General features: G+C 38.0%; 1 protein-coding gene and 1 long non-coding RNA gene across 2 annotated transcripts; both read left to right on the forward strand.

Moving 5' to 3' along the window:
* Window positions 1-24,177: 24,177 nt before the first annotated feature.
* On the forward strand, window positions 24,178-26,800 carry LOC114304653 (uncharacterized). Its single transcript, XR_003644100.2, has 3 exons — window positions 24,178-26,152; window positions 26,230-26,322; window positions 26,428-26,800. It is a non-coding gene; the product is annotated as an uncharacterized LOC114304653 (long non-coding RNA).
* Window positions 26,801-28,851: 2,051 nt separating this feature from the next.
* On the forward strand, window positions 28,852-30,493 carry LOC145805565 (ferritin-3, chloroplastic-like). The gene is made up of 4 exons (XM_082900725.1): window positions 28,852-28,911; window positions 29,151-29,216; window positions 29,347-29,410; window positions 30,363-30,493. The coding sequence occupies exons 1-4, from the start codon at window positions 28,852-28,854 to the stop codon at window positions 30,413-30,415; spliced, it is 243 nt and encodes an 80-aa protein (XP_082756851.1). The 3' UTR covers window positions 30,416-30,493.
* The last annotated feature ends 41,596 nt before the right edge of the window (window positions 30,494-72,089 follow it).

Below are 72,089 nucleotides of genomic sequence, written 5' to 3' on the forward strand. Positions count from 1 at the left end.
CCAAATAGTTTAAATAACGAATTATTTTAATCCAGCTTGGTGCACAATTGTATAAATATTTGTTATGTAAGCATGACTTGTAGCATAATACATAGTATTCCACTATATGCAGTGAATTTCTATTTACTGATTTGTACATCTCAAACAAATTCAAAGATCATTAGTTGGTGTGGCAACATAGTATCATCAATTGGAATACCACAAATTCCTATCAGAAATTAAACTGACAAAAATAACTACTTACCAGATAATCAGGTTCCTTGATGTGAGGGAATGCGTGTTATTCCAAGTATTATTGTCAACAATGACAGTACGGTAAGCCATAGTAGTTGTTTGATAACCATAGTCCCACCAAGATGCAACCTGAAGGTGTATAATGGGTAAGAATTGGTTCACTAAAAAATGGTAAGGTTAACACAAAAAATTGTGTTTGCACAGCAATATGTTCCATTAGAGGGAAATAACAGAGAGAGAATAGTATCATGGCCACTTCCCAATTTTGCTATTGATAAAGGCAAAAAATAATATCACAATCCCAATTTTCACCCCCAAAGAGCAGTAAAATAAAACATAAATAAAAAAGAGAGTCAAAAATTTATTTATCATATTCTCAGATTAAGAAACCTTAGTCTATTAACTGATTTTGTTAAAAAAAAAAAAAAATCACCTAGTTCGAATTACCTTAGATCATATGAGATGTTATTCAAGGAGATCAACGCCGAAGAGGAGATCGACACTGAAGAGCTGAGACGCCAGAGAGTGATTCACGCCATTGTCTTCTTTATGCCGGAGGCTGATTCACGCCGAAAGTGAGAGATTGAGGATCAATCAATTAAGAGAACACAAGGTCTTGAAATCGATCGTGATTGCGTGACAGATTGAGATCGAAATCAAGAGACAAAAGATGAAAGAAGATTGACATAGAGAGAGAGAGAGAGAGATAGAGAGGGATCGAACTTCGTTTGCTGGTAATGGCTATCGATAGAGAAGCTAAGGACTCCGACTATGGTCGTCGATGTCTGGATTCCTTCATTCACAGTCGCGAGAGAGAGAAATATTTGGTAGAAATTAGGTTTTTGGTTCTAAGAGATTTTGGGGGGGGGTGTTTCGCTGGAAAGGAAGAAAAGGGGGGAACGAGCGAGATTGGGGATTTGGGGGTGGGGGGTGTTTCGCGGGAAAGGAAAAAAAAGGGGGGAACGAGCGGGCGGGATTGGGAAAAATAATACTCATAATAATAATTTTTATTTAAATAATAAATAAATAAATAATTATTTTCATCATAAATGAATATTTAATGAATGAAAAATTATTATTATTTTTTTTATTTGGTAAAAGTAAGGATAATATTTTAATGAAAAATATTTTCTATTAAGAGTGATGAGTGAGGGAGAGAGACGGAGAGGTCTCGAATGGATTGAGAGGTTGGGTGTGAAGTTGCTTCACTGCACTGGTTGATCGATTTGAGTGATCTGGCCGATCTTCTCGGACACGGTCATTCGAGAGAGTAAGTCTTTGATTCTGGATTCGATTGGGGAGTTAGGGTTTTTGTAAATGGGATTGTTGTTCATGTTCTTGGCTTTTCTACTACTACTGCTCATTTTGTTCAGCTTGAAGAACCAGGCGCGATGGATTGAGAGGTTGGGTGTGAAGTTGCTTCACTGCACTGGTTGAAGAGATTGGGAATTTTGGGTTTGGGGTGGGGGAAAACCCGGGCGGGAATGGGGGGGAAGGGATTAGGGATTTTTGATATTGGGGATTTTGGGTTTGGGGTGGGGGAACCGAGCGGGAATGGAAAAGGCAAGAGGGAGAATGAAAATTTTTTTGGATTTTTTTTTATTTTCATTATAAATAAATATTTAAATAATAAAATGACTTTTTTTTTTTTTTGTAATAGAGGATGTCATTGCTAAAAAAATAATTTTTTATTAAAATAATTTTTTTTATAGTTAATGAATTTTTATTTTTATTTTTTCATTTAGTAAGGTTGAAAATTTATTTGTTTCATATTTATTTTAATAAATAAAAAATTATTATTTTTTTTTATTTGGTAGAAGTAGGGATAATATTTTCCATTAAAATAAAGTTAATTTTTTGTGATCAATGTGGCATTTGCAGTGGTAGTAGTGGTAATAATGGAATGGCATTTGCAGTAGTGGTGAATGTGGTAGAGAAGATGGGTGGTGAGAAAGAGATGAGTGAGAGACAGATAGAGAAGAGAGATAGAGAGAGAGAATAGTGATAAGTGAGAGAGAGACAAAGAGACAAAGAGATATAGAGAGAGACAGAGACACAGAGAGAGAAACAGATAGAGAGAGATATATAGAAAAATAGAGAGAAACAAGAGATGAGCGAGAGATAGACAAAGAAAGAGAGAAAGAGAGCGAAAAGAGATGATCGAGAGAAAGACATAGAAAAAGATAGAGACGAAGAGAGAAGGAAGATGAGCGAGAGAGACGGAGAGAGAGATAGAGAGAAGATAAATGAGCAAGAGAGAAGAGAGATAGAGAGATAGAGAGAAGAGAGATGAGCGAGAGACAAAGAGAGAAAGAGACAAAGACAAAGACAAATACTGACAGACAGAGAAGAGTGATGAGTGAGAGAGAGAGAAGAGATGTAATATTTTGTGGTAGAGAAGAGGAACCGACAGTAGTGGTGAAGGTGGTGGATAAGAGATGATGGTGGTGGTGGTGGTGGTGGTGGTGGTGGTGGTGATGGCGAAGGAGATTAGTGGTGAAGTTGTGGTAGTAGTAGAGTAGATGTAGTAGCAGGGGTGAAAGAGAGGTAATTGTAGTAGTAGTAGTAGTAGTGGAAATAGTGGTAGGGGTGGTAGTGGAGTGGTGGCGATGGTAGTAGTAATGGTAGTCGTAGAGGTGAAATGGCGACCGTGGTAGTAGTGGTGGTAGTGAAATGGCGTTTGTAGTAGTAGTGAAGGTGGTAGAGGAGATGAATGGTGAGAGAGAGAGAGATGAGTGAGAGACACAGAGAGAGAGAGAAAAAAAAGAGATGAGAGAAGAGATAGATGAATGAGAGACACAAAGAGAGAGAGACAAATAGACAGACAGAGAGAGAAGAGTGATGAATTAGAGAGAGAAAGAAAAGAGAGAGAAAAAGATGAAAAAATTGGTGAAAAGATATAGACAAAGAGAGAGACAGAGAAAGAGAAAAAAAAGAGCGAAAAGAGATAAACGAGAGAGAGACAGAAAGAGATGAGCGAGAAAGCGAGAGAGAAAAAAAGAAGAGACAAAGAAGAAAGACAGAGAGAGAAGATAAATGAAAGAGATAGAAAGAATAGAGATAGACGAGAGACACAGAGAAAAAGAGAGAGAGAGAGATAGACAGACGGACAGAGAAGAGTGATGAATGAGAAAGAGAAAGAGAAGAGAGACAGAGACATAGAGAGAAAGAGAGAGACGGACAGACAGAGAAGAGTGATGAGTGAGAGAGAGACAGAGACATATAGAGAAAGGGAGAGACAGACAGACAGAGAAGAGTGATGAGTAAGAGAGGGAAAGAGAAGATAGACAGAGACAGAGAGATAGGAAGCTGAAAAAATTAGTGAAAAGAGAAATGTTCAAAAGAGTAAGACGACGTCGTTTATAGTGGATCGATAAATCGAGAAGGAGCTCGATAAATAGAGAAGATAGGAGTAAAAAATCTTTTTTTTTTAGTTACTATGATTGAAAATTTATTTATTTCATTTTTATTTTAATGAAAAAAATATTATTATTTTCTATTTGGTAGAAGTAGGGGTAATATTTTAATAAAAAATATTTTCCACTAAAATTGAAGATAATTTTCTGTGGTCAATGAAAAATATTTTTCTGCGGCCTATTTTTTTTTGTTATTAAAAATCATGAACTAATTTTTTGTGGTAGAGGAGAGGGAGTAGTAGTAGTGGTGAAGGTGGTGGATAAGAGATGGTGGTGGTGGTGGTGGTGGTGGTGGTGGTGGCGGCGGCGAAGGAGATTAATGGTGAAATTGTAGTAGTGGTAGAGTAGATGACGTGGTAAGGGTGAAGGAGAGGTAATGGTAGTAGTAGTGGCAGTAATGGTATTGGTGGCAATGGTAGTAGTAATGGTAGTCGTAGAGGTGAGGTGGTGACAGTGGTAATAATAGTGGTAGTGGAATGGCGTTTGCAATAGTGGTGAAGATGGTGAAGGAGATGGGTGGTGAGAGAAAGAGAGATGAGTGAAAAACAGATAGAGGAGAGAGAGAGAGAAACAAAGGCAGAGTGATGAGCGAGAGAGAGACAAAGTGGTCGCTAAAAGTGCATTTTCTTGTAGTGGATAGATAAATCAAGAGGGAGCTTAGTAAATAGAGAAGACGGAAGAGAGAGAGTGAGCAACACGAACACAGAGGGGGAGAGAGAGAGAGAGAGGGACAAAAAGATAAAGAGATAGAAAGTGGGAGACAGAAAAAGAGACAGAGAGAGAAAAGAGATGAACGAAAAAGACAGAGAGAGAGATAGAGATAAGAGAGATGAGCGAGAGAGACATAGAGAGAAGAGAGGTGAACGAGAGAGACAGAGAGAGAGATAGAGAAGAGAGATGAGCGAGAAAGACAGAGAGAGATGAAAGATGAGAGAGATAGAGAAAAGAGAGATGAGCGAAGAGATAGGAAGAGAAAAGAGATGAGAGAAGAGATAGATGAGTGAAAGACACAGAGAGATAGATAGACAGAAAGAAAACAGTGATGAATGAGAGAGAGAAAGAGAAGAGAGAGAGGAAGATGAAGAAATGGGTAAAAAGATATAGACAAAGAAAGAGAGAAAAAAAAAGAGCGAAAATAGATAAACGAGAGAGAGACAGAGAAAGATGAGCGAGAGAGATAAAGAGAAGAGAGACGGAGAGAGAAGAGAGATGAGAGAGATAGACAGAAGAGAGATGAACGAGAGACACAGAGAGAAAGAGAGAAAGAGAGAGAGAGAGAGAGACAAACAGACAGATAGAGAAGAGTGATGAGTGAGAGAGAGAAAAATAAGAGAGACAGAGACACAGAGAGAAAGAGAGAGACAGACAGACAGAGAAGAGTGATGAGTGAGAGAGAAAGAGAAGAGAGACAGAGACAGAGAGATAAGAAGATGAAAAAATTGGTGAAAAAGTTCCGTGTCTAACGTCTCATTTTCTAGTAGTGAGTCGTCTCTATCATTCATGGGTAGAATAGAAGCGCGGATTTGGGAATTGTATATTTTATATAAAAATTAAATTGAAATATTTTATACAATCACACCTATTTAGGGAGTGTGATTAAATATATATATATATATATATATATATATATATATATAATTACACTTATTTAAAAAGTGTGATTAAAAAGTAGTAATGTATATATAATCATACTTTAATTAAAATGTGTGATTAAAAAAAATATATATAATCACACTTATTTAAAAAGTGTGATTAAAAAGTAGTAGTGTATATATAATCACACTTTAATTAGAAGGTGTGATTAAAAAATATATAAATAATCACACTTTAATTAGAATGTGTGGTTAAAAAATATATATATAATCACACCTATTTAAAAGTGTGATTAAAAAGTAGTAGTGTATATATAATCACACTTTAATTAGAAGGTGTGATTAAAAAATATATAAATAATCACACTTTAATTAGAATGTGTGATTAAAAAAATATATATATATAATCACACTTGTTTAAAAAGTGTGATTAAAAAGTAGTAGTGTATATATAATCACACTTTAATTAGAAGGTGTGATTAAAAAATATATAAATAATCACACTTTAATTAGAATGTGTGATTAAAAAATATATATATAATCACACTTGTTTAAAAAGTGTGATTAAAAAGTAGTAGTGTATATATAATCACACTTTAATTAGAAGGTGTGATTAAAAAATATATAAATAATCACACTTTAATTAGAATGTGTGATTAAAAAATATATATATAATCACACTTGTTTAAAAAGTGTGATTAAAAAGTAGTAGTGTATATATAATCACACTTTAATTAGAAGGTGTGATTAAAAATATATATATATATATAATCACACTTAATTGAAAAGTGACATAAAAAATAAATATTATCACACTCAATCAAATTAAGTGTGATTAAAATATCAATCTAATTTTTTTTATCACACTTCCAATAAAAGTGAGATCTTTTTTTTTGTCAAAGTGTGATCTTTAACTATTTTTGTAGTAGTGAGTCTTTGAAATTATGGAGAATTTAACAAGACTTTTATTACATAAGACTCAACTTCCTTGGGAGTTATTACAGCAAATTCTTATAGAAAAAGTCTTAACTTCAAAAAGAGGAGTTATTACATAAAAGTCTTGTGAAAATAATTTGCTATTGTTAAAATCCTTGGGATTTGATAGCCTAATTTCTATAACACTCAACAAAATTTTTGTAGCTCCTCTTTAAGGAGAGGATTCTGGCATATGAACTTTTGTTTGTTAATGCACAAATTTGGGATTCCAATTAAGAAAGGGAATATAGAGCTCAATTACAATTGCCAACAATAGGCTTAAAGTTTATATTGATGGGCTTTGGTCTTTTTTGGAAAAATAATAAATAAAGAAATGTAATAAATCCCTTAAACAGAGCCTTCTGTTAAGACCTAAATTGTTTTTAAAGCGTCTTTTCAATTCTGGATGAAAACAAAAATTTTAGCCCAAGTTTTTGTTTAAATACAATTGAAGGAGTAAAGTTGTAACTTAAATCATAGATTTGTGTCAGGAGAAAAACTTTAACCACCCCTACCAAAAAAATTAAACAATTAAAAATAAATAAATGCAGTCAAGTGGTTAAGAAAATTAAGTTTACAAATTCTTCAATTTATGTTTATTTTGGTGAATCTGATTGTAGTTTATGTTCTGATGCAGATATGTAGACCAATGAAGACTAACAATGAACTCTCTCATCAATTTGAATTTAACTCATCCAAGCTTGAAATTTATGTTATAGGCGGGAATAGATTTTTAGAATACAATCTAGTAAAGTTCAATAGAGTCTCTTACTTTGGCGATATCTTGAGTTGGGGATAATTTTCTTGGTAGTAATTTGCCATCTCTTGTATAGTTGGATCAATCATTATAGTTCAACACTTTTTTTGTTAATGTCTTTGTTAAAACATGATTTGTGAATATGTTATTTTGTGGTTAATGGTGATTGGATATTAAATTGAATGGAAAAGTGAACTAATGTTGTATTTGCTATTTGAATGGGAGTTATTATTTCATATTAGTGTTATTTTTCAGTTTTTTTAGTTCAATCACAAAATTAGCACAAATTTTTTATTAAAAAAAGAGAGAGGCTATCACGGCGTTTTTAAAAATGTTGCTAAATATCATACCAATGGTTAGATTTTTTTAAAAGAGAGATACGATGACATTTTAAAAACGTCGCTAAATAACATGGCAACGTCATTGTAGAACTTTTAGCGGCGTTTATAAAACGCCGCCTATAGTAATATAGCGATGCTTCTAAAGCGTCATAAAGTTATAGCGATGGCCGCATCTTCGGCGTTTAGTGCTAAACGTCACAAAAGGTTTTGATGGCATTTTTTGGACCTATAGCGGCGTTTTTTAAATGTCGCTAAAACCCTCATTTTCAATAGTGAATTAAGATGTCGAACATAAAATTGTAGACTGAATTTTATATATAAATAAATAAATAAATAATTTGAACACCCACTCTTACCTGTAAAGTCGCCACTGAATTGTTCCAAGGTGATGGAAACATGAAATCATGTAAATTATTGAGGTGGGTAGGAAAGTCTACTTGGATATGAAGAGGTATTTCTTGTTCTAAAAATTGCTAGAGTCTTTAAATATTTTATTAAAATTTTTACAAAGTACTTACATGGGTATAAATTTTACATTTATGTGAATATTTGATATATATATATATATATATATATATATATATATATATATATATATATATATATATATATATATATATATATATTGTATCACTAACATTGCTCTTTAACTTTTGAGATTATTTTATTTTTACCCTATACTTTGTCACGATTTTCAATTAAGTTCTTATCAATTTTGTCCCTGCCGTCGGATTTGAAACGGAAAAAGTTAAAAAAATTACATTTTTCAAAATAACAATGTAGACCCACCATTTTTCTACCAGCAAACCACCACCAGCAGCCACCACTTCAAGCCATTCTATCTCTTTCGTCATAACTCCGTTTCGCCTAATTTTTAAGTTGTTGGATTCAACTCATGGTCTAGTTTTCGTATCACATGTCACACGTCTCATTCTTTCTTTTTTTGCATGCTATCGAAGCTCCGAAAGTCGATAAAAAAAAAACTTTTCTTTTCGTTTTCGACTTTTCTTTGAGCCATCTTTCGGATTTCATATCTTTCTTGATTTTTCACGATTCTACTTTATTCTTTCGCCATTCTCTTCACCTCACTTCCTACTTCGCCCTACACTACCTTCCTTTCTCACTTCTTCGGGGCGGTTTTAGTGTAACAACTCTGACCCATGATTAACGTTAACTCATGCTTAATTACGCCTAATAAATAATTGAAATGAAATGTTGCATCACATGTTGCCTTGTGTGTGCATATATCTGTTTAACATAGAAAAATCAGTTCATGTTTTCATTTCGGTTTGCGAATTGAAGGCCTTAAAGGCATCCGATTCAGAAATTGACTTGATTTATGTGTTGATTAGAATTTTTAGAATTTTATGGTAGGTTCAATTGAAATCCGATTCGGAACGATTAAATTGGATTAATTTAATACCTGTTTGATTAGCTTTAATAAACCAACACTAATGAAGCCTATATAAGGCTCCATATAAGCCTTCACTCAACTCTTCTTCTTCACTGTCAAACATAATTGAGCTATCACACACACACACACACAAACGTGGAAAGATGGAGAGTCTAAGAGAGAGTTGAGTTCAAAGAAGGGCTTGGCTTGGAAACTTAAGGGATTGGTGGGGTTGAGCAAGACTCCCTAAGAATCAAGGGAATTAAGGCTTCTAGGTAAGAATTCAACCTTGCAACCTTGAGATTAAACTACTTAGTCCAAGAAACCAAAGAATTAGGCTATGTAATGCTAGAGTTGAGCTTGAATGAAAGAAAATGGATCATACCATGCATGCATGCCCATTTCTTCACAAATTGAGCATGATTTTCAAGAATTCCATCATACATGTCTTGAATTCACCTTAATTTTAGGAAATCATCAAGTTTCATGTTGTTTTGTAGCATTTGATCATGTTTTGAGAAGATTGAGTTTAAAGGAATTCATGCATGTCATGCCCATGAAACATCCATAATTTTCAAGTTGAATTTTGCACAATTAGCAAGCTATTGGGCCCTGATTTCTTGAAATGATCCTAAATTCATGATGTGTTATGAGTTCCTAAGTGTTTCCTTAAGTTTTGGCCCAGAAAAATTAAGTTTGAATGCTTAAAGATTGAGTTTTGAACTTGGAGATCAAATCTGAAAATTCCAGAATTTGCATCTACGCTCGAGCGTAGGAATTCGTGCTCGAGCGACCACTCTGAGTACGTGCACATTTGCTCAAGTGGTCGGAAGTCCGCTCGAGCGTGAAATGCATGCTCCTAGAAGTTCATATGTTTTGCAGATCGCTCGAGCAACAAAAGTCACGCTCAAATGGGGATCGAGTGCCCGTCGAGCGTAAAAATCGAGCAACCAGTAATTTTGTCAAAGTTTGCAGACTGCTTAAGCGAAGAAAGTTACGCTCGAGCGAGCCCTTACATTTTGCATGTCCGCTCAAGCGAGGAAAGTCACGCTCGAGCGTGGACCCTGTTTTCAGCAAGTTTAGAAAAAAAAATTTTAAGTACATTTTTACATCTTCATTCCATCCTAGGCATCCCTAGGCCAAGATTAAGACACCATAATGAGGATAAAGGCTAGAAACACACTAAGAACAATGAAATAAATTATGTACACTCTGAGCGTGTGTTTCAATGTTTGTATATGTTATGTTATGTAAGTCACGCGCCGCAAGACATCTAAATTGCTTATCCTATCTATTTGCCTTGGAGCCTCTGTTATCTGTGAGTAATAACTTGGTAAAGCTATGTTTAATTTATATATTTTCTGAATGATATAAGATGATCTGTTTCCTGAAATATTATTTTCTGTATGAATGATTGGTTGTCTAGTGTTTCTGAAATGTATTCGTGGCATTTTTAGCTTCAAATGACATCTGTTATCTATTATGTTACGTCCCTTTATGAGCCAACTATACGTCTCATGAGCCAACTATTATGGATCCTTATGAATACGTCCCTTTATGGCCAACTGTACGTCTCATGAGCCAATTGTACTGTTTCCGTGCACGAGAGTCAACTGTATGCCTTTATGGCCATCCCTTTATGGGTCAACTGTATGCCTTTATGGCCATCCATTTATGGGTCAACTGCATGCCTTTATGGCCGTCCCTTTATGGGTCAACTGTTTCTGTTAGTGCTAATGAATGTGTCACGTATGATTAACTGCAAGTTCTAATTATGAATACGACTCTGAAACTGTATCTGTTATGCACTATGATTTCTGAACATAATTACGAATTCATTTCTGACTATTATTGAATTCTGTTTTCTATAACTGTCATGGACAACATTCATTAAACCTCTTTACTCTGTTATTATTCACTGGGCTCCAGCTCACTATTTATATTATGAATGTAGGTGAGTAGGCACGTGACTAGGCCCAGAGTTGATGGCCTATGTTTCTATTTTGTCAGCCAACTACCGTGTCTCTTGAGGAGGTTCCTTTTGAAAGGATTATGTCAAGGCTTTAGTTGAGCTTGTTTTGTATATCTGTACTTTGATTGAGTACCCTTTGACCCTATCTGTGTAATTGAGTGATGTAAGGCTAATGTATTTTTGACGCCACATCTGTATATATATATATAAGTTTGTTTTGAAAATTTCTGTCCCATGTATGTCTGCACAGCTCTACGGACTATGCTAATTTTATATATTTGCTTCCGCAGCCCTTATCTTATGTTATCCTGTTCAGAGGCCTTTGGTAATCCAAGGATTACTGGCCGGTTATGACGCTAAACCCATAGGAGTGGGCTTGGGTCGTGACAGAGTGGTATCAGAGCATGTGTTATACTGCACGCACGAGTCCATACGAGCTATAGGATGCCCCAGGGAAGAATTAGGGACATTCCATCTGCATATGTGAGTATGTAATAATTTTTTTTTTTTATACATGAGAAAATTTCATCCGAATATAAACACATGAAGTTGAATTGATTACACTGAGAATGAATGTTCTGAACATTATGAGAAGGAATATTTTCCTATGTTTATTACCCTTTCTGTTTCCCTATAGCAATGGAAAATGCAAGAAGTGATGATGCAATAGGGTCTTCAGAGGTCCGTATGAACAGAATGGAATAGATGCTTACAGCTTTGACTGAGGTAATAACGCAACAACAGAGGCAACAACCTTTACCTCCTCTGCCTCCACTGGTACAAGTTGAACCGGACAACAATAATATTATCAATCTGACTCAAAAGTTCATGAAAATGAAACTGCCAACCTTTCTTTGAGGTATTGAACCGTTAAAAGTTGAAACATAATTGTTAGAGATAGAAAAATTGTTTGAAGTATTTCCCTGTTCCGAGGTTCAAAAAGTTCTTTTGGCCACTTACACCCTAAAAGATGAAGCTCGGAGATGGTGGTTATTGGTCTAACATAGTAATGGAAACATGACATGGGCCCAATTTAATTCAATCTTCTATGACAAGTACTTTCCACAGTGCTTTCGGGATCGAAAGGTTTTAAAATTTCAGGAACTCAAATAAGGCAGAATGTCTGTAGCTGAATATGAGGCAAAGTTTACTGAGTTAGCCATATTTGCTTCTCACATGGTGGACATGGACTATAAGAAAGCCCACAAATTTGAGGGTGGATTGGATTTAGATATACTAGATCGGGTGGGAGTCCTCAACCTACCTACGTATGTGAATGTATTGGATAAAGCATTGATGGCAGAAGCCATTTTGGCAGTAAAAAGGCAAGCTCCAGCCCTAATAACTGAATGAAAAGGAAAAAGATCTGGATTCAGTTTTAAGAAAAACCATTCAATTGCCATGAATAAGAAACAAAATACGGGATCTGCTAGCAACTCAAGTCAAAGTAGTGGGTCTACGCTTGTTTGTACTCAATGTGGGAGGAGACGTAGGAGTTTGTCATCAAGTATCGGGTGCTTGTTTCCGGTGTGGCAAGACGAGCCACATGATAAGGGATTGTCCAGTAGGGCCAGAAAATGCCAATCGTACTGTGGCAAGTTCAGCAGGATCTGCTTCTGGGTAAAAAACAAATGCTAGAATTAATGTTGGGAAAGAACCTCTGAGACAATGTCACGACTCAAACCCACCCCTATAGGCTTAGTGTCATAACCAGCCAGTAATCTGTGATTATCGAAGGCCTGCTTAATAATAATACAATATAAAGGGGCTGGCGGAAGCCAATCAATAATAATCTACATCGTCCAATGAGCTGTGAAGACCTGAATGGAAATAAACTTTCATGCACATAGCCATATTCATATACCGCTTTTAACAAAAATGCAAATACAAGATAGGGAAATAATCCTATCACGAAAACTATACAATCAAAAGTCTTAGACATTCATTACACTTAGCAAAATAGTGGATTGAATCACCCAAGAAGCCTTAACTCGTGCGGGTTTGGAACCTCAATGTGAGGCACAATGGCTGGCTTGACAAAACATGAGCATGGGTCGGCGCCTCTAGCTTTGGTCCGGTGCTTGGCTACCTACATATATATATATATATATATAAACTGTGAGTTATAGTCCAGTGAATAACAAACGTGCAAAGGGTTTAAGAATGATGTCCTTCAATTTTTAAAACAATCGTTTAGCATTAGAACATTTTCAATCAATATCATTCGTCGAGCTATCATTCGATTTTATCAATTCAATCAATCGATAACTGTATAAGTCATACGTGGTACATCCGATAGCAACAATACACTTGGTCTTAAAAGACCGAACAATCAATTGATGGCCATCATACAATAACAATAGTTCCTAGATTTGGAACTGACAGAGATCTCTGTACCAATAACAATATCAATAGCAATAATAATCATAATACGCTATGGATGCCATGGATACAATTCAAAATAGGATCATCATTCAATCGATAAAAAGTATCATTTCAGGAAGCAATATGATTTATCAATTTGAAAATAAATACGATTGAACATATCTTTACAACGTTGTTACTCACAGATAACAGGGCTGTAAGCAAGCTATTCAGCTTCCTTGAGGTGCGAAACCTACACAGTTACAGAACGAACGCATGCTAAATTACACACCCGAAATTGATAACTTAGTCCTTTCTACTTGTGTTGGTGTGATTCTACCTCATTATCCTTATTATGATGTCTTAATCATGGCCTAGAATAGAATGAGGATACAAAAATGTATTTAAAAATATTTTTCAAAACTTACTGAAAATAGTGGTCTCGCTTGAGCGTAGCTTTCTTCGCTCGAGTGAGCATACTGAATGTGAGTGGTCGCTCGAGCGCACAATCCTTCGCTCGAGCAGTCTGCAAAATGTGAAAAAGTTTTAGTTATGTGCAATCTCCGCTCGACGGTCGCTCGATGATCGCTCAAGCATGAGACATAGGTCCTCGCTCGAGCGCAAGTCTTGTCATTCAAGCGAGCTTCCAAACACGCAAACTTCTGAGAGCATGCAATTTACGATCGAGCCAACCTTTTGTCACTCGAGCGGAAGTGTGAAAATAATGGTGGTTGCTTGAGGGTGGAATCCTTCGCCCGAGCGTGGAAGCAAAATTCCGGGTTTTCCAGATTTGCTCCCAAAGTTCAAAACATGAATTCAACACTCCAAAACTCATCCTTTTGGGCCAAAATTCTGGAAAATACTTGGAAACTCACAACATATCATGATTTAAAGACCATTTCATAAAATCAAAGCCCAAAAGTATACCAATTGTACACAAATTCAACTTAAACTTTATGAATGTTTCAAGGATATAACATGCATGAGTTCTCTTGAACTCCACCACTTCAAAACATGATCAAACTTGGCAAATTGATAGAAAACATGATGATTTCCTACAATTATGCTCAATCTATGACATGCATGAGAGAATTCTTAGCAAACATGCTCCAAATGTAATGAAATGAACATTCATGCATGGATTAATCTTCCTTCCTACTTCTTAAGCTTAAATCTTACATCCCATAGCTCAATTCACTTGAATTCATAGATGAATCAACTTAATTTCAAGACTAAAGACTTGACTTCTTACCTTGGATGTTCAATTGGGCTTTAGGTGCTAAATTCTTGAGCTAGATGAACAAATCTTCAAAGTTTCTTCTTTTCTCCTAGCAATCCCTTGTTTGAGTTCACATCTTAAGCCTAGGACCCAAATCTCCTTAGTCTCTCCCTTTCTCATGTTTGAGTATCAAGTTAAGGAAGAATGAGATGTAAAGTTGAACTAGTGGGGTCAAAAATGGTTTTATTGGTAGTAATTGATCAAGGTTAATCAAATGGCATTAAATTAATCTAATTTAATCGTTCTGAACTAAATTTTAATTGAACCTACCATAAAATTCTATAAATCCTAATTAGCATATAAATCAAGTCAATTTCTGAATCGGTTGCCGATAAGGCTTTCAATTCGCAAATTGAAATTAAAACATGAACAGATCTTTCTACATCAAACAGATAAATTTGCATTTAAAGAAACACACTCATGTAATCAATTTAGGATTTCGTCTTAATCATTTACTTAGCATGCTTAATCATGAATTAGCGTTAATCACAGGTCAGGGTTGTCTCAGACAAGGTCGAGTGTTTTCCTTAATGCCGGGTGATGTACAGAACACCGAAGTTGTGATGTCAGGTATACTCCCTATATGTTCACAAAATGCATGTGTACTGGTAGATTTTGGTTCTATGCATTCTTTTATATTGCATGCTTTCTCTCAGAAATTAACTAGACCCATAGAACCTATGCCATATGTGTTATCTGCATCTACATCATCTAGGGATTCTATGATGTATGCTTATGTTCATCCGGCATGTGATATTGTGATTGGTGATATGACATTGTATATTGACTTGTTGCCCTTAAGCCTTGATCTTTTTGATTGTATTCTGGGTATGGACTGGTTAACTAAATACTGTGCCACCATTGACTGTGCAAGTAAATCTGTTGTGTTTAGACCACCTGGTATGCCTGAATTTATTTTTACTAGAAATGGGGTGGTTCCTCCCCCATACTTGATTTCAGCCATGAAAGTTGTTAAATTGCTTATGAAGGGATGTAGGGGCTACTTATGTTGTATACTGACTACATCATCTGATAGTGCTAATGTGGAAACTATTCCTGTTGCTTGTGAATTTCCCGATGTGTTTCCAAATGACTTGCCTAGAGACTTAGTTGATAGAGAAATTGAATTCACTATTGACATAGTACCTGGAACACAACCTATTTCTAAAACCCCATACAGAATGTCAACATCTGAACTAAAAGAGTTAAAAGTCCAACTTCAAGAACTATTAGACAAGAAGTTTATTCGCCCGAGCACTTCACCATGGGGTGCTTCAGTGTTATTTGTCAAAAAGAAAGATGGGTCTTTGAGGCTATGTATTGACTATCGTGAGTTGAACAAAGTAACCGTCAAAAACAAGTACCCACTACCTCGAATAGATGACCTGCTTGATCAACTTCAAGGAGCCCAATTATTTTCTAAAATTGATCCTAGATCCAGGTATCACCAGTTAAAGGTTAAGGCAGAAGATGTAGAGAAAATTGCATTCAAAACTAGATACAGTCACTATGAATTTTTGGTAATGCCGTTTAGGGTGACCAATGCACCTGCTGTCTTCATGGATCTTATGAACAGGGTGTTTAAATCATATATGGATAAATTTGTTATTTTATTTATTGATGATATCTTGATTTACTCCAAAGGCAGGGAAGATCATAAGAATCACTTGAGAACCGTGTTACAGACTCTAAGAGAAAAGAAACTATATGCAAAATCGTCCAAATGTGAATTCTGGCTCGACAGTGTAGCATTTCTGGGACATGTGATTGACAAGAATGGTGTATCAGTAGACCTACAGAAAATCAAAGCTATTGTCGACTGGCCAAGACCAACCAACGTGACAGAAGTTTGAAGTTTTCTAGGACTTGCTGTTATTACGGAAGATTTGTGAAAGACTTTTCAAAACTTGCTATGCCATTGACCCAATTAACCTAGAAAAATGTCTCATTTGAGTGGAATGATAAAAAAGAGTCTACCTTCTAAGAGTTGAAAACCAGGTTAGTAACTGCACCAATTTTGACTCTGCCTCATGGTACTGATGGGTTTCAAATTTACAGTGATGCTTCCTACAAAGGTTTGGGGTGTGTGTTAATGCAAAATGAGAAAGTGATTGCTTATGCTTCTCGGCAACTCCGCCCTTATAAAAAGAACCTCCAACCCATGACCTTGAATTAGCCGCTGTAATTTTTGCTTTAAAAATTTGGCACCATTATTTGTATGGAGTGACTTGTGAAGTATACATAGATTATAAAAGCTTAAAATACTTCTTTACCCAAAAGGAACTGAATATGAGACAAAGAAGGTGGCTAGAATTGATTAAAGACCATGACCTGCAAATTTTGTATCATCCAGGGAGGGCAAATACCATTACAGATGCATTGAGCCGAAAATCCAGTGGGAATTTGTCGTATTTGCTCACTAGCCAGAAGGAATTGTTATGTGACCTGGAGAAGAATGAAATTGAGATTGTGATGCGTGAACATGATGGAATCTTAGCTGCTATTTCCGCTCAGCCTGCAATCATTAAAGAAATTAAGGAGAAACAACCGCAAGATGAATTCCTGAAAAAGATCATGGATGTAATTGACTCAAAACCAAGGCCCGGGTTTGTACTTGAGAACAATGTATTGAAATTTCAAGGTCGACTATGTGTGCCGGACTATGATGATTTGAGGAAATGCATTCTGACTGAGGCCCACAATTCCAAATTTGTTATGCATCTATGAAATACGAAAATGTATCATGATTTGAAGCAGAATTTCTTGTGGCCAGGAATGAGAAAAGGTATTGCAGATTTTGTGGCCAGATGTTTACACTGCCAACAAGTTAAAGTTGAACATCAACGACCCGCTAGTTTATTACAATTGCTTCCAATAGTCGAATAGAAATGGGAGCACATTACCATGGATTTCATTGTGGGATTGCCTCACTCCTCCCGAGGTATGGATTTTATCTAGGTTATTGTTGATCGTTTAACTAAGTCTGCCCATTTTCTACCTGTCAAATCTATTTATAATGCAGGCAAGTTAGCTAACATGCATATAAATGAAATCGTGAGATTACATGGTGTACCAGAATCTATAGTGTCTGACAGAGATTCTAAGTTTACATCAAGATTCTGGTAAAGTTTACAACGAGCTCTGGGGACTGAATTGCAATTGAGTAGTGCCTACCACCCATAGACAGATGGCCAAACTGAACGAACAAATCAAACTTTGGAAGACATGTTAAGGATGTGTGTCTTAGACTTCCAAGGAAATTGGGAGATCGATTTACCATTAGCCAAATTTGTATATAACAACAACTATCATTCAAGTATTGGGATGGATAGAAGGAAATGTCGTTTTCCTATCTGTTGGGCTGAAGTAGGTAACAGACCATTGTTGGGACCAGAACTTGTGCAAGAGACAACTGAAAATGTGAAACTGATTCGATAGAGGTTGAAAACTGCACAAAGCCACCAAAAGAGCTATGCAGATGTCCGAAGGCAAGATAGAGAATACGAAGTTGGGGATTATGTGTTCATAAAAGTGACTCCAATGTAAGGGCAAACTCGGTTTGGAATGAAAGGCAAGTTGGCGCCAAGGTACATCGGACCATATAAAATTCTTGAAAAGATCAATTCAGAAACATATCGAATAGCCTTGCCTCTAGTCATGGAGCATATGCATAATGTTTTTCATGTATCTATGCTTCGAGAGTATTTGAGAGATCCACTACATGTGATTGAGCTGACTCATGTACTTCTACAAGATGATTATATATACGATGAGAGACCAATGCAAATTGTGAATCGCTGAATCAAAATATTAAGAAATAAGGAAATTTCGTTAGTGAAGGTTGATTGGCAAAATCATGGAGGAACCTATACAACCTGGGAAACAGAAGAAGACATGATGAAAAGATATCCCGAACTGTTCCCCTTGGACCCGGTATTCTTCCAAAATAAAGGTAATTCGAGTTTGGAGGACCATACTCTTTAAGAGAGGAAGACTGTAACAACCCTGACCCATGATTAACGTTAACTCATGCTTAATTACGCCTAATAAATAATTGAAGTGAAATATTGCATCACATGTTGCCTTGTGTGTGCATATATCTGTTTAACATAGAAAGATCTGTTCATGTTTTCATTTTGGTTTGCGAATTGAAGGCCTTATCGGCATCCGATTTAGAAATTGACTTGATTTATGTGTTAATTAGAATATTTAGAATTTTATGGTAGGTTCAACTGAAATTCGATTCGGAATGATTAAATTAGATTAATTTAATGCCCATTTGATTAGCTTTAATAAACCAACACTAATGAAGCCTATGTAAGGCTCCATATAAGCCTCCACTCAACTCTTCTTCTTCATTGTCAAACATAATTGAGCTATCACACACACACATAAATCTGGAGAGATGAAGAGTCTAAGAGAGAGTTGAGTTCAAAGAAGGATTTGGCTTGGAAACTTAAGGAATTGGTGGGGTTGAGCAAGACTCCTTAAGAATCAAGAGAATTAAGACTTCTAGGTAAGAATTCAACCTTGCAACCTTGAGATTAAACTACTTAGTCCAAGAAACCAAAGAATTAGGCTATGTAATGCTAGAGTTGAGCTTGAATGAAAGAAAATGGATCATACCATGCATGCATGTCCATTTCTTCACAAATTGAGCATGATTTTCAAGAATTCCATCATACATGTCTTGAATTCACCTTAATTTTAGGAAATCATCAAGTTTCATGTTGTTTTGTAGCATTTGATCATGTTTTGAGAAGATTGAGTTTAAAGGAATTCATGCATGTCATGTCCATGAAACATCCATAATTTTCAAGTTGAATTTTGCACAATTAGCAAGCTATTGGGCCTTGATTTCTTGAAATGATCCTAAATTCATGATGTGTTATGAGTTCCTAAGTGTTTCCTTAAGTTTTGGCCCAGAAAAATTAAGTTTGAATGCTTAAAGATTGAGTTTTGAACTTGGAGATCAAATCTGAAAATTTCAGAATTTGCACCTACGCTCGAGCGACAAAAGTCACGCTCGAGCAAAGGTTTGAGTTTCACGCTCGAGCGGGGATCGAGCGCCCGTCGAGCGTAAAAATCGAGCAACTAGTACTTTTGTCAAAGTTTGCAGACCGGTCGAGTGAATAAAGTTACGCTTGAGCGGGCCCTCACATTTTGCATGTCCACTCGAGCGAGGAAAGCCACGCTTTTTCCGCAAGTTTAGAAAAAATATTTTCAAGTACATTTTTGCATCCTCATTCCATCCTAGGCATCCCTAGGCCAAGATTAAGACACCATAATGAGGATAAAGGCTAGAAACACACTAATAACAATGAAATAAGTTATGTACACTCCGAGCACGTGTTTCAATGTTTGTATCTATTATGTTATGTAGGTCACGCGCCGCAAGACATCGAAATTGTTTATCCTGTCTATTTACCTTGGACCCTCTGTTATCTGTGAGTAATAACTTGGTAAAGCTATGTTCAATTTATAAGTATTTTCTGAATGATATAAGATGATCCCTTTCCTGAAATATTATTTTTTATATGGATGAATGGTTGTCCAATGTTACTGAAATGTATCCGTGGTATTCTTAGCTTCAAATGACATCCATTATCTGTTATGTTATGTCCCTTTATGGGCCAACTGTACGTCTCATGAGCTAACTGTACCGTCTCCGTGCACGAGAGTCAACTGTATGCCTTTATGGGTCAACTGTATGTCTTTATGGCCGTTCCTTTATGGGTCAAATATATGCCTTTATGATCGTCCCTTTATGGGTCAACTGTTTCTGTTAGTGCTAATGAATGTGTCACATATGATTAACTGCAAGTTCTAATTATGAATATGACTCTGAAACTGTATCTGTTATGCACTATGATTTCTGAACATAATTACGAATTCATTTCTGATTACTATTGAATTCTATTTTCTGTAATTGTCATGGACAACATTCATTAAGCCTCTCGACTCTGTTATTATTCACTGGGCTCCAGCTCACTATTTATATCGTGTATGTAGGTGAGCAGGCCCGTGACCAGGCGCAGAGTTGATGGCCTATCTTTCTGTTTTGTCAGCCAACTACTTTGCCTCCTGAGGAGGTTCCTTTTGGGAGGATTATGTTAAGGCTTTAGTTGAGCTTGTTTAGTTGACCCTATCTGTGTAATTGAGTGACGTAAGGCTAATGTATTTTTGACGCCACATCTATATATATGTGTAAGTTTATTTTGAAAACTTCTATCCCATGTATGTCTGCACAGCTCTATAGACTATGTTAATTTTATATATTTGCTTCCGTATTCCCTATCTTATGTTATCCTGTTCAGAGGCCTTTGGTAATCCAAGGATTACTAGCCAGTTACGACGCTAAACCCATAGGAGCGGGTTTGGGTCGTGACATTTTGTATGCCGAAATTTGTCTGAAAACTAATTTCAAAAGATTCATCTTTTGTTTCTTTCTTCTCCATCTTCCTCATTCTTCTTCTTCTTCTTCTTCACTTATACACAAATTGTCCCTCTAAAATCCATTGCCTTTAATGTGAAGGAAAGTGGGAGAAACTCTAATAGTCTTTGTCTCTCTTAGCTGTATATTGGAAGCAACATCTCTGGAGAGTAAGAAGCCAAACAAGCTAGAGCGGTTATCTATTGCTGCTACAAACTTAAAAGATAAACAGAGACGCACACAATATTCCTTGTAAACAAACACCACTGGAATCCACAGAATGCTGCTAAAAAACACTTTTCACAAGACCAAGATGTTCTTTCACAAAACCCTTAAAAACCTCAAGTCATTTCTCTTTGAGGGATACAAAAAACTATCCAAAACCCGTCCTCTCAATCCATTATATAGCGGTAATGGCAATCCAGACTTGCAGCAATTAGATTAGTTCGACAGGGACTTCTCCGAGCTGTGGCAATCTGATAATGATAAGTGATGAAGAGCAAAGGGCTGATGAATGAGGCAGATACTATTAGTGGAAGATTCACAAAATTTGAATACAGGAATGTTCTTAAGAGCGAATGCAAAGTGAGGGAAAAGGAAGAGAAGAATATAAGAAGCATTAGTCAAGGTAGAGGAGGAGAGACATGTTCGTAGATTGGCAATGGAGGAGGAAGGGGTTATATGTTTATGGAGAAGATGTGAGAGTTAGAGATGATGGATATGAATGATATGGACTATGTGTTGGGCATAAAAGAGGTGCTCCACAACTACTCGCGCCTTATGTGCCCAGTTTTCTTTGACATTGTTGACAACTTTTTTCGTGGATATGTACTCAGAGTTCTTCATTCCAAAGCCCTCTGTCACCATTACCAATTTATCACGGAGACTCGGTCCTTTGAAATTCTAAACACTGCTGCCAATGGTTTCTTCCATGTGCATACATATGAATCTCTATTTGTCCCTCTCGATTTCTTTTTTCTTATTCTCCAGCTTGTGGGTTGCGTTTGTTTTCTCTTTTGAAATTTTTGAAATTAATTTTCAGACAACTTTCGGCTTATCAAAACCGCTCATTACACGAAGAAGTAAGAAAGCGAGGTAGCATAAGGCGAAGTGGGAAGTGAGGTGAAGAGAATGGCGAAAGAATGAAGTAGAACCGTGAAGAATCGAGAAAGATATGAAGTCCGAAAGATGGCTTGAAGAAAAGTCGAAAATGAGAAGAAAAGTCTTTTTTTTTTTTTAATCGACTTTCGGAGCTCCAATAGCATGTAAAAAGAGAAAGAATGAGATGTGATATGAAAACTAGACCGTGAGTTGAATCCAACGTCATAAAAATAAGGCGAAACGAAGTTATGACGAAGGAGATAGAAGGGCTTGAAGTGGTGGTTGCTGGTAGGAAAAGGATGGGTTTGCATCTTTCTTTGAAATTTGAGGTCAAAATGTAATTTTTTTAACTTTTTCCGTTTCAAATCTGACGGCAGGAGCAAAATTGATAGGAACTTAAATAATATAGGGGTACGCGTGAAAATAAAAATAGTTTACAGAGTCATTAAAAATCGTGACACAATATAGAGGTAAAAATGAAATAATCTCTTAACTTTTTAGTGGTGGTGCTTTTGAGGTAGTCACAAGGTGTGAGGTTTTGGGCATGTTAATATAACTCGTTGTAACTTAAAAATTAATAATAATAAAAATAAAAGTTAAAACACTCTTTTTTTATTTTAATTTTTGGATAATTGGTTTTTTTTTAATTTTTTTTAAAATTATATTTTTCATAATAAATTGTTAGTAAGTGTACCAATCAATTTAATACAGAGTTTCAAATTAAAATAATTATAATCTGAACTAAACACCTCCTTTGTAGTGGTGGTGATTATGGGGGGATGGAAAAATTAGTGTTATTTCATGAATTTAAAGGAAGATTTCTATAATTATCATAAATCTCAAAGAAGATTAACATAGTTTATTTTATTTAAAAAAAAAACATTATAATAAAAAATAGGAATTGGCTTCCCTCAAGTTTGTGATTGGATTAGAGGGTACTATTGGATCCTTGGGGGCCCACTATGTGTCTTGTTTTGATAATCTAAATTGTTCAATATGTAGAATTCATCGAGTGCTATATACCTGTAAAAAATCAAGTTAATCGAATATCGATAGCTACGTGATCAAATCAGCTTTGTATAAGAAAAATATACGGTGAAAAAATAAGCATTTGATAGAAATTTATCGATGAGATAACTATCGATATCTGATCAAAGTGATTTTCTACAAACTTATATTAATCGATGAGTTTTACATATTAAACGATTCAGATTATCAAAACGAAACTCATGATAAATCTTTACAAATCTAATAATACTCTTAATCCAATCACGAATTGAAGAGAAGCCCAATCTTAAAAACTGCATAGACAGAGCATTAGAGAACGAAAAAGCGGGGTCTTATAATTAGGGATGGCAATTTGAACCCGGCCCGACGGGGACCCGACCCCCCGACCCCAAATTGAGTGGTTTTTCCCTGAAAAATACCCCCGACGGGCCAGAGATGGTATTAAAAATAAATCCCCGATGATATTCGGGCCGGGGATGGTGATATGCGCCCCAGCCCCGCCCCAATGTATCCCCAAGAAAAGTCCTGTATATATATATATATATAATATATATGTTGAACTTTTGGTTTGTTTATATATATAATATATATGTTTAACTTTTGGTTTGTTTATATATATAATATATATGTTGAACTTTTGGTTTGTTTTATTTATCTCCATCTTCTAGGCTGAGAGAGACACCACTCACACACACACACAGTCGCTCTCTCTCTCTCTCTCTCTCTCTCATCAAATCTAATCCCAACACACTCATCTGAACCTCTGCTATCCTCCTCCGATCTCCCTCATTGCCGATCTCCCTCCGCTGTCCTCACCGCTGATCTCCCTCACTGTCGTTGCCATTTCATTGTCCTCCTCCGCAGTGCCTTTGCCGATCTCTTCGCCGCCGCGTTGGTTCTTTCTCTAGTTCTTTGGTTCATCTCATCTCTTCGAAGCCCCTGTGGTTCATCTCTTCGTCGCCGCCGCTGTGCCTTTTCCAATGTCTGGTTCATCTTTGGTTTTTTCTCTAGTCAGATCTGTGTTTTTTTTCATAAATCTAAGGATATGACTGAAGGTAAATGTATGCATAGTGTTAGATCATCTCTGTTTCTTCTTTATTTTTCTCTATTTTCTTCTTGTTGTTTACTGTTTGTGTTGTATATTTGTTCTTCCCTCTGCCTCAAAAAAAAAAAAAAAGTCAGGGATTTTTCGAGGTCGGAAAAACCCGATCCCCGTTGGGGGGCGGGGGCGGGGGGGGGGGTTAATGGGTTCCCCGTCGGGGATCGGGGACGGGGAGTATTTTACATTCGGGGATTGGGGACGGGAAGTGTAATCACTACAGGAAACGGGACGATTAACGGCGTTTTACTAAACGTCATGTTTGCTAATTTTTAACGACGTTTTTTAATCGTCGCATATTTTTTAAAACCAAAACGGCACCGTTTCAGTTGAAGGCGTTTAAAAGCGCCTCCGAATGCTGTAGGTACACGCGCCCCTTTATGAAACCCTTATTTTCGAATCTGAGTCCAAAGTGTAAGCAATTTCGCGCACATATCTCTCTCTCTCTCTCTCTCTCAGCGAGGAAGAAGACGGAGGAGATCAATCGGCTGTTCTTGAAGCTTGAATATATAACACTGAGTCTTAGCTTGAATACGCACACATCTCTCTCTCTCTGTCAATCCTTATACGCACACATTTCTTCATCGAAGCTCCATCTGCACCTGCGATTTCGAAGCGATTTGGAAGATTCAGATCGATTTCGAGATTCAGAGCGATTTCGAAACTCCATCGCCACCGTCATCTGCACCGGCGAGGTAGCGAGCTCCACCGTCTCTCTCTCTCTCTCTAGATCTATGAAATCAATGTTTTGAAGGCATTCTTACTTGAACCTCATTTGCAGAGATTCAGAGAGAGGCATTCTGACTTGATCCTCATTTACTGAACTTTAATCGATACTCTCTCTCTCTCTCTATTTCTTTCGAATTTTACTGCATGTATAACATTTGTATACATCAATATGTGTGTTTGTTGAATTGTTGAATTGATCTGTTAGGTTCTTTTTTGAACTGAAAGAAACTTCTACACTATTTTTCATACGACAATTTGGATAAATAGGACACAATATTGGGCCAAAAAAGATGATAGCTCAACAAAAATTTAACCATAATTGTGAATCAATATTCCGGAAATACATATTAGATCACAGAGCTACAAAACAAACATTTGTTTGCCTGTGTTCATGTAATTACCTATATATTCACCATTTACAAATGCAACCATTGGTGGCCAAGGTTTGCTATTTGTAGGACTGGGTTAATATCAGAACGCATTGGTAAGTCACGGCAATCAAAATGTATAATGCAAGATGAATTCAAAAAACATGTCAGATCTGTGGAAAGTTTAGAAAGAAAATTGTGAAAGCTGAGCAAGATAGAATTACCTGGTGTTGTACCAAGCATAGTCTGAGGTATCTTTAGTCAAGCTATAGAGCTCCAATGGAGACTTGCTTTTTAGTTGTAATTGGTGTATGTTTGGAATACTTTCTTGGGACATTTCCCATTTAAGATTTTGTGCATTGTTTGATGGATGGAAATTCCTTGCATAAATATGTGTAGGAAGGTGAGTGTCATTAGCAACATATGAAAACAAAACTTTGAAGAGAGGACTATCATTTAAAATTTTGGAAGTACAGATACACAGTTGAAGTGTGTGTTTTTTTTTAGAAGGGCACAGTTGGGGTGTTAATTAGGCAGTTTAACCTCTGCTAGTTGGACTCTTTTCTACAAATATTTTGTGCAAAATTTAAATAGATTTTTCTGCATATTTTATTGTCTACTGTCACAGGGGTAAATGGATTTGCATTGGCTTGCAGAACTACTATCATCAAATTGTCTTGTGTTCTCTATTGATTCTTAAAAACCTTGCTTCCCACTTTTTTCAGACATTCGGAACTGGATTCGCAACATTGAACAGCATGCTTCTGATAATGTCAACAAGATACTGGTAGGGAACAAGGCTGATATGGATGAAAGCAAAAGGGTATGTGGTTTGTTTAAACCTCTGTGTGTGTGTGTGTGTGTGTGTGTGTGTGAGCCCCTGCTCCCCTTCACTTCTTTTTATATCACTTAAATTGCCTTTGATTTCAATTCTACTAGTTCAGCTCATGTCTTCAATTTAGTTCCATTTCAAAGTTTGCTTGTGAACCTCTCGAACCTGAAAATCTCTCCTCATAAAATCTATGTATGCTGTGCCAACCTCTAAGGGCCAAGCACTTGCAGATGAATATGGCATTAAATTCTTTGAAACTGTAAGTACAACACACTTAAATTCTCTAAAAAATTTATCAACCGTGTCCTTTTTACTGATTAAACTTGCCGTTTACAGAGTGCAAAGACAAATCTTAATGTTGAGCAAGTCTTCTTTTCAATAGCTAGGGATATAAAGCAAAGGCTCGCTGACACTGACTCCAGGGCAGAGGTATTTGAATCACATGACACGTGTCTTGTTTTTTAATTAAGAATTTCACTTTGGGGTCACTCTGTTCTAAAGCGCTGAAAACTACTTACAATTTGTGTTTTGCAGCAGCCTCAAACTATCAAAATCAATCAACCGGAGCAGGGGGCTGCAGGTGGTCAACTTGCGCAAAAATTAGCTTGCTGCGGTTCTTAAACAAACAAGTTATTGCAGGAGCAATGGTAACGTATTGGAGGCTGCTCTTCGGAGAAAACCAGAATGAAAGAACTAATTATGATGGCAAATATAATGCGTACTTATAACTTTTTCTGAAAGTCAATTCTTTCCAAGCTTGTTTTTGTGTGCATTACAGCTGGATTTGGATTTGTTTACAATCAGTGTTTTGAAGGAGTTTTTAGAAAAAACCTGGTAAATCTAGTTGTAGTGATAGACAAATTTGTAGTTTATCTGTGTTGCATCTATAATACATATAAATGTTGACATATATTTGTATCTGTTTGTCTTTACATACATATATTAGGTTTGTGGATACCATATTCTGAATCTGAGTAAACAAAATTTGAATCTTACCTACTTTATAGTTGATTCTGTTATGGAAAAGAATGCAGAGTATGTGGGTTATTTATTGGAAATTTGGTGTATTAATTTTGTAATGGATATGGTATCGGAATCGCAGAAGAAGAGGCATTGCGTGATGGGGGGAGATGTATATGGAGTGGTAATGGTTCCCAATGAGCGGGACCTCCTCGACAAGGATCACTCCTTCCACCTTCTTCCTTTCCAACCTCCTCGCCTTACTAAACATATCCAAGTAAGTAATTTATTAATGCATACCATACCCCTTCTTTTTCTTTTCTTTTCTTTTCTTTTCTTTTCTTTTAATTGTTCTGTCTATAAGTTAGTTTGTTTCAATTTGGAAATTGGATCTGTTAATTTGTTTCAATTTTCTAACTCACGCACTCCCTCCCTCCCTCCCTCTGTGTTTATGCTTGATTATTGCTGTTATTTTATTATATCCAAATATGCAGCCTAATTGATTCTTTGAATATTCATATTCATATTCATATTCATATTCATAATCTTATTCATATTCTTATTCTTTCGTTTGGATTACGAGAAAATAATCTCACTTTTCACTCTCACATTAATTCTTTTATTTATTTTTAAATTTTTATTCTCTCTGCTTTCGATGATGATATTAGGGATTTCAAAAGGTTTAATTTGTGAGTTCCATTCTATGCCCACTTCCCCCATCATCCTTCTTCAAACGCATAAAAACACACTTTACATACTGTGACTCTGGGTATTTTGGCTCAACAACATGCTCGCTCAGATTTCAGTTTTCAATTTTTTCTCACTTCTATTCTGTGGCATTTCATTTTTGTTACCAACCGTATGCTAGAATATAATCTTCTTCTTTGTCTTCTAATAAATAATATGATTAGATATTAAACACAAGTCTGATTGTATTAGTTCCATTATTCCTTATCTGTTATAACTCCTGCCCTTTATTCTTTTGGAATATATGAATATATAATACATCTATAGGTAGGTAGGTATACATAAAGTTGTTTTCATATTTCGTGTACCAAAATGATATAGGAGGCATGCTTTATCCAAATGAAAAAGAAATGATTTGTTTTGGTTCAGGATTTTCTGAGGACTAGAGAAGTTGGTGAGTTTCTTAGTGGTGCTTTGGCTGGGGCTATGACCAAAGCTGTTCTTGCTCCTCTTGAAACCATCAGGTTTGCTTTGCTCCTTTTTCTAGCAATTTCTTTTGCATACCATCCAGAAAGAATGCACTTGCATTCACTACTGCATTTGATATTCTTTTTTACGTATTTGTTCTATTAGCATCTCCAAAGCTTATATACCTTCCATGTTGAATTGAAACCTGTCTCTGTGGAGCTATTTTCAACTGACTTGGGCTCTTATCTGCTATGTAACTACAACTTTCCTGGTTTCCAGGTGTTTCTAAGCCTTAACCTAGCTCAGTGTTACTTCTATTTTTGAAGTTTGGGACTCCACACATGGCTTTGCATTCACCATTCCAGTCCATTTGGGGACAATTTTTCATTTGGGTCATGGGCACTATTTTGGAACATGTGTTTGTTGGCCTTGCCATTATTCTTGTGGAACATTGCTTGGTCTGAAAACCCAACCCGATTTCATGAAAACAGAAGCATAACTAAGTATTATTATTTGGATTAAAGACCTAGGATAACAATGACATCTTAGCCTGTTGTTTTGGGAAGTAGCTATTTTAGTTGATTTTTTAGTTTTTTTTTTAAAAGACGTGCAAAGAAGTAGAGAGAAAAGTTGACTTTTTGGTAGTGACCTTTTAGCTATTTTAGTATGTTCCCAAACTTGCCAAGTGCTTGTAAAATTGCCTTTGTTTTGTGGTTTTGCTGTTCATGGCATGTCAATTTGTGTACTCATACTCATGAACCCTTTATTTTAAAAAAAAAACTGATTGAAACCTCTGTATCTTAAGTGATTGATACTGATTGTGGCTAATTTGTTGATTTAGCAATGGAGCTTGCACGGTCTTTGGAGAAGTTGACAAATGAAAAACTTCTGAACTTGCACGCTGTAAGACATTCCTTTTGTGTCTTGTTTACTTGGCTCTAGTTCTTGTTATAGTTTTCATTCTTTTTAGGCAGTTCTATATGACCAATGGAGAAAATGTCCCAGGAGGTTGTATTACATTTTGTGACTCCAAGGATCGAAAAGTTGATCTATGTAATCCAGTGTGTTTGAAATTGCTTACTGTCGTTATTCTAGTGTGAAGTTGAGGTATTGGTTATTTACGACATTAACTGTGACAACAGGTAACAAGCCAGAACAATGATGCTCAGTTGACAGATTTTGTCGAAAGTGAATTTTTAACTGAGCAGGTGAAATGCAATTTCATTTGTTCCCATTCATCTGAAATTTCCTTATTTCCTTTTAGAAGATAATTGTGTCACTTATGTAGCATGATATACTGATTTCTGGGTTCATTCTTTTTCTTATTATTATTATTAGGTGGAAGCCATTAAGAAGATGTCAGAATACGTTGCTCAGTTGAGGAGAGTGGGCAAAGGACATGGTATGAATCCAAATTCCTCACACCTTGATCCCTATTTTAATCCATTTTGTTTTGTAATTTTGGCCTTGTTGGAGCAAATGCTAAAATGCTAAAATGGATAGTGAAAGAACACCATATTTGGCATGACATTGTATAAGAATACCAAATTTGAGCACCATAAAGTCTAAGAACCCATAATACTTCACCAGACACTTGATGTGGCTTAGATTTAATTCTTGTATAGTGGTAAACCATACTTGAAATGAATATCAACCATTCAATACTTATTCTGATTAAATTTTTTGGGTACCTAGCAGTTGCTGTTTTAGATTTAGTTCATGTGTTTGCTATTATTTTTATTTACAGAGTTTCCGAGGAACTTCGCAAGGACTATGTTTTCGTTGTTGTAGATTTGTGCAGAAACTTTTAGTTGAGGCTTGAAAAATAAGGTTGAAAACTTGAGAGGAGTGAACCAATGGCTGGGCAGATTTTGCTGAGGCTTGAAAAGGGCAATAATTGCAAGATAAAAAGAAGAAAGAGGTGGGTGGGGGGGGGGAATCTAGGAATCACTCCCAGAACTGGGCATCACACCTACTGTTAGAATTGTATCACACTAATTCAAAGAAGCTATAAAAGCTCTGAAGATTCTCTAAAAACTTGACTCTATTAATTAAAAATCATTACCCGGCTTTTGTTCCTAACCTGCTCTGCTTTTAAATAGCTTGTTTGTGTTGTAAATGCCTACTTTTCCTTTTTCGTTGCTTCTGTTTTAGTTTATTATACATTTTTTAAAAATCTTTTATCTAGTTTGTGAGTTTATTTGGAATCCGATAAGCTTACAGTTAGTAGCGGGCCAATGCTAGATCAGATGATTTGGAAATTTGAGAGATTAAATCTATATTCCTCATTGAGTTGAGACATTTTATTTCGGATTGACTATTGAGTGAGTTCATTCTCTCGTCTCTACTTGTAGCATCCATTCTAGGGAAACCTACATGGATCTCAAAAGCCACACCAGAAGGCTAAATAGGTAAGTTTCTTCAAAAGGCGGTGCTCTCTATGCCCTAGGTTTGATTCATGCAAACCATGGGGAGGGTATCAAACAATTTCTTCGTGATAGCCTATGCAGTACCAACATAGAGGTGCTTGCTCTCTATAATCTATTATTCGGTTACTTTTATTTAATATTTTTCTCAATTAACCACAAGATGAGTATTATCTCATCAACTTTGCTATTGTTTCAGCTCAGAAGCAGTTAATTTTGTTAGGAATCAGCTTCGGCAACACGGAGATGTTCAGGTAAAAAATTTGCCTCAATTCTGGTATACCAGTGTTATGGTTTACAAAGTTTTAACTTCTTTTGTTCTGATTTTTGTTAGCTTGTGAGGCGCTTGGAAGAGCAGCTCTGGTAATAGATGCGTGGATGTTTATTTTTCTTGCACAATGCTTGATCATACCTGCAAATTTTGCCATCTAGATGGCAAAATTTTAGAGACATTAGATCTCGAATCGATGTTAGTTGGGCAATCATAAATGTAGTTGAACTTGACATCTATCAGTAGAAGTCCTCTCCACCTCTATTTTTTCTTCGTTAGTAAAAATTGATGCTTTTGATTAGTGATTGTATTTGATGCCCAATCATTTATGTATAGGAGAAAGTAACAGTCTTTTTTTGTTTCTTTTTGTTTGTAGATTTTGACAGATGCTGCCTTACTGAAACTACAAAAACTAGAGATAAGAGGATCTACGTAACAAACTTCAGGTGAATGATCCTATTTCTGTTTTTTCTTCATGCTAAGGCAAGCAAAGAACAAATTTAATGCTGTAAACATCTTTTTCAGGGATCTCGAGCTGAAGTGCTGGAGCAAGAGATCTTGAACTTGCGGAATGACATGCTCAAGGCAGTTTTTTATCGTTATGTTTACTTTTATATTTTGTAGAGTTATGTCTATTTTATTGTATAGTAAGCTCTATTTTAATTGATGTATTTAAAGTCTGAATTGTTATTATTCTTAGGTATGCAATGCATTGTTTCTTATTTTTAATTTTGTTTTTAAGTTTAGTTTATTTATTATTTTAATAAACATCAATTATTAGTTTTTAATAATTGTTTGACAGGTATTTTTTTTTGTTCAACCATATAAAATTAACAAAATTTAAAAATTAAAAAAAAAGGCTATGGCGGCGTTTAAAAAACGTCACTATATCCCATCCCAACGGCTAAATTTTTGAAATGTATAAATGTCTATGACGGCATTTTCAAAAACGTCGCTAAATGTCATAGTGATGTCATAGTACAGTTAGTAGGACATTTTGCGGCGTTTTTAAAAACGCCGCCTATACTAATATAACGACGTTTTTCAAACGTCTTAAAGTTATAGCGACGGCCGCGTCATCGGCGTTTGGTTCTAAACGTCACAAAAAGATTTAGCGACGTTTTTAGTACTTTTAGCGGCGTTTTTAAAACGCCGCTAAAAGTGAATTTTCCAGCAGTGAATCCCCGGCCCCGGCCAAAACGCCGCTAAAAGTGAATTTTCCAGCAGTGAATCCCCGGCCCCGGCCCGCCCTGTTGCCATTCCTACTGACAATTATGAAGAAAGATCCAAAGTCTCAAAAGTCTTTAAACAATGAATATGGCGGGCGTGTGCCTCTTGTTCAAGTTTATTATTTTATTTTTTTAAATTCAAAAGTATAAAAAGAAAATATTAAAAAAAATTTAAAAATCACCACAAAAATAATTCATACATATGAGCCATTCATATTTTTTTCATACAATTAAAAATATCAAAACCCAAACCACACCTTAGTCAGAAGATAGCAAGGGTTAAGAAATCAATCACACAAAATATATAAGAAAAAAATTGATGATCTATATTCAACACTTATATATTGTAAATTTCAAACTTAAAATAAATTTGAACCATACAATTTTTTGGAGTATTATTCTGTAATTGATTTCTTAGTATCTAGCTAGTGCAGTAACATTTTCCACCCCGGCCATTATATATACACTTATATTTATATGCTAATTACAATAAATTGAACACAATGGTTTTTTATTTCTTGAGATTCATTAGACATGAGAGTATGTTTGTCACATTAAAATTTGGGACAATTACAAAAAACCTAAGGTTTGAGACCTTTTAATAAAATAAATTATGTGTTTTTAATTTTATCAATTTAAATTCTAGTATTTTAATTTATTTTTAATCTAAACAATTCACGTATTTGCATTAAGTAAAACTGATAGAAAAAAAATATTTTAGTGACTATAATATTTTTTATTGAATTTAATGACTAAAATACAATTTTTGGGTCAATTTTATCTAACAAAAATAGACCAATAATTTAAATTGAAAACAATTCACAAGTTTAGGATTTAAATTAATAAAATTAAAAGTTCAAAATTTATTTTGTTATTAGGATTAAACTTTAGGGTTTTTTTTTTTGGAGGGGGGGGGGGGACTTAACTGTTTAGAGTTTTAGATTGTGTTTGAATAATAAATTTGAATAAGAATTTAGAAAATAAAAAGAAAAAAGGTAAGAAAATTGAAAATAAAAAAAAAAACTAAATTTATATTTTCTTTTTACTTTTGAAAATTTTAACCTGAATTCATGGTTTAAAACAATCTTAAGGTATGGAGCGATAGATCCAAAAGTCTAAAATTTGAATTTATTACTCAAGTGCCCTAGAAATTAAAATTTTGAATTTATAACTCAAGTGCCCTTAAGGTTGAATTTTGAATTTATAATTCTAGGAAAAAAAAGCTAGAGTTAAAATGTTATTTAAATAAATGTATATTATAATTTTATATAATATTAAATTACGTCATAGTTAAAAGATAAATATTTTGTACATAAAATTAAATAATTTTGATTTAATAAATAGTCAGGAGAAAAGGGCTAGATTAATTCCTATATAATTCTTTTATTGAATGTATTATATATTAGGTTCCCTTATAGCATTTTCAACGCTTAACCTTTCTTTTCATCAATTTTGAGTAAAAAATTGAGTAAAAACTTCATATGATATCGCATATTCCAACGGAGCAATCTGAAATTTTATCAAACCATCAGTTGGCTGGGAGGACAACCAAGAGAATGTTCAGCCATTCAACTAACCAGTGTAATTTTTTCACAAATTTTTGCAAGGAGGTAGTTAACCAGGAGGACAACTAGCCAGACATTCTACCAGTCATCCGGTGATGGTGTATGCCCTACATCTTCAACGACTATGAACAATAAATTGATAAAAGGCATAGTCATCCTTAATTTGACGAAAACTTTAACATATCATGGATTTGATATTGGTTTCATGAAAATGTTGGACCAATAAAAACTTATTTTTTTCATCAAATTTAAATTTGATGAAAGAAAAGGTGTAGCGTTGGAAACGATCTTATAAGAGAAAATTAGTGAAAAGTACATCCTAAAGAGTTTATAAGGTATTAAATCCAATCCAACGGAAAATTCTTATTTGATGAGGTAGAAAAATGTGTAATATTCAACAAATAGTATGTTGAATGAGTGATGAGAGGGAGATGTCATAATCTGGCTATGGGCCGTGGTAATGGCCGGGCTAAAGTTGGTCCGAGTGTGTTTGGGCCGAGTTGAGCTGGGCCGATTCAAGGGGAGTTTGCTCGGCTAAAGCCCAGGCCCAGTTTGGCCGAGATGATTCTCCGCTAGCCTGGTTCATATTGTTCGATCGTTTAGATCAACGAGAAAAATCCTCCGCAGACCGACCCAACCAAGCAAAAGCTCGGTCATAACAAAGGGCTACTAAGCTCGGTCATAACGGAGCTCAGCTAGGAGCACTGTATGTTTCGGAAAGTAATACGGTCGTAGGAAGCTGGGGTAGTGCCGTCGGGCTGTCCGTTCGCGCCAACGCCGTTTGGTAGTTCGATTAGGTGGTGTTTAGCTGTATTTGCGTTGACACGTAGGAGAGCAGGTCCACGCGTCAAAAGGCGAATGGTCACAGAGGTACGCGCAGAAAGTATATAAACGTGACTGCGCCCTCTATGCTGGGGATGGAACATCTTCTGGTGAGACAAACGTTAACACATTTTCCTCTCTCTCTTTTCTCTCTCTGAGTGTGTGTTGACTTAACCATTGGAGGGGTTTTCCGGCAACACACCGCCGGATAGCTCATATTCGTTATGTTCACAGGTTGATTGGAGGAAGGCGCAGCTTGGACGCGAGGAGTATGGGTGATAACGGATATTTGGCTCCCGTACAATTGACGTCGTCTGTGGGAAGTTTGAGCAGACACAACCTCGCCCTCCAAGCTCATTGGATCACCCTCCATGGAAAACAACGACGAAGTACCATTGTCTGCCATCGATGGTATTACCCCAGAGTTAGTCCGACGGAGAGACGGATTTCCCGCCGTTCCGAACGTGGCGGGCCGGGAGACTTCCCCAGGAGGACTTCCCAGAGATGCACGAGATAAGCGCTCCACGAGCTTTGGTCACTCGCGAAGTCCAGACGAACACCGGCGGCGAAGAGAGTCGCACGCTCAACGCCTGGAGCATAAGTTGAAGGACCAAGACGCCATTATCCAAAGAATGGTGGCAGAGATGGAGGCTCTGAAACGGCAAGTCAAAGGGAAGGGTGTTGTTGGACTGGGAGACCACAGTGAGCGCACCCAACCCCGCCGCTTAGGCAGCCAGAACCAGTGGCACACGCGCTCCCTTTCCATCACCAGAAGCTATAGTGTTGGAGACTCAGACCCGCTTGCAAAGAAGTCTAGCGCGCAAGATAATAGCTACCATTCCTCACGTCGCCAGACGACATCAAGATATTCCTACTCCGCTCGTTTGGAGGACTTGCAGGACGTCTTGAAGGAACGAGCTCGCCGACAGGAGGTTCAAAGGGTGTCGGCGCTCCAGCGGTTATCCTACGAAGGTCACGCCAGTGAGGAAGTCATAATGCCATCACCCCGTTCAGCCGTGCCTGTCTCTTTGGACAAAGATTTGGCGAGGCTGAGCGCTACCCCCTTTTCCATTGCGATAGAGACCACACCACTCCCAGCGGGCTTTTACCAGCCCAAGTTTACGTTTTATGACAGGAAAAGCGATCCGTACATGCATGTAAGCCACTTTCGGCAGGTCATGGCTAGACACAGGCGTAATGATGCTCTCATGTGCCTTATTTTCCCATCGAGTTTGGGCAAGTTGGGCTTGAAATGGTTTGAGAGGCTTTCGGAGGAAAGCACCGAAAGGTGGTAGCAATTGGCGGAAGCATTTGTGATTCGATTCAAAACCAATACCAAAACGCCAAATAAAGTGGACCACCTCCTGAGCGTCAAGATGGAGTCGAGCGACACCCTCAAAGCATACAACGCCAGGTATTGGGAAACCTTCAATGAGATCCTAGATTGCCCAACCAACCTGGCAATCACCTAATATAAGCGCAGTCTCCCGGTCGTTCATAGACTGAGGGACTCGCTCACAATGAACCAATCGACTTCAATGGGGTAGCTAATGTAACGCATCAATGAGCACATCCAAGTAGAGGATGATGCGGCGGTGTCCACCGCGAAGACAAATCCGGTGGCAGCGGACAAAAGGGTGGCTGGAAAAGTACACATGGTCGGACATGAGACAAACCATCCAAGTGATCGCGCGAGGGAATCCGACCGTGGTTCGGATCGTAGAAACCGGGGTAAAGGTCGCCACAATGACCGAGCAGAATATCCCCGCGATGACGCAGCAAATGCAAATAAAAAGTTGAACGCTCGGATGGGCATCACCACGGTTTATAAAATTTCAGTCTACCGCATACTTAGTGAAATCCGCAACGAGGTTTACGTCCGGTTTCCCGCTAAGTTAGGCGATGTGCAAAAGGGCTTCAATCTGCGGTACCGCAAAAGGAGTTTGTCGCAGCCGGTCACTTGGACCGTTACATCGATGGGGGCGTCAGGGCCGCGCACCACGTACCGGCTGAGCCATGTGGTTCGGATGACCTAGAGGCACCCCCCTAAGGAGTGGTCAATGTGATCCACGGTATAGTAGAGCCGGCGCGGGTATGCAAGCTCCAAGGGATGATCAAACAGGCGGAACATATGAGGGAAGTTTTGTCAGTCCAACCCGCGGTCAAAAAAGGTGAGACCGAGGAGAAAAATGTGATTAGCTTCTCAAGTAGGGATCTTGAGCGCATTCAAACGCTGCACAATGATGCCCTGGTGGTCACATTTCGCGTCAGGGATTTTGATGTTAAGCGCATCCTAATCGACCAAGTCAGCTCGGTCGAGATCATGTACTACGACGCATTCAAGCAGCTTAAACTCCGAGATACAGACTAGGCTCCGGTAACTTCGCCATTGGTTGGTTTCAACTCACAACTGGAGTGGCCATGAGGAAAGATAATTCTACCGGTTAAAGCCGGATCCATGGTCAAGCAGGTGGAGTTTTGGGTATTGAAGGTGTCTTCCACATATAATTTGATCCTTGGTAGGGGATGGCTTCACGCCATGCAGGCGGTAGCGTCAACCTATCACCAGGTCCTAAGGTTCCCCTTGGCTACGGGGGACGTTGCGGAGATTTAGGGGGATCAAGTTATGGCGAAGTAGTGGTTTGTGGCAGTAAATGGGAGCCGAGTAGCCAAAGGCTTCGTGCAAATGGTCGAAGGTCCGGAAGACCAAAGTGTCCTGGATGACGTGGGCACTAGGGTCGAGGAAAAGGCTATTGAAGAGTTGGTGGAGGTGCAAATCGACGCAGAAAAGCCTGACAAGCTCTTTTTGCTAGGATCTAGCCTGACCACCCAAGAAAGGACCAAAATAGTGGAGTTCTTGGTGGCGAATATCGAAGTCTTTGCATGGACGCCATACGACATGCCGGGCATTGATCTAAGCTTTATTTGCCACTGACTCAATGTTTTCCCGAATACGCGTCTTGTCATTCAAAGAACGAGGAGATCAGCACTTCATCATGCCGAGATAGTCACGGAGGAATTCAAGAACCTGCTAGAAGCTAGGGCAATCCAGGAAGTGCACTACTCTCGGTGGGTTTCGAACACGGTTGTAATACCCAAGAAGAATAGAAAGTGGCGAGTTTCCATTGATTACAAGACGATCAACCGAGCTTGCCCTAAAGACAGCTTTCCTCTGCCCAGAATAGACCAGTTGGTGGATCTTATAGCCGGACATAACCGACTCAGCTTCTTAGATGCCTATTGTGGTTATCACCAGATCGCCATGCATGCACCCGACCGCGAGATAACCTCTTTTATGACCCCAAGGGGATTGTTCTGCTATAGAGTCATGCCTTTTGGTTTGAAAAACCCCGGAGCGACTTTCTAGAGGATGGTGACCAAGATGTTCGCCCCTTTGCTAGGCCACACGATGAAGGCTTACATCGACGACATGGTGGTCAAAAGCAAGCAGCAGGCTGACCACTTATTCGACCTAGCCGAGATGTTCGCCATTCTCAAACAACACAAGCTTTGCCTGAATACGTCAAAGTGTGCCTTCGACATGGGATTAGGGAAATTTCTGGGCTTCCTAGTCACAAACCGAGGCATCGAAATGGACCCCTCACAAATCAAAGCCATACAAGAATTGAAGCAGCCCAACTCGGCAAAAGACGTGCAACATCTTGCCGGTATGGAAGCTGTGTTTAACCGATTCATAAGCTGGTCATCAAATCATTACCGTCCTTTCTTTCGAGCGTTGAAGTCCAAGTTTTCATGGGACGAGGAATGTGGTAAGGCCTTGGCCGAGCTCAAGACGTATTTGTCTTTTGCTCCACTCTTGGTGACACCTAAGCTCGGCAAAAAACTCTACCTTTATCTAGCTGTTTCTCAACATGCAGTTAGTGCGGTGCTTGTCCGATCAGAAGGCATCCACCATCTCCCTATCTTTTACGTGAGCAAAACCTTGCTATCGGCAAAGTCGAGGTATTTGTCGCTGGAAAACCTTTTTTTGGCGCTAATGATGGCCTCTAGAAAATTGGCGCACTACTTTCATGCTCATACAATCGTGGTGTTGACCGAATTCCCTCTGAAAGCCTTATTTGAGAGGGCGGATTTCTCTGGTCGAATTCTGATGTGGGCAGTCGAACTGGGGCAATTCGACGTCAAGTTTCAACCCCGAACTGCAATCAAAGCCCAAGCCTTGGCCGACTTTGTTGCTGAATTCTCTCTTGGAATTCACCCAGTATGCCTGGTGGATCTTACCTCGGTAGCCGGGGTGGCGAATGTAAGCCCAACGGAAATGGCACAACAGAGTGATGTTGGCGACGTGGAACTTGCGTGCTTGTCCACAAAACCTTCAGCCAAAAATGCACTTCAGCCCAGCAGTGCGACGATGGACTTGGGAATAACAGATTAACCTGTTAGGTCCGGCACCACATCGCCGAGGGGGAATGAAGACATGTCTGTTGAAATCATCAACGGCAAGATTGTAGCAGACATAGCTGAGCAGCCGAGTGCCCGCGATCCCATTAACCTTCAAGCCTCCCAAGATCCCTCAGAATGTTGGAAACTTTTCATTGGTGAAATGTGGAAACATTTTGTAGATGGCGCATCGAACCGGCACGGCGCCGGGCTGGGCATAGTTTTGTTCTCGTCGGACGGTTTAACCATCGAACACTCTATCACACTCGGATTTCCAGTATCAAACAACGAAGCTGAGTATGAAGCACTACTGGCCGAACTTAAAAGCATGCTCCAATTGCATGTATCCGAGCTGATGGTCTACAGCGACTCCCAACTCATTGTAAACCAAGTATCTGGAGTGTACAAAGCCAAAGATGACAAAATGGCCAAAAACAAAGCTCTAGTCAGAAAACACATCAAGGAATTCCAAGCAATAAGGGTCTAACAAATTGCTCGTGAAGAAAACGGCCGAGCGGATGAGTTGAGTGGTCTAGCTTCCATGTTCGACAGTTTAACTCTCAGTTCTCTCCTGATCGAGTTTCTTCCAAGACCTAGTATTCAGGACTCGGAGGAGACGGAAGTATTTTGCATCAAGCTTGGTCCCTCTTGGATGGACTCTATCATCCTTTTCCTGAAAGAACAGACCCTTCCGGTCAATAAAAGGGAAGCACATAAAGTCCGAGTGAAGTCAGAGCAGTTTTGGATCTCTCTATCTGGCGCTTTATATAAGAAGTCATTCATCGGTCCGTACCTCAAGCGTGTTCATCTAAACAGCGTGGAAGCTTTCATTTACGAGATCCACGAAGGCATGTGCGGAAGTCACATTGGGGGGAGATCTTTGGCCTACCGTGCTATTTCGCAAGGATATTGGTGGTCGTGCATGCAAGCAGACGCTCAGAAATATGTTAGAAAATGCAAAAAATGCCAAAAATTCGCCCACCAAATTCGCCAGCCAGCAAGAGAACTTCTCTTCCTCACAAGTCCTTGGCCTTTCGCAATGTGGGGACTGGACATAGTGGGACCACTCTCAACAGCGCCAGGCAACCGGAAGTTCTTCCTTGCAGCGATAGATTACTTCACCAAATGGGTTGAAGCCGAGCCCTTAGCGACCATCAAAGAGAAGGATGTCAAACGGTTTGTTTGGCAGAACGTGATAACGGGGTTTGGCGTCCCCAAGGCTTTAATGTCTGATAATGGCACCCAGTTTGATGGGCGGCTATTCAGAGAATTTTGTGAGGAATTGAAGATAGAATTCTACAATTCCACCCTGGCCTACCCTTAGTCCAACGGCCAAGCTGAAGTATCGAACAAGACCGTTCTAGATGGGTTAAAAAAGAGGCTGGAGAAGGCTAAAGGCAAATGGGCTGAGGAACTCCCTAGTGTTCTGGGCATATCGGATGACCTTGAGACGCTCGACTGGGGAGTCTCCTTTTGCCCTAGCATATGGTATGGAGGCGGTCATTCCATTGGAGATCGGCATGCCCACCATCCGCAGCGAAAATTTTGAGCCCGAGCTGAACTCGAAAGCCATCGCCCTGGAATTAGACCTAGCTGATGAGCGCCGAGAAAAGGCGCTAATCCATATGGTTGCATATCAACAGGAATTGTCCAGAAAATACAACAAAACAGTGCACCCCAAACCGTTTAAAGTCGGGGACTGGGTTTTAAGGAAGATGATGGGCAACACACTGGTGCCGGGCGAAGACAAGCTAGGGGCAAACTGGGAAGAGCCGTACAGGATAATCGATTTGGCGGGTAAGGGGGCATACCACTTAGAGGACTTGGATGGAAAAAGCGTACCTCGGCCATGGAATGCGGCCAACCTCAAACTGTACTATTTTTAGTCTTTCTCTTTTGTGTGTAATTTTTTGTGAAGGGACAAGTTTCCCCTTTATTTCTGAATGTAATACTCCATTTGCCAGTGTAATAGAAATGAATTATGTCTGCTTAGGAAGTTTGTTGTGTTCGAAGTAATGTAGTGAACGAGGGGTAACTACCTCTAAAGCCAAGATGATTTAAAAGAGTTGATGATTTGCTCAACTCTGAGGTTTTAGCCGAGATGATTTACCCCGACTAAAAGAGTTGATGATTTGCTAAACTCTGAGGTTTTAGCCGAGATGATTTACCCTGGCTAAAAAGAGTTAGTGATTTGCTCAACGCTGAGGTTTTAGCCTAGATGATTTACCCCGGCTAAAAGAGTTGATGATTTGCTCAACTTTGAGGTTTTAGTCGAGATGATTTACCCCGGCTAAAAAGAGTTGGTGATTTAGTCAACTCTGAGGTTTTAACCGAGATGATTTACTCTGGCTAAAAGAGTTGATGATTTGCTCAACTCTGAGGTTTTAGCCGAGATGATTTACCCTGGCTAAAAAGAGTAAGTGATTTTCTTAACTCTGAGGTTTTAGCCGAGATGATTTACCCCGGCTAAAAAGATTTGGTGATTTGCTCAACTCTGAGGTAAGATGGACAACAACAGACATTAGCAGAGGTATAAGCGAAATGCAAAACTTTTCATTGATAAAGAAATGTAGTACATACGGTGGGGCAAATAGCCCGGTTACATACCAAAAAAAATAAAATAATAACTACTTCGACTACACCAAGGGGGAGAGATCAGCGAAATCGTCCCCGGCCCCCTCCGCGGTAGCCTCCAGATCAACCGTGGAGGTAATTTCTCTAACGCCGGACTCCTCGTGGCCGGTCTCATTTGGGCGGCCTTTTTCCTCGGCATCCTCTCCGACGGCCTGCTTGACCTTTTCCTCGGCCTCTTCTTGCAGCGCATTGAAGACATTGTTCGTGTACGGCACCATGTAGGCCGGCAGAAAGGTAGAGGAAGGGGAAGAAAACACCTCGGTTCACGATCCTTGGTCGAGCTATTCACAAGTAGCCTTCCAACCGGACTTAAAGAATATGTCCTTGGTGGCCTCGACCTGTTTGGTGTAGCTGTCTTCGACCTCCTTGAAATCGAGATTATTCGCCACGTCAACCTCATCTTTCCTAGATTGCTTTAACGCTTCCAGCTCGGCCCGGAGAGCGTCTCTTTCCTTCTCGGCAGATCTAAGTTGGCCGAGCAATTTGGAGTTGTTTGCGTTGGCAATCTCCAACGAAGCATTTGACCGCCTTAGCTCAGTTTCTAGATGCTTGACCTGACTGGCAGTGTCGGTCACCTTTTGCGGGAGTTTGAAAATCCGGTCCATCACAGGATGTTGTTTCTAGATGGCCTGAAAGAGAACGTGTTAGAGTTAAAATAAGAAGAGTAACCGTGAAAACACTTGAACAAATTTGAATAAACGTATAGAGCTCTTACCCGGGTCATAGATTTAATCGAGGACTTCACGAGCAGGGTGTCGGGCATGTGGTCACTACCGGACATGTCACTTAGCATAAGTAATGCTTTTGTCAGGTCAAAAGCTAGGAGATGTTCTTTATCGCCCTTGACCAAGGCGTTGGTCGAGATCTCCTTACCCCGGTGTTTTAACTATGGCTGCCATGGGGGTGTTGGCTCAGATCCCTCCGCCAGTTGCTCGGTGCTCAACTCGACCACAAGCTCAGCAGTTGGGTCAGCAGACCGAGGCCTTTTTTCAGCTCGGTGACTTTCCTTGTTGGCCTATGCCGTAGTGGTCGACGCCAAGGCAATCACGGTCCTAGATGTTTGACCGACAGTTGACACGCAGGGGGGGATGCTCAGCAACTCGGTGGATGTGGCAGTGATGAGATTCTTGATACGGCTCTGTTTGGCCATTTCCTCTTCCTCGGTTAGCCGGATTAAAGGCATGTCCAGTAGTGTTGGATCAGGCGGTGGGGATGGTGCTCGTAGAAAGTCTGTGACTCTGCTTCTGCGGGGAGCCGTGTATCGATAGCTCGGTACGTAACCGAGAAGGTCGTGGCAATCTCGATGACGATACCGCAACACGGCTCTGATGACAGCCTCATTTGGGTTGAAGTAATTCTCTTGCAAGGCTTCGATAACTGCAAGGAAAAGAGCGATTAGTACAAGATAGTAAAGGAAAATAATTTTACCGGTCAGTGAGCATGGCTTACATGTCGAACCGAAGTTCTTGCTGACGTACCAGCCAGGCACATCAGTCGTCTCATAATTCCCAGATACCCAAAAGAAGTCATCATCATGCATATCTTTATCCGAAGTGCCGGTTACCAGTTTTTCCTTGCTCGGTCTGATCTTCAAATAATAGTTAAACCCATCGGTTGTGTGTCTGAGGGTGTACTAGCGCAAAATCTCGGCTAGCCCTAGGTTCAGGCCAAGCCGGTTGTTCAGCTTGGCTACCCCGTTTATTATTCTGAATGTATTTGTCGAAACTTGTGTTGGCGCAAGCCTGGTACGCCTCAGGAACTCACACATTAGAGGCTGAACCGGGAAACGTAAGCCTCCTTCGACCATAGACAGCACGGTGAAAGGGCGTTGGTCCAATCTACCCTATGGGGTGGTGTCCTCTACACCAAGCTCAAGGTGGACGTCTGCAGGGACGCCATATTCCTCTCGGAACACGGCTAGTGCGCCCGACGTGTTAACGAGGAAGCAGTAACGCCCCATGTGAAGCCGGCTGGTTTCAATACGGCTATGTTGGTTTAGCAGAGTTTCGTGCAATGGCTGCTTGGCCTTTGAGAGCCTGGGTGTTGGTGTCTGGTCTACTAGGACTCAGCAGTAAAAGGCAAGTATAAGTGATAGCGCGGTCACGCAAACTAGTTCAACTTTAGCCTGGACACTGGGATGTGCGACATTACCTGGTAGCTCGGTCACTCAGGTGGACTAGATATTAGCCCGATCAAGCGGCTTCGCATTCTTTTAGCTCGGTTCCTACCCAAGTCCCACAAACTTGCAACTTGCTCGATTTTGGTATTTTTTGGAATCAAATGAAGACCTGGAGCCCGGTCTGTCCCAAATCCTCGCGTGTTCATCACAAAAGATGATGAACAGTTAAGGGAGAAGGGGCATGCGTGGTTTTTGGGGGCTACATCCTAAGTTGACTTCATTCGAAGTGCTAAAACTTACTGCCATCGTGCCCTAAACTCAACTATGACAATCACAGGCCTAGCTATACGATGAAAACATGAGTAACAAATAAAGAGCAATGAATGGTTGAGGACTTACAGGCTAGGGCGCGGATGGTGGCTCGAAGCGGTGGGACGGGGCCTCCAATGGCGGCGAAGGTGTAGAATGGGCTCACGAGTATGCTCTGATCTCAAATAGTATTGGTGAGGGTGAGAGCTCTAGTTCGCAGGGTGGTTTTGATGATGAAGATAACAGAACATGAAAGGAAATTAAAGGAAAGGCGACGAGTATAAAAAGGTAAGAGAAGCACCAAAATTTGAATATGAAGAGGCAGCATTGGGCTGCTGGGTTGGTTGTTCGAGGCCAATGAACGTATGACGCGTGTTTGTAATGACGACGGTGTCAGTATTGAAAAGACAAGTTGGTAAGTCGAGGCGCTGACCGAGCAAGTCAAGAGACCGAGTATGGGGCTTAGCGTGGCTAATGTCTTGCGGTATAAGGCCGAGCAGGGAAACGACACTGGCCGAAGCATGTAATCCCAGTCACGCTAGCGCGGACGGAATTAAGGGGCAATTGAGAGGGAGATTTCATAATCTGGCTTTGGGTCGTGGTAATAGCCGGGCTAAAGTTGGTCCGAGCGTATTTGGGTCGAGCTAGGCTGGGTTGATTCAGGGGGAGTTTACTCGGCTAAAGTCCAGGCCTGGTTTGGCCGGGATGATTCTCAGGCTAAACGAAGCTCGGCTAGGAGCACTGTATGTTTCGGAAAGTAATACGGTCGTAGGAAGTTTGGGTAGCACTGTCGGGCTGTCCGTTCGCGCCAACGCTGTTTGGCAGTTCGATTAGGTGGTGTTTAGCTGTATTTGCGCTGACACATAGGAGAGCAGGTCTACGTGTCAAAGGGCCAATGGTCACAGAAGTACGTGCAGAAAGTATATAAACGTGATTGCGCCCCCATGCTGAGGATTGAACATCTTCTGGTGAGAGAAACGTTAACACATTGTCCTCTCTCTCTTTTCTCTTTCTGAGTGTATGCTGACTTAATCGTTGGAGGGGTTTTCCGGCAACACACTGCTGGATAGCTCACCTTCGTTATGTTCGCAGGTCGATCGGAGGAAGGCGCAGCTTGGACGTGAGGAGTACGGGTTATAACGGATATTTGGCTCTCATACAAGTGATATGTGTCACATTTCAACATATAAATTGTTTGGTAGATTTGCTGAATTTCAATAGATCGATAAATTAAAAGATTTTAAGAAATAAGTTGACTTAATTTCAACAGATAGTATCTTTTTTATCCAAAGGGATTAAAATTTAGATCCAATGACTCAAAAGATTAAAAAATAAACCTATGACCTGATTTCGCTATTTATAAATAGCCAACTTACATAGAAAAGTGGGTCAACTATGATAATATTTTGGGCCCATTAAAATGAATTAAAACATATTCTATTTTGGGCCATTTACCATTAAGTCTCATACACAAAATTTAAAATCTATCTAGTTTCAAAACAAATTACTTATACTAATTAGTTTTACATATTTTAAATTGTTACCAAAAAAATCCTCTTTTTTTAATAAATTTAAAAACGCTGCTACATCCCATCACTGTCGGACTTCTGTCAGACGACCATCGGAGACTCGCCGACATGTTCAACATCACCAAGAACTCACAGGAGTATCACTGAAAGTTCATTAGGGTATCGTCGGAGTGTTTTGAACATTACTAGAAGTCGCCGAAATGTCTAGAATGTTCGCTAAACGTCAAGAATACCGTCGGAGGCTCATTGGAATGTCCAGAATATTGTTGAAAAAAATAAATAAATAGAGAAATTATAGTGAAAAAACATAACAAAATGTGCTAAATATTGATAAATTGAAAAAAAAAAAGAAGAAGAAGAAGAAGAGAAATCAACAACAACAACAACAAAAACAAAGGAAAAAAAACATATATTATTTTTCAATTTTTATAAGGTTTAAGCAAATAAACTCCAATATTGATCAAACTAAAAAGTAAGTTTTGAAGTTGTAAAATGTTACAGTTTCAAATTATGATTCTATTAAGCATTTATCCTTATTAATCAAACTGAAAAACATATTATGAAATTATAAAATTTTACAGTTTTAAAGAAAGTTATGAAATTGTAAAATTTTACAGTTCTAAAGATTCATTCATTTCAGCATAAAAAAAAAACTAAAATTGTAAAATTATACAGTTTTCATCGCCTGTAAATAAAACTCGAAAAAAACCTATTTAGAACTTAAAAATTTTCGCCATTAAAACATGAAAATAAAAATATTTAGAAGAGAAAAGGTAAAAAAAAATTAAGAGATCGAAGAAGAGAAATAGATATAGAGAGATCATTGTACTCCGACAATGATTTTGAGCAGATCTACATCATATTTGAGTAGATCTACTTATCTTCTTCGCCGAAAACTCGTTTCTTTTGCTGTCGGTGAAGGTGAAGTAAGGGATCGGTGGTTGTCGATAAACCTTAATCAATGGTGATCGCCGATAAATATATATTTGAAAGAGAAATAAAAGAAGTAAGGTGTACTCACCGGTCGCTAGAAATCAAGAAGTGAAAGAGACAGAGAAAAATGAATTCACAAAAAAGAACGGAAAAAAAAATATGTAGTAAACTTTTGGGAATATCAAAAAAATTGTAGGACTAAATATACTTCCCCCTCTTTTAAATAAAACTTCCAAGTAATTTACCCTTCTATTTTTAAATTGAAATATCTAGAAATCCCCTAGATGTTGATTTGTGATTATGTATCAATTTTAAGCAGTAAACAACAATCCCAATCAAACAATCAAGACAAATTGACACAACGATTTTACGTGAAAAAACCACAATTGGATACCTCCAATTGTGATAAAAAAATCACGGGCAACAGTCACAAAACAATCCACTAAGAAGATATAAAGGAATTATACAGGTATACTCTCAATTACCTAGCGAATCCATGCCCGAATTGAATGTGCCTCTTCCAACCCCATCTTCACCTCGGAATTGTCTTGACGATGAGCCACTCCGGAATCCACCAAAACTTCAGGCTCAAATTCTTCAGAATCCACTGAAGAATAACTCTCTCTTTTGTGTAGAACAAATAAATAATCCTTTGATGTATACTCTTTAAACCATGAGTTGAATACTCAATCAAAACATCAAAGAAAACTAGCAAAATATCCCTAGATATAAACCCTAGAACCCAAGAAGAAGATCTGGAGCAGTAATCCTAAAATCTGACAGAAACCCGTACTTATAGAAATATGGGACTACGAAGCTCGCTCGAGCGAAGACTCTCTCGCTCAAGCGAGGAACCAAAAACGCGTGTTTTCCATAAGTGGCTTCACTTGAGCCACGCACCCTTCGCTCAAGCGTACATTCATCTCTTTCAGGTTTTTACACAGACGCAGCATTCGATCGAGCGAGGACTTCTTCGCTCGAGCGAGCAAGGGCGGAAATGCAACTTCGAATGCAATTTTTCATTTTGCTTTGGGGGTGCTGCCCCGGACCCGCCAAGGGGCGTTGCCCCCTGGACCCCCGCAAACTGACCGGGCAGCTCGATCCCCGTCATAATCAGCGAAGTGGCAATCTTGAAAGTATTAACATCACAAACTTCTCTGCAAGGCACAATTCGGGTTGGATTCGCATCTAAACACTCATAGCCTCACTGAAATAAAAAGTGCAAAAACAGATACAACTTAACAGATTTTTGTCAAACGGGGTTGCCAAGAATAAAAACCTAACAATCTCTCCCTTTGGCAATGCCGTGACAAAACACACCTAACAAATAAAATCCGAAACACCCCAACCCTTACAGCCAATAAAAACAAACTTCTTTCTCAAGGTCATGATCTGCAAAATAACTATTAGTGCCACAATCTCCAAAACAACTATTAGTCCCACAAGAGTATATGAAAAAGCAATAGACATATGACACGGTTATCGTGAAAAATGAGATGGAAAACATGAATAGATGAAAACTAAGACTCATGAAAAACAACTCTCAAACAACAAAAGCAAGATCATAAACCACACAAGCAATGATATGATGATGTAAATACCAGGAACATGCAAGAAGGAAATAATTAGCAAACAGTGCATAGCAACATGCAAAACAACTATAGTCAATCTCCCTTACCAAACAAATCAAAGTGTTCATGCTAAACTCCCCTTCACTAAAAACAATGAATATGAAGAAAAACAACAAAAAAAATATGGTGGAGCAAGCAAGAAATCTCAGATTTGTACCTTAAAACACACAAGATTATCCAAGAAGCACAATTACTAGTAAACACAATGTGCACAGTCTGTAGAAGATTCTTCATGAAAGAAAGTGATGCATTATGTGAAAAGCATAGATCCCATGATAAAAGTGTGTGTGTGACTCTTGGAGTTCGACAAACACTAGATTCAATCCTAGTAGTGATCTGAAAGTTGGATCTCCGACAAGAGAATCTAAGCACAACAAAGGAAAGTCAAACCACTAGGAATCAAGGGGTATTTGGTGAGTAAAGGCGGAGGCTCCCCCTCAATCAATGAATCCTTTATTTTTTCCTTTATTTATTTCTTTTTTTTTACATCTTTTTTTTTTGTTTCTTTCTTTTGCACATTTTTTTCTTTCTTTTGCACATCTTTTCTTTCTTTTTCTTCTGCACACTCATTGGCGGCTGACACGCTCAAGAGTATGGAAACCAAACTAGAGAAGCATGGATATAATAAGGATGGCCTGGTTGGTGACTCTGAGGTAGCCTTTTCCTTATGCCTGGACTACAAAGAACAGAGGGGAAAGCCATGGAGATGCAAAAAGATGGAAGGTGGTTAAGAGACTCAACATCACCCATGATATGCTAGTATAGGTCAATTCCTCTAGAAACGCAAAAGATCAATGACAGAAGTCCATAGAAAAAAAATAATCACTAAGGCGGAATACTCCAAAATTTGCTAATCCAAGAGTGTGTACAGAATGAGACGTACTAATAAAAAAACTCACACTCCAAAATGAGTAATGACCACAGAAAGCACACATATATTAACATATAATGGATATTCTCATCAATTCCATTATGCACCAAGGACCACTCAAAAATTTCAAGCTTGCAAAACCATACTAAGAAAATCTTTTTGAGATTTTTTTTTTTTTTCAAAAGTAAAGCAAGACAAAAAAAAATGAACAAGCACACATGTAATGACAAAAAAAAAAAAAAAAAACACACAAAAACCCAAAAACTAAAACGACAAAACAAATTAACACAAGTCAAGTTTTCTCACCCAAACTGCTTTAGTACGAACAAAGTTGTGAGAATTGCGATTCTTGGGTGGTGTCTTGACATTATGGTTCCCTTCCCTTTCAATGGGAACCTGTCTCGACATGGTTTCCAACTTCCTATTTCTAGGTCTAGGTAAACACAACCTCTGTTCATGTTTGGTCTCAAGCAAATCAAAATAGCAAGGTTTATGATGACCCTTAACCTCCTTATGACCAATGAAGTGTCTCTTACCCCATGAAATGTTAGAATTTCTTCCATCTTTATGAGACACTCTCCCATACAACTTATAACAATAAGGGCAAATATGACCATGCATACCACAATGATGACAAATAAAAACAGGGTGTACCTTCTTTTCTTTTACCTTACCAACTCTAGGAAGTTTGAGAAGTCCATCATTATGATAAATTTTTTGTTCTCCCTTTCCTTGAGTTCTTGTATCATGAGATGTAGATGCACTCTGTTTTTGCTCTTTGTTATCACCAAAGCCAATGCCACTCTTGTCAGAACAAATTTGTTGAGACCCAATGATATTGTCCAAAGTCTTTGATCCTCTATTCCAAAGACCAATGGTAGCCATAGCACACTTGAGTTCTTCTTCTTTCTTGATCATTAGTTCTTCCAAAGCAACTTGAGACATCTCGAGAGTTTTAATTTTTTCTTCATATGTTGCATAGATTTGCTGTAGCTCATTCCTCTCTGTCTCACAAGTCAAGAGTTTTGTACAAAAGACTTGTCGATCATTAGCTATCTTGATGGCATCAATCCTAGCCTCGGAAATCCCCTCATTTAGTTTGACATTCTCACTTTCACATGCTTTGAGTTTCATAGTAAGTTTGTCATTCAATTTAGGTAACTTAAGAGATTCCTTATACAACTTTTCATAAGCTTGCTCAAGCTCTTCATCATCACTTCCCAAGGATTCATCATCAGTGGCATTCTCAACCGGCCTCTTCGGATACTTTGTTCGTCCTTCAGTTTCAGAAGGCGCCATGAAAGTAAGGAATTGTTTATGTCCCTCTTCACCTTGATCTTCATTTTCACTTTCATCTTTATCAGATTCTGATTCATCATCCCAAGTGATAGCGAGGGCTTTCTTCTTCCTCAACCGAGTGGGGCATTCTAGAGCAAAGTGGCCAAATCCTTGGCATTCATAGCATTGGACTCTTTCAGAGTTCCCTTGTATCTTTCCTTTCTCCTTCTTGGCTATATAATTAATTTTGAGTTTATCTTTGCCTTTGGATTTATGAGTATGAGTAGAGTTCAAAAGATTACGATTCTTTTTCAAAAAAGATTTTTTAAATTGTTTTAAAAAGCATCCGTAATCTTGCAATCTATCTCACAATCCTCATCAGAATCCTCTCCAACTCTATGAGCACTACTAAAAGCAATATCTTTTTGTTTCTTTTTGAAATTCCTATGTGCCTCATAAGTTTGGAGATTTCCAACCAAGTGATCCAACTTGAGGTTGTCAACATCTTGAGCTTCCTTAATAGCCGTAACTTTTGGTTGGAACCGAAGGGACAAAGATCTCAAAATTTTTCTCACAACTTTGGATTCTGGTATTTTTTTACCTAAATTGCAGTTGGAATTTACAATGTCACTCAACTTCGCATAAAATTCATCAAAGGTCTCACTATCTTTCATTGAAAGGTTTTCGAAACTAGATGTGAGCCTTTGAAGTTTTGAGCGTTTCACAGAAGAAGTGCCCTCATAAATAGCTTGTAAGATATCCCAAGCCTCTTTTGCGACTTCACAATTACAAATACGACTAAACTCTTCAGGTGTGATAGCGCAAAAGAGAGAATTGATAACTTTGCTATTCTAGCTACTATTTTGGTAATCAATTGTGTCCCACTTATCGATTGGTTTGGGAAAAGTTACTCCATCAATGGTAATCGTCGGTTCAGTCCACCTATACATGACAGACTGCCAAACTTTTTCATCAATAGATTTTAAAAACGATCTGATCCGAGGTTTCCAAAACGAATAATTGGATTCGTCAAGTAGGGGTGGTCGAACCATAGAATTTTCCTTACGAATTGAATCCATTATCACAAATCAAACAAGATCTCACTCTAAAAGTTTTTTTTAAAAAAATAGAGCGACCTGCTCTGATACCAATTGAAAAATCTAGAAATCTCCTAGATGTTGATTTGTGATTATGTATCAATTTTAAGCAGTAAACAACAATCCCAATCAAACAATCAAGACAAATTGACACAACAATTTTACGTGGAAAAACCACAATTGGACACCTCCAATTGTGATAAAAAAAAACACGGGCAACAGCCACAAAATAATCCACTAAGAAGATATAAAGGAATTACACAGGTATACTCTCAATTACCTAGCAAATCCACGCCCGAATTGAATGTGCCTCTTCCAACCCCATCTTCACCTCAGAATTGTCTTGACGATGAGCCACTCCGGAATCCATCAAAGTTTCAGGCTTGAATTCTTCAGAACCCACCGAAGAACAACTGTCTCTTTTGTGTAGAACAAATAAATAATCCTTTGATGTATACTCTTTAAACCATGAGTTGAATACTCAATCAAAACATCAAAGAAAACTAGCAAAATATCCCCAGATATAAACCCTAGAACCCAAGAAGAAGATTTGGAGAAGTAATCCTAAAATCTGACAGAAACCCGTACTTATAGAAATCTGGGACTGCGAAGCTCGCTCGAGCGAAGACTCTCTCGCTCGAGTGAGGAACCAAAAATGCGTGTTTTTCATAAGTGGTTTCGCTCGAGCCACGCACCCTTCGCTCGAGCGTACATTCATCTCTTTCAGGTTTTTACACAGACTCAGCCTTCGCTCGAGCGAGGACTTCTTCGCTCGAGTGAGCAAGGGCGGACATGCAACTTCGAATGTAATTTTGCATTTTGCTTCGAGGGCGCTGCCCTGGACTCGCCAAGGAGCGCTGCCCCTCGACCCCCACGAGCTAACCGGGCAGCTCGATCCCCGTCATAATCAGCAAAGTGGCAATCTTGAAAATATTAACATCACAAACTTCTCTGCAAGGCACAATTTGGGTTGGATTCGCATCTAAACACTCATAGCCTCACTGAAATAAAAAGTGCGAAAACAAATACAACTTAAAGGAGTTTTGTCAAACGGGATTACCAAGAATAAAAACCTAACATAAGTAGTACTAAATACTAAATTATTAAGTTATTCTAAGTCGTACCCAATATAGGTATTGGTTTATATATAATTATGGAGTTTGAGAATTTTTGTAATTCGGTGATAAGGTAGTAGTTGGAATTTTTTTTACTTATGTTTTATTTCTTGTGTATTTGTTGAATTTCTCCCTCTCACTTCTAAGAGTTTTCTTTGTATTTATTATGCATTATATTTGACTAATTTAATTGTTATTCATTAAATTTCATTCTAATACGTATGCACAAAAAAATAATAATACTATATGTATTAATTAGTGTATTCACTAGTGTACTAATAGATGATGCCACATCATCTTAGAAGTTTTGAGTATTTATAATATGTATAATAAATGTGATCAGTAATAATATCATAACACTAATTAATACACTAATTGATACATAAATGATGGAAGCCCTAAAAATGGACCTCACATAGGTGAGTGTCACTTTTTATGTCTAATTTGTCACAAAAATGATTGAGACCCCTAAATTTAGAGATTTTCATGACTCCAAAATGATTTGGACCACTTATATATATATATATATATATATATATATATATATATATATATATATATATTTTTATCTCTCTCACATGAGTGATTCAGATCATTTTAAGCATTATAAAAATTTCCAAAATTAAGGATCTCAATCATTGTTGAATTTGTTATTGATTTGTGAAATAATTCTATGTAACTAGCGGTTGGCGCTATGTGGAATTAAAAAAAATAAAAATAAAATAAAATAGACATCATATGATAGGAGTGTTTTCTTTATTAAACTTGTTAAGGTCTTATGTTTAAATTCTATTTTCTTTTTTATTTAATTTTTTTATTTAATTTTGAATAGAAACTTTGACACTTCGCATAATGAGTGAGAAATATTTCAGGACACCAATAAATTTGTTCACTTTATATAATGTTAGTGAGTAGCACACGCAATACATGTGCAATTTGGATAAGTAAGCATAAAATAAATAATAAAGAAATTAATATCATAATATGTATGTTGTCTAAATGGTAAGAGTGTTTTTAATAAAATCTACCGTCTTACTGAATAATATTTTTTTTATTTTAGTATAGAAAAATTTGTCACGTGACAGAAAGAAAAACCACCACACTAGTAGTCATGTGCTCACATATATAATAGTATCAAATAGCTAATATAGATTTATATATTTTTTCTTTTTTTATTTTCTATCTATCCATATCTATTCTACTATTAAAACGAAACAGTGATTTTGGTGTCATGACGCTACTTCTCAAAAACTTTTTCCAATTTCCCCTAAAATGACCTTAATTTCTTACATTTACATCAGTTTTAATTAGGGGTAAAATGGTAAATTGAAACAACCAATTCCACTTTCCCACTTCCCATTCTCCACGTCTCCAGTCCTCAGGCAATTATAGCATCATTGCATTTTGCATTTTGTTCTGAATTCACTGAAATATTCTTAATAACTTCACTGTATTTTGCATAAAAAATTCTACAACCTCTCTTCTGAAAGCAGCCTATGGATATATGATTGGTTGTATGTTTCTATTTGGTAAGTTCTCTTATGTATGAATGTGTATCTTCACTGTATTTGGTATCTCAACTGTATCTTCGTTGTAGCTCTCTTCCTCTGTATGAAGGTATAATCCATTTTCAATCTATAAGTGTTAGGTAATGTTGATAATGCCAATATTACCACAATGCAATACACGATGACTAATAAATTACTCTAAATCTAATGAAACCCTTCGTATTCCATTCATTGGAGTAAAATCAGTCCGCCGATTGACCAGAGAAATCCTAGGCAAAGTAGAGAGCCTTAGTGAACCAAGAACGATGGAATGTTGGTAGACCAGGACCGATATAGTTCGGAGAAGTACAACTTTCATGGTTTTGGAATCAGAAAAGTTTAATCTGAGTACTTCATTGAGGTTCTTAAACTCTATAAAGATCGTGGGTGTGTGGGTGATTTTCCGACCATACTGCCCGTTTAGTGATCAGCTGGAGAGCACAAGCAGAATAGATGACTTAAGCAACCTGAAACAGAAAGAAAAAGCTCCGGCGGTGGTTCTTCCACTCGGGGGCACTCCGACGATCAAGTCAGTATATCTCTCAAAGATAATCAAGTACTAAACTGAATACTCAAAGTATAAATTGCATACCTTAGACCCACGGGGGTGCCTCTCTTTTATAATATACTCAATCCAAGTCCCACTAGAAGTATGACTTCTATGAACTCCAATTTACTGTTTACTCTGGACTCTTCAAGAGATAAAGATAAACTCCCCAAGAGCTTTATCCTTATCTTCGTTAAGTCCCCTCTTTGCCTTAGGACTCTCGTCCCTTATCTCGGATCCCGATATCTTCGGAGATGACCTCGGCTTCTCCGAGATTACCTCGGCTTAACTACCAAGGCACGTGGCACCTCGGCTGACACGTCGGCGTCACCATGCCACGTGTTGGTATTCAGAAAATATATCCCCACAACTGCCCCCTAGATTCTATTATCTCAGCATTCTGAGGTGATGGAACCTATTCCGAAATTTTGTCACTTCTTTTCTGAGTAATGGCTCAAAAACTATTTAGCCAAGATTACCTACTTTCAGCCGACGTGTTCTCTTCGGAGAACAAGGCTTCGGTCGTACTCTCCCACGCGCATGAGCTGTCATGCATATCTAACTGTTTCTTTTACGTGTTTCGTCTTTATTGGAGTGTGTCAGTGACGCGCCTGAAGCTGTCTGTTCATTTTGTCTGCACCGTCTGACGCGTGCGTTACCCTAGGCGTAATGATTGCCCTAATTTTGCCACCGTTTCACATTTTTGACAAAACTTTTCTTTTGCCTCTATCTTTTCTTCACTTTTTCATTCCGTCTTCTTGCTCTTTCTCTCTCTGAAAGCTCATTCTTCTTTGAATCTGCCATCGCTTGAATCTCTCTTCTGGAACTGCGCTTAATCCCTCATTCTTGCAAAGCCCTCTTTTGCTGTTGCAAATAATTTCTGGGTTCGGCGAGCATTGCCTTGGCTTCATTTGTCCTGGTAAGACCCTTTCCTTTAATTTTTCCATTCTCTTTATGTGCTTTTGTCTGTCTGTTGCCATCACTGATCTTGTTCGAGGTCTTGGATTTATTCGTATCTTGAATTTGTGGCTATACCCTGGACTTCTATGCTTTTTCATTATTCTCTTTACCGCTGTTCTTGATTTGTTTCTGTATCTCTATTGTTTCTGAGAACTATACTTCTATTCTTGAATCTGAAACTTCGTCTTTGCTTTCTCTTTTTTGTGTCTGCCCCAGATTTGTGCCCTCGATTTTTATCTTCATACTTCATAGATTTGGGATTTGTCTGTAGAACCCTTAATCTTTAGGGAAACCTGAAAAACGCCCATCTTCTGAAATATATTCCTCTTAGTTTAAGCCGACATAATGGGTATGTGGAGGCATAGGGTAAATACCCCAACAAAACTTGAATACTTTAGGCAAGAATTCTCTATCCCAGCCGACGTTCATCTTAAGCTGGCTGGGGATAATGATACCATCGTGCCCACAGACCACACAATGCCTTTCCTAATAGTTTCTTTTACCGAATGTGGACTTCGGCTTCCTCTCGATCCCCTTTTTCGTCAAGTTCTCCACTTCTATAAGCTGAACCCCATGCAACTTACTATCAATTCCTATAGGGTAATTAACGGCATTATTGCCTTAGCTAGGCAAGAAAACCTTAGAATCACCCTAGCCAACCTTCAATATTGTTATACCATGTGCCCTCTTGATCTGAAGGATAGGGGTTTTGTCTATTATCTTAAGCCGAGATCCACTCAGTACAAAATTATAGCCGACCTCCCAGACTCCAACAAGGGGGCTGGAGATGATTTTCTCATTGCTTCTGGAAATTGGGAATTTGGCCCAGATGAAGATGTCCACCTCTACCCTCTTTCTCGAACAATTACAGAGGGCAAGAGTAAGAGCCCTGAGTCAACACTTAGTTGTTTTTACTTAAGACTTTCATACTTTTTGTTTCTGACGTCTCTTTCTTTGCAGATCTCCATCAGCCACCGAAAAATTTTCGTCAATCCTTCTTCCCAGGAACAGATCTGAAAACACTTCTTGGCCTTCCAATCCATAAACGAAAAGCCCCAGTATTACTAAACTTCATCCCTACATACAAATCCACCTTACCCGACATCCCAAGAAAAAGGAAGAAGAGTCTTTCTCCACCCACAGCCACAACCTTAACTGCTTCTACATCCCGAACAGATCAAGAGTCTACATCTGACCCAGCTGATCTTCCATCAACTTCGGCCCCCTACTTAATACCAATTTCTGAACGTAAACGTCGAAGAAAGCTTGTAAAGACTGTCGAAATGGTTCGTCCAAGGCCTGTTGTCCAAGACCTTCTTGCCGATCTCCCAACTGACGCCGAAGCCGCACCAACGCAATCAATGCTCCCACCCAAACCAAAGAGAGTTAAAAAGGCTCAGCCTAAGGCCAAGGCTACAGATGCCGAGGCTGAGGATGCTTTGCCGATTTCGAAGCTAGCTAAAAGTAAAAAATCAGCCTCTACTTCAACCAAGAGGTCTGCTGAGGGCCAACCTTCAGGGTCTACACAAACAAAGAGGCCAAGATCATCGTCTGCGACGACCTCGGCTTCGAAGAAGGCCGACGTCCCCTGGGCCCCTGATCTATCCCTGGAGGATAGGCCCATTATGGCTAGTGAAAGTGCTGACGACATTAATGTTGCTGTCGCCCTTAGCACTACTCTTCTTCTACCAAATGACTTGGAACGAAATGGCAAGCTTAGTGAGTATGAAAATTACGCTCTTATGCTCCAACACTCTGCTCAAGTAAGTATTTCTGTTTGTATTTGTGTTTTTTCCTTCTGTTTCTTTCTGAGAAAATTTTCTGATCTTCCTGCTGACTCGCCATTGCGCAAGGCCGACGCTATTCCCTTACCATTTCCTCCACCTCCTCCTGAAGGTGAATCAGAGTCTGAGGCCGATGCTGTGGATGAAGATGAAGAACAAGATGATGGTGACGCCTTGGTGAGAAAACCCAAGGATACTGCCGAAGCCAAATCCCCTCCTCCTGCTGAGCAGGTTATGGACTTAACTTTGGATGAGGAGGGTGATGAGGTTGAGGGGGCACCCAAGGAGACTGCCACTGGGGAGCTATCGTCCAATCTTCCCCTGATAGAAAGAAGTGTTGAGGAATCATTGGCAGAGATTGATGCCGAGATACAGGCGGAAAAGGTGGCCGACGAGGTTCCTCCAGAATCGTCCGAGGTCCCAGTCCCTGCAGTGGCTAATATTGAAGAAGCTTGATAAAATTGCCTTTTGTACTTTTTCCTTCTTTTTCTGTACTTTGCACTTTGTACTTTTTTACTTTCTGGATAATGCAAAACTCTTTCCTTTGGCCGACGTGGTTTCTTTAATATGTAACTGCAACAGTTCTTTCTCTGGATGTTTTGATCTTGCGATATTCTGTTGACGCCATTTTCTGCATGTTTCTTCATGTTGCTTCCTTTGTGCAATCTTCTCGGGGTTTCATACCTCGGGTATAACCATGAAACTTTTACTTCGGCAAGGAAACTGTCCTGCAATCTTTTCATAAATTTCAACAAGTATAGAACATATAATTCGGAATGTAAACTTTTGCAAGCTTCTTCTTAAGTTTCGACAAGTTTTAAACGGTTATCTTAGTCTTACCTACTTGTAAATTGCTACAAATTTCAACAAGTAATGAACAATATACTTAGCCTTTATTTTAACCTGTAACTTTCTGTGTACCTCAGCGGGTGATCGTATGTCGGCTTAACATAAACTTGTAAATTGCTGCAAATTTCAACAAGTGTTAAGCATCTTCCCTAGGGTTTAAACAACCCACATATCGCTATGAGAACTTAAGCAATAACCTCGGCCTATCTTCGACTTGTAAATTGCTACAAATTTCAACAAGTGAAGATAAGGAATCAGCTTAATTCCAACTTGTAAATTGCTACAAATTTCAACAAGTGAATTAAGGAATCACATCGGCTTAACTTCAACTTGTAAATTGCTACAAATTTCAACAAGTGAAGATAAGGAATCAGCTTAATTCCAACTTGTAAATTGCTACAAATTTCAACAAGTGAATTAAGGAATAACATCGACTTAACTTCAACTTGTAAATTGCTACAAATTTCAACAAGTGAAGATAAGGAATCAGCTTAATTCCAACTTGTAAATTGCTACAAATTTCAACAAGTGAATTAAGGAATAACATCGGCTTAACTTCAACTTGTAAATTGCTACAAATTTCAACAAGTGAAGATAAGGAATCAGCTTAATTCCAACTTGTAAATTGCTACAAATTTCAACAAGTGAATTAAGGAATAACATCGGCTTAACTTCAACTTGTAAATTGCTACAAATTTCAACAAGTGAATTAAGGAATAACATCGGCTTAACTTTAACTTGTAAATTGCTACAAATTTCAACAAGTGAAGATAAGGAATTAGCTCGGCCTGGCTTTGCCTGAGTTTGATATGTCTTCAATATGCATAACTTTATCAATCAAACATGTTGAAAGGATTCTGAAAAAGACTTTATTGATGATATCGGCCAAACATTGATGTTTTTATCTAATGATAGAAAAATTTCAAATTACAAGAATTCCATGGTCTGGGCAGTGCTTTGCCCTCATTGTCCTCAAGCCGATATGCTCCATTGCCTAGTACTGAAGTAACTCTGTAGGGTCCTTCCCAGTTTGGGCCAAGCTTGCCCTCCCTGGGATCCTTCTTGTTCCCGACGACTTTTCTTAGGACTAGGTCGCCAACTTGAAAATCTCTTGGATTAACCTTCTTGTTGTAAGCTCTGGCAAGCTGTTGCTGGTATACTGCGAGCTGAATTGCAGCTTTCTCTCTTCGTTCTTCCAACAAATCCAGGTCTCGGGCTAAGAGTATGTCATTGGTGCCATTCTCTACTCCCTGGGTTCTGATCCCTGGGATGCCGATCTCTAATGGGATGACTGCTTCTGTGCCATAGGCCATGGCAAAGGGCGATTCTCCTGTTGATCTTCTTGGTGTAGTCCGATATGCCCAAAGTACGTTGGGCAATTCGTCCACCCACTTTCCTTTTGCTGCCTGCAGCCTCTTCTTTATTCCATCCAGGATTACTTTGTTGGATGCTTCTGCTTGCCCATTTCTTTGAGGAAAACTTGGTGTTGAGAAATAATTCTTGATCTTGAATTTTGCACAAAAGTTTTTGATGAGTTTGCTGTCGAACTGTGTCCCGTTGTCGGCAACAATTGCTCTTGGAATCCCAAATCTGGTGATTATGTTTCTCCAAATAAAATTCTTGACATCCACATCTCGGATTTTGGCAAGAGGTTCTGCCTCTATCCATTTTGTGAAGTAGTCTGTTGCTACCAGCAAGTATTTTCTTTGCCCAGTTGCTTGGGGAAGTTGTCCAACCAGATCCATGCCCCATTGGGCAAACGGCCAAGGGCTGGATACTGGGTTTAGGTCGGCAGCTGGTTGATGTATCAAAGGTGCAAACCTTTGACATTGTTCACACTTCTTTACATAGGCTTCGACGTCCTTTTGCATGTAGGGCCACCAATACCCCTGGGTAATGGCCCTGTGGGCTAACGATCTGCCCCCTGCATGGCTTCCACAAATTCCTTCATGAATCTCGTAAAGGAAATCTTCAACCTGCAAAGGATGTACGCACCTTAAAAGTGGTCCAGTGAAGGACCTCCTGTAGAGATGGCCTTCCGCTGTTAGATTGAATCTGGCCGATTTCAGCCTAATTTTATGTGCTTCTTTATGGTCTTCTGGCAGCTTCCCCTCTTTTAAGAATGCAATGATTGCATCCATCCAACTTGGTCCAAGGCCCACGCACATTGCTTCTTGTTCAATGCTCTGTTTATCTATGCTCGGGGCCGACATGTAGTCGATCATAATTGTCCTTGTTTTTCCAGTTTGAATTGAACTGGCCAGGTTGGCTAGCGCGTCGGCGTGGGTGTTGTCATCTCGGCTAACTTGGAGTAATCTGCAGTTCTGGAATAGGGCTGCCAGTCGGATGACTTCCTTTGCATATGCCGACATTCTTTCGTCTCTGGCTGCAAATTCTCCTGTTGACTGGTTAACAATCAGTTGTGAATCACAAAAAACAATTACCTCGTCTGCCTCTGCTGCTGCTACTAGCTTTAGCCCTGCAATTAATGCTTCATATTCTGCTTCATTATTGGAGGCTTTGAACCCCAGACGGATGGACTGTTCTACGATTTCTCCATCTGGAGATATCAGCAGTACTCCTGCTCCTGCTCCCTGGCGGTTTGAACTTCCATCGACGAATAGTCTGAATGAATCGCCGATGTAGATGCTGCATGGTCTGAGCTTTTCTTTCTCTTGCTTTTTTGTCTTTGACTGGGATTCTTTTTGCTTGTCGGGGCAATGTTCCTCTTGGCTCGACGGAGCCCGAGGTGTGATGGCTTCAGGTGTGAGTTCTGCGACGAAGTCGGCCAAAACTTGGCCCTTTATTGCTGTTCTTGGCCTAAATTCTAGGTCAAACTGGCCTAGTGTTACTGCCCATTTTGCTATTCTTCCTGTTAAGTCTCCTTGATGTAATAAGGACTTCAGTGGGTGCTCTGTTAGAACCACAAACTTGTGTGCCTGAAAGTAATGGCTCAATTTCTTTGAGGCCATTACCAAGGCTAGCATTAATTTTTCCAGTGGTAGGTACCTTGTTTCCGCGTTAGCCAGAGTCTTGCTTACATAATAGACAGCCTTCTGCTCCCCTTTTTCCTCTCGGATTAGCACTGCACTGACTGCGTGTTCAGAGACTGCTAAGTACAAAAACAATTCCTCCCCTGGGATTGGGTTAGAAAGGACCGGGGTTGTGGTCAAGTACTTTTTTAGGTCGGCTAAAGCAGCTTCACATTCTTTCGTCCATAGGAAGTCTGTGGCTTTTTTCACCAGGTTAAAGAAGGGTCTGCACTTGTCTGAGCTTCTGCTGATGAATCGGTTTAGGGCTGCGGCCCTTCCAGTGAGCACTTGAACTTGCTTTGCCGATGTTGGACTCTGTAGTTTCAGGATGGCCTTGATTTGGTCTGGGCTGGCTTCAATGCCCTTTCTTGTTACCAGATACCCTAGAAATTTACTTGACCCAACTCCGAAGGCGCACTTTGAGGCGTTGAGTCGGAGCCGATATCTTTTGAGTATGTCAAAGACCTCTTTTAGGTCGGCAAGATGACCTTTTGATTCCTTGGTCTTTACGACCATATCATCGATGTAAACTTCTACCGTTTTGCCAATCAGGTGTTTAAACATCTTTGTCACTAACCTCTGATAGGTTGCTCCTGCGTTTTTCAGCCCAAAAGGCATTACCCTGTAACAGTACAGGCCTTTCGGGGTGATGAACGCGGTCTTCTCCTCATCTGGAGGGTACATAGCAATCTGGTGGTACCCTCTGTATGCATCTAAAAAACTCATCCTTTCATGTCCCGAGGTGGCATCTACCAGTTGGTCGATTTTGGGCAGAGGAAAGCTGTCTTTCGGGCAAGCTTTGTTGAGGCTGGTGAAGTCTATACAAACCCTCCACTTGCCATTCTTCTTTTTTACTACTACTGTGTTGGACAGCCACGTTGGGTACTGGACTTCTCGGATGGCCCTGGCTTCAAGGAGTCTGTCTACCTCTTCTTCGACTGCTTCGACATGCAGTAACGTCGGCCTTCTGGCTCGTTGAATCACAGGTTTTGCCGATCTGTCGACATTCAGACTGTGGCAAGTGACCTCGGGGTCAATGCCAGGCATTTCATAAGGTGTCCAGGCGAACGCCTCTATGTTTGCCCTTAAAAAATCTTCCAGTTCTTTTTCTTCTTCTCTAGCTAAGCCTGAGCCGAGAAGAAAAAATCGTTCTTCGTCGCCCTCCTGGACGAGGATTTTCTTTAGCGCCTCTTCGCTTTTCTCGGCTGGTTCTTTCCCGACGTCTTCTAGGACTTCCATGTCCTCATCTTCAACTTCTGCTTTCTTTGGCTCCCGTATACTACAGGTGGACTTTATTGCTGCCATGGAGCAATTTTTGGCTTGTAGTTGATCCCCTCTGACTTCTTCAATCCCATGCTCTGTTGGGAACCGGAGTAGTTGATGCAACGTCGAGGGAACTGCCCCCATTGCATGCAACCACGGTCTTCCCAGGATGATGTTGTATGGTGAGGGTGTGTCAATTACCAGGAATTCCGTCTTGATCTTCTTAGTGCCAACTTGTACCTCCAAGCTTGTTGCACCCAGTGGCCATGTCGGCGTTCCATTAAAGCCGACCATCGGGCCGCTGGATTGTTCTAGGTCATCGGGGTGAAGGCCTAGCTCTTTGTAACATCTGACGTACATGATGTCACAGGAGCTGCCTTGGTCTATTAGGATGCGTTTTACTTGGCACTCCCCAACCTGGAGGGATACTACCAAGGCATCATTATGCAGATGTTGGACCAGTTCTAGGTCGGCTTCAGTAAAGGCTATCATCGGCCCTTGGCATTCTTCTGGCCGATGTCTCTTTTCCCCGATTTGGTAGATATGCTGTAAATGTCTTACCCTCTGGGTTTCTCCTCTGACTTCGTTTTCGTTGACCCTTGAGTGGATTACATTGACCACCCTCGGTTCTCCTGCTTGTGGTAGCTGTGTTGGGGGAGGGGGTGCTGCTGGTGCTTGAGGCAGCCTTGCCTGCTCTTCCCTTGTTCTGGCCTCATCGACCAGGTCCCTCAGAAGGCCTTGTCTTACTAGGTCCTCCAAGTGTGCTTTTAAGGTTCTGCAGCCTTGAGTTGGATGCCCTTCTTCATTGTGGTAGGCACATCGTCTACCAACATTCCTTCCCATGAATTCCCCCGGTGCTCTTGCCGGAGTCCTGAAATATGGTTGATTTCGAATCCGATCCAAGATTTTATGGATTGGGATCCGGAATACCGTTGTTACCGCCTGTTTATTTCTTAATTCTATTTCTTGTTTGGTCGGCCCACTGTTGACTCGGGCTCGCTTTGGCGAGCCGTTTCCCTTTTCTTGTTTTACTTCTTTGTTTCCCGATGTATCTTCCTCGGCCCTGGCGTATTTCTCAATTCTTGCCATGAGTTCTTCCATGCTTTTTGGCAATGTTTTTGCCAGAGACTTCCGTAGTGGGCAGTCATCTTTCAAGCCGTTCTTGAAAGACACGACTGCTACTTCCTGGTTGCATTCAGGTATTCGGTTGAACACCTCGTAGTACCTCTTCGCATAGGCCCTAAGGCCTTCTTCCTTGGTGATTCTTAGAGCCATCAAAGCATCAACCCTCAGGGGTTGCAGTTTGTTGGTCACGAATCTGGCCACGAACATCTCGGCCAAGCCTTCCCATGTCTTTATGCTTCCTTTTGGTAACTTATGGAACCAATCAGATACAATCTCCCCAAAGGATGAGGGGAATATTTTGCAGAGCAACGGCTCGTTCCCGCTATATAACGCCATTGAATTTAGGTATAGCCCAACATGAAAGTTTGGATCTGACTTACCATCATAGATTTGAAACCTCGGCATACTGAATCTTTTGGGCGGTTCGAATTTGTCCAGTTCCACCGAGAAGGCTGTCTTCGGTTTCACTGGGGAGTTTACCTCGGCTTCTGCATTATGCTGCCTCCTCTTGAGGTAGTCCCTTAAGTCTTCTTTGCTCCTCCCTGGAGCTCGGCTGTCTTTGGATTTTAGTCTTTTTGGTACACTGCTTTCGGCCTCGTGGTGGGGTCGTTTGGATCTTTCTTCATGGGATGTGTCAAAATGGAGTACTTGCCCCTGAACATGTCGATGTTCTTTGGGGTCTGGATTCTTCATGTGGTGTGTCCTTCGGGACTCTTCTTGCCTCGGCTTTTCCCGTCCGACTTCCCTGGAAGGCCGGTGAGAATGCCTTCCGCTTCTGGTATGCTGAGGGACCTCGGGGATTGTTTTTCTTCCATCCTTCTGAGTGTTGTTCGCCGGCATTGGCGTATCTTGCAGCGGGTATGGTGGCTGCATAACATTATTCTGCATCATGAAGTTGACGACTGACTGGAGGTCCGCCAACTTGTTTGCTAGTTCTTTCACTTCCTCATCCCTCCGTAGGGACCTGTCCCTCCATACCTGGAGGTTATCTTCATTGTAGTACTTTCCTTGGTTTGCTCTTTTTGACATGTCGCCTTCTGGGATGACGTCGTTCCCCCTGTGGCCCTGGTCACGGGCTTCTACATTGTGGTTATCTCCTTCGATGTCAAGGTCAATTGGTCTGCCACTCCCAGTGGGAGCGTCCTCCCCAATATTTTCCTGCTGTCCGTTACTGGCCATCTATTCTTCCTTCGTTCCCACAGACGGCGCCAAATTGTGTGGGTGATTTTCCGACCATACTGCCCGTTTAGTGATCAGCTGGAGAGCACAAGCAGAATAGATGACTTAAGCAACCTGAAACAGAAAGAAAAAGCTCCGGCGGTGGTTCTTCCACCCGGGGGCACTCCGACGATCAAGTCAGTATATCTCTCAAAGATAATCAAGTACTAAACTGAATACTCAAAGTATAAATTGCATACCTTAGACCCACGGGGGTGCCTCTCTTTTATAATATACTCAATCCAAGTCCCACTAGAAGTATGACTTCTATGAACTCCAATTTACTATTTACTCTGGACTCTTCAAGAGATAAAGATAAACTCCCCAAGAGCTTTATCCTTATCTTGGTTAAGTCCCCTCTTTGCCTTAGGACTCTCGTCCCTTATCTCGGATCCCGATATCTTCGGAGATGACCTCGGCTTCTCCGAGATTACCTCGACTTAACTACCAAGGCACGTGGCACCTCGGCTGACACGTCGGCGTCACCATGCCACGTGTTGGTATTCAGAAAATATATCCCCACAGTGGGTTGAGTCAATATATATATACATAGGAGTGTTGGTCTTAGTGATCTAGATCTTCACTCAAGATCTCTCTCTTATCCTCTATACTTTGCAATTTGTGTGTGTGTGTGTGTGTGTGTTTTGAAATTGGTTGATTGTGAAGTCATTCTTAGACTTTCTGGGTTCATCTTCTCATCACCAGTTGCAATGGAGTTCTGAGGAAGAAAAGAAAAGAGATTTGATCTGGTTAGGTAGGATCGTAAATAGATGGTTATGATAAATAGAATTTTAATATGATTTGGTCAAACTTAAAATTATAAATAATATTAATTTCAATCATAAACTAAGAAAACATTACGTTTATTATATACAAATATTTTGTATATACAATTAACTTTTCTGTTAATTCAGAAATTGTGATTTTTTGGTTTTTTTTTTCTGTTAGTTCAGAAATTGTGATTTTTTGGCTTTGTTTTTTTTAGTAGCAAAAAATGTGCTTTTTTTTTTGGGGGGGGGTTTGTTTTCTTAATTTTATGTGTCTGTTTAAAAAAACAATTCAGCATTCTTAAAATCTATTGTTTTTTTTTAAAATAACAATATTAAAATTTATTTTTTTAAAATTTTTTTTTTTTTTGGATTTTTATTATTTTATTTTTTATATTAATAGTTTATTATTATTATTATTTGTATATATCAAATCTTTTTTTATTGTAAGTGTTCCAAGAGTATGGGTTTGTATTTTGATATTTTGTGTGTACAGTACTGTGAAGTATACATTTTATTTTCTTCATTAAAAAAGAAAATAAAAAGTTTCATTATGTTATTAGTTTCTTTGGGGGAAAAAATAAACTATTACTTTTCTTAGTTTATATCAAATCTATTTCACTGTAATTGTTATTTTTCTTTATGTAAAGCAAATCTTTTTTATTGTAAATATTCTTCTTTTTTTTTTTGGCTACTATAAGTATTGTAAGAGTATTAGGTTTGGTATCTGTTGTTTTTTAAAAATAACAGTATTAAAATTTATTTTTAAAAAAAAATAGTTTTTTTTTTGGGAATTTTTATTATTTTATTTTTTATATTAATAGTTTATTATTATTTTTATTTGTATATATCAAATCTTTTTTTGTTGTAAGTGTTCCAAGTGTATGGCTTTGTATTTCAATATTTTGTGTGTACACTGTTAAGTATACATTTTATTTTCTTAATTGAAAAAGAAAATAAAAAGTTTCATTATGTTATTAGTTTCCTTAGAGAAAAAAATAGACTATTACTTTTCTGAGTTTATATTAAATCTATTTCACTGTAACTGTTACTTTCCTTTATGTAAATCCAATCTTTTTTTTATTGTAAATATTCTTTCTTTTTGTGTGTGTGTGTGTGTGGCTACTATAAGTATTGTAAAAGTATTAGGTTTGGGTTAAGCTTTTCATTTTACAATCTAGATTGAATGATACTGATAGTTTATTCTATAAAATCTACTGAAAAGAGTATCCATATACAAAAACTAAGTTTATTGAACAATGAAATTCATATAATTGGATTACATATATCTTATAAAATAAATAAATAAATTACCTGTATTAAAAATTATATTATCCGTTCAATTTTCTAAGAAAAAATTGATCAAATTAATTAAAAATTTTATACCAACTATTTTGTGGATAAACCCTACAAATGAATGGTTGTTTCAAGCACTAGGTGGGCCTCATAGTGCCATGTTAATTAAGTAAACCAACCTCCTGCCCATGTTTGGTAAAAGTTGTGATTTTTTTTTTTTAAAGGTATTATTTGAGTAGTATAAAATGTGATTGTTATAATAGGGATTAAGGCCAAGTTTGGGAAGTCTCAAAAAAGTCAAAAAGTCAAAAAGTTACTCAAAAAGTTAAGAGTAATGATTCATCCCCCCTTTTCCCCCCACCCCCTTTGACCCCCTCTCTCTCTCATTGGTTACCTTTTCTTTTTCTTTTTCTTTTTTTTTCCTGCTCCTCCAATCACCCCCTGCCACGTGGCAAAGGGGGTGAGGGGGTGACACCCAAAAGGGGGTCCCAAGCATTATTCAAAAGTTAAAAAGTTATCACTATTCATCAAAAGTCAACAATTACAGCTGCACAACTTCCAATTCTAATTTTCCCCTACAAACCAATTTTTACAATTTTTTATTACACATTTTTTCATAAAAAGTCAAAAAGTTAACCCAAACTTTCATATTTTCAACCTCAACTTTTTAGTCTAAAAAGACAAAAAGTGTACTTATTTAGGACACTCCAAACAACTCCTAAATTGACATATCGTGTACAATACAGAAACTATTTATATAATTTAACTTCAATTATTTTTTATTTTTTATTTCGACCGGAAATTGATAGTTATTTATTTTATTTTTTTATAAATAGGTGTTGGAGTCAATTTATATGGTGAAGTTAAGTATTAGACAAATCATAATGAGTCTTCAAAGAGTAAGATGAATAAATCAGTTTCATAATTCTTTGGCTATTTAATTTTGTAATTTTTAGTTTTCTTTATGTACATCAAATATGTTTCAATGTTACTATTTTAGTTCTTTGAGTATTCTAAGTCTCTTGGGTTTGTACCTTTCTATTTTGTGTACTTCTATATATACTTATGCGTAAATAGTTTTGGGGTTTGTCCTGTTTGGTATGTTTTGATTTTGTATTTTTTTCACTTAATTTTTATTTTAATTTTGTTTCTTCTATTCAATTTTTTGGTTTGGCACAGGTGTGGAGATCTATCATGATCCAAGAGGATATGTTAATTAAGTAAACCAACCTCCTTGCCCATGTTGTGTTATTTTTTGTTTCTCTTATGTGTTTTTTTTAGCAGCAACCTCCCATAATTCAGTTTTTAAAAACTTTTGGGCTTTTAGGGGCTTTTTCCCATAATTCAGGGTCCTGCAGATATGTATTTTTGTAATTTTTTTTTTTTTTGTAATATTGCTAATTATACTTTCTGTAATACTAAATATTCCAACTAAATCAAACATTATTTTGCGTTGTATCTTTTCGTGTAATAATGTAAATTTTTTTTTGTTATATTTTTTTTTGTTATATTTTTTTTTGTAATATTGTTAATTATACTTTTTGTAATACTAAATATTACAACTAAATCAAACATTATTTGCGTTGTTAATTATACTTTTTGTAATATTCTGTAATACTAAATATTCCAACTAAATCAAACAACTTCTCAGGTCATTCTTTATCTACACTTATCTACTTTTACTGTAAGTATCTAGACTTATTGATGGATTATTGTAGAGTTCCTCCCCCCCCTCCCCCCAATAGAGAGTTGAGTATGCTTTATTTTCGCCCAAAGTTTCTCTCTCAAATTTTCTTTATATTTTATTTTTTTTAATTATGATATATCAATTGTGATGAATCAATTCTTCATTGTTTTGTCCAATTCTTTCTCTCAATTTATATATATATATATATATATATATATATATATATATATATATATATATATATATTTCCACAAAAACACAGACACACAAATTTAAGAATAAAGAAAAACCCAAATAAGAAATCCAAATAAAAATAATAGAACATACAATAGATAGACAAGGAGGACACCAAAAGTTATTAAAATTAAAAATAGATATATATTTTTTTCATGATCTTTCTCAGAACATTATTTGAATTGTTCTTAAAAAAAATTAGAACACAAAACTTACAAATATACTTGAAGAAAAATTACAGTTATTTTAATATTATAAATTTTTTTTTCACTTGCATAAATATGTGCAACATTGTTACAAGGTAATTTACTTATAGGTTTGTATATATAACAAAAGTTATGTACTTTATTTTTTGTCAATTCCATCTTATTTTTTGTAGTTTAATGTTGTCATATATGCATGTCCAAAATTGCATCAAAACAATTTAAAGAGATTGTTGAACGTGACGTTTGATTGTAAGTATTTTTAATTTTTTTTTTATACTTAATTGAATGTTTGAAAAAATTATATTCAATTTGTTTTTAAATTATATTTCAAGTTGCACACGCTTTAGCTCATCATTACCAGATAATCTCTTTCACTTGCAATTTTATTTAATTCTCCACAAAATAAGATTAGTACTTAAACTAATATGCATTATAAAAATATAAAAACAAACATATGAAAACACTTACATAAAGATATAAAGCTTTGTGAGTATACAAGTGACATTGTAGTTAACAATCTCATAATATATTATTACTGCCTTTTACATAATTACATGTAAATAACTAAAAAAAATGAAATTAGTATCTAATGTATAATGTAGGCCCATTTTAAAAATAACTAGGTTTCATCTACGTAACACATCTATACTATTATTAAAAGTCAACAGAAACTTTGGTGTCCTGAAGCCTATCTTAGAAATTTTTTTCATTTTTCCTAAAATGGCCTTAACTTCTTAAATAATTATATTATTTTTTCACTAACATCAATTTGTAATTAAGGGTAACATGATAAATTCAAACCAACCAATTCCATCACCCTCACGTTTCCAAACTGCAAAGCACTTCTAAATCAGTTTCAATATCTTCGAATTATGTAATCACTCTCTCTCTACTTATACAGTTCGCTTTCTTGCTTTAAATTTTCTGATGTGTTTTTATTAAATCATTGATCAAGATACCCAAACCAACCAATTCCACCACCCCTATGTTTCCAAACATCAAAGCAGTTCTAAATCAGTTTCAATATCTTCGAATTCTGTAATCACTCTCTCTCTGCTTATACAGTTCACTTTCTTGCTTTAAATTTTCTGATGTGTTTTTATTAAATCCTTGATCAAGATATCCACATTTGGATACATATGTTTGGATTCAATCATTTTACAGTTTTCTTCAAGAATATCAAGTTCATTCAATCTACTTCTTTGAATAATCTCACAAAAGTGAAGTTCTCTGCATTTCGATTCTCATTAGTTAATCTTTTGATAGTTTTATCGAAGAAACGAACATAGTTGTGTCCCCAATCTGTATAACTGTTTTGATTCTGAATTGCTTTCTAGGCATAACAGAATTGAAATTGTTTGAATATTGTTAATTATGTTTTTCATCTGTCTCTTTCTCTCTCCCCCTCTGTCTCTCTCTCTCTCTCTCTCTCTCTCTCTCTCTATCTGTCTTCGTTTATAAGACTAGGTGTTTCTCCGGAACACGAACTACGCGTAACCAAGTCGAATCCAATTGGGGTTTTCATCAGATTTTGATTCTCATTCCATTCGCTTTCCTCTCTACTATAGATATAGATTCAAATATTTACTTTCTCATATCGAATCAACTTCAATAAATGCAAATCCAGTGAAGTTTGGTTTGTTTTTAAGTCTAAAACCATTATTCATTTCTCAGATTTCGTTTCATTTACTTCTGAATCTGGATCCATAACTTTCCTACGACTTCGATGAACCATTTGATCAGTAGATTTTCCAAGTAAAAACTGATTTGGATTGGATTGGATTGGATTTGGGTTTTGAAAGAGAAGGAGAGAAGGAGATGAGTAGTTTATTGGAGGTTTCGATTTTGCACCATGTCTGCATTGCACTTCTTTTGCTTTGGTTACTTTCTTTCTTCAATTGTTCTCACCCGATCGTCTACTTCTTTTCTCTAATCTACCTCTATTTGGTGAGCATTTTAATGTGTGTTCAAATACTAATTGTATTTTCATGTATTCATTTTTCAGATGACTAGAATTGAAATTGTTTGAATATTGTTGATTATGTTTTTCGAATTCATGCTTTCTCAATTTCCTTATTTTATTTTATTTTTTTAAAGATATTGATGGATGAATATCAATAGATTTATGAATATCCACATATTCTTATACATATGCTATATACATTGTCACTTTGAGATCATCACTCAGTAACTTCTTTTTCTCATCTTTTGATACACATAATTTCTGGGTTTTCCATTTAACAAAAGTCAAGTTGAAATCAATCATATATTTAGGCTGTGCTTGGATCATGGATTGGGTAGGGATTTGGAAAAGAAAAGAAAAATACAAGGGAAATGGAGAAAAAATTTGGCCTATATTTCATTTGTATTTCTCTCATCGTTTCTTTTTTGTTTGCAAAACCCTATTTAAATCTTTAATCCAAACACAACCTTAGTAAATTTTTTCTACTTTTTTAATTTTGTTTCTTCTATTCACTTTTTTTTTTTTGTTTAGCCTAGGTGTGGAGTTAATATTTGTTTTTTTTTTTTTTTGGATTAAAAATTGTGATTGTAAATTGACAACAGGAGGGTAGGCTTATCAACCATAATTGCGTTTTTTTGTTTTGTTTTTGTTTTTGTTTTTGTTGTTTTTTTTTTTTTTTGTGTAATACTATTAATTTTTTTGAAAGTTGCTTTATGACTTTGTGTTGTTCAGAATAAACAAATTCTCAGGTGATTCTTTATCGACACTTATCTACTTTAACTATAAGCATTTTGTATGAGTGTTAGATTTATAATGAGTGTTAGATTTATAATCACAATAATTACTTTGTGTTGTATTTTTTTCCTGTAATACTATTAATTATACTTTCTATAAAAATTTATAGAAAATGAAATGTTTCACTGTGTTATTTGGTTAAAAAAAATTATTGTTATTTTTTAGTTTATATCAACATTTGTGTTTATGTGTTTATAATTGTTGTGATTTTATTTTAAAATTATTAGTTTTCTTTATGTACATCAACACATTCAGAGCATCAACACCACCATTGGGCTTTGCCCCTGTAATTCATTCAACTACTGAGTTACAGAGCAATAAAGCAATTCAGCAATGGAAGAACATTTGATATTAAAAAAAAACTAGAACTCTATCTAAGAAAGCTAAAAGAATTATTTTCTTACACTGAATTACCTCATTGGACTTTGAATTCTCTCACACAAATAAGAGAGAAAGAAACTAATGGCGCTAAAATAGAGAACACCCTCCATCTAAGAAAGCTAAAAGAATTATTTTCTTACGCTGAATTATCTCATTGGACTTTGAATTCTCTCACACAAATCAGAGAGAAAAAAACT

The sequence above is a fragment of the Camellia sinensis genome, chromosome 13 (assembly GCF_055761805.1).
Source record: "Camellia sinensis isolate YWXY chromosome 13, ASM5576180v1, whole genome shotgun sequence".
In the NCBI taxonomy this organism is placed as follows: Eukaryota; Viridiplantae; Streptophyta; class Magnoliopsida; order Ericales; family Theaceae; genus Camellia; species Camellia sinensis.

Bases quoted from the DNA above. Each gene is read 5' to 3' on its own strand.
- LOC145805565 (XM_082900725.1), top strand. From the start codon at position 28,852: ATGGAGCTTGCACGGTCTTTGGAGAAGTTGACAAATGAAAAACTTCTG. The intron at 29,217-29,346 runs GTGAAATGCAAT...TATTATTATTAG, and splicing joins GTGAATTTTTAACTGAGCAG to GTGGAAGCCATTAAGAAGAT. The intron at 29,411-30,362 runs GTATGAATCCAA...CTCTACTTGTAG, and splicing joins GAGAGTGGGCAAAGGACATG to CATCCATTCTAGGGAAACCT.